The sequence below is a fragment of the Xyrauchen texanus genome, chromosome 8, assembly GCF_025860055.1.
Source record: "Xyrauchen texanus isolate HMW12.3.18 chromosome 8, RBS_HiC_50CHRs, whole genome shotgun sequence".
Lineage (NCBI taxonomy): Eukaryota > Metazoa > Chordata > Actinopteri > Cypriniformes > Catostomidae > Xyrauchen > Xyrauchen texanus.
In genome coordinates, this window is record NC_068283.1 from 19,394,588 (window position 1) to 19,466,676 (window position 72,089).

General features: G+C 39.9%; 2 protein-coding genes across 3 annotated transcripts; both read right to left on the reverse strand.

The window, feature by feature from the left end:
• Positions 1-222: 222 nt before the first annotated feature.
• Positions 223-10,270, reverse strand: LOC127647534 (fructose-bisphosphate aldolase A-like). Of its 2 annotated transcripts, none has more exons than XM_052131812.1 (7): positions 10,112-10,270; positions 5,842-5,960; positions 5,468-5,734; positions 4,811-4,971; positions 2,754-3,012; positions 2,413-2,612; positions 223-749 (listed from the first exon to the last, which is right to left on the reverse strand). In XM_052131812.1, the coding sequence occupies exons 2-7, from the start codon at positions 5,951-5,953 to the stop codon at positions 654-656; spliced, it is 1,095 nt and encodes a 364-aa protein (XP_051987772.1). In that variant the 5' UTR covers positions 5,954-5,960; positions 10,112-10,270; the 3' UTR covers positions 223-653. The 2 variants fall into 2 exon arrangements, with proteins under 2 accessions (XP_051987772.1, XP_051987773.1); XM_052131813.1 differs by lacking the exon at positions 10,112-10,270 and adding an exon at positions 8,015-8,170.
• A 19,575-nt stretch (positions 10,271-29,845) lies between these two features.
• On the reverse strand, positions 29,846-37,076 carry LOC127647319 (polyserase-2-like). The gene is made up of 10 exons (XM_052131484.1): positions 36,906-37,076; positions 36,066-36,086; positions 35,710-35,872; positions 35,346-35,617; positions 34,674-34,819; positions 33,055-33,286; positions 31,282-31,423; positions 30,936-31,192; positions 30,677-30,777; positions 29,846-30,474 (listed from the first exon to the last, which is right to left on the reverse strand). The coding sequence occupies exons 1-10, from the start codon at positions 36,952-36,954 to the stop codon at positions 30,205-30,207; spliced, it is 1,653 nt and encodes a 550-aa protein (XP_051987444.1). The 5' UTR covers positions 36,955-37,076; the 3' UTR covers positions 29,846-30,204.
• Between the last annotated feature and the right edge of the window lie 35,013 nt (positions 37,077-72,089).

Below are 72,089 nucleotides of genomic sequence, written 5' to 3' on the forward strand. Positions count from 1 at the left end.
TTGCAATTTGCATTACTTAATTATTTCTCCTTAATCAGTAAACATAAGCAAACTACTTGAAGGGGAAATTCCAGTTTTCTGTTGTTGGCTATTTAGCCAACCAAAAATAAATATGTTGACCAGAAAAATATATTCAAAAGGTAAACGTTAGCTTATGATTTCAAAGAGATGCGTTCTCACTTAGTTTGGTCTGAATAACAGCACAAAAAGAAGCAAATGAGGTTAGCCGTGAAAAATACTTTTAATGTTGTTTCCAGTGTGTATCATAATAAAAACAATATACCCATGAAAGGTGTATATATGCTTTGTGCAAGTCAAGTACAATTAATATATGTTTCTATAAGTACAAGAGCAGAGTATCTTTTTAGAGTTATACAGAAGGACACATGGGGAGTGTTATAAAGACATGGAAGGTGGAGAAGATTAATGCATAAAGCATGTGAATAAAGTTATGAAATTAACATTAATCTTTATTAACAAACATCATTTAGATTTCATCTCACCCTGGTTTCACATTTTGTCTCACAAATGACAGTAACAAAACACTAGAAAGAAAATGGGAATGGGTAAAAGAATTACAGAACAAATATACTGTTGGGTTCAAGGACTCTTCAGGAATAAGATGTGGATTGAAATAAAAGGCTTCTTGGTGATTAGTAGGCATGGTTGGCCACATAGAGAGACTCTCCAGCAGCAGCACCCTTATCTCCTGCAGACACATACTTCCCAACACAGGCCTTGCTGTTATTCTGTAAAGGAAAATAGAAAACAAGGCAATAAGAGCAAAGCTGATGTAAAATGCCAAAATAAATTACTATAAACAGTGAGGAACAGTGCTTGAGAAAAGAATAGTGCTGGTTAGAAATAAGTCCTTTTCTTTTGTATTTTTGGGGTATTTGTATAACCAGATCAGTAACAAGAAGATAATATAGTAAAATGATCTCAAGATAATGAAAGACTCCAGCATATGTGGATTCTCATGGTTTGGTTTTACAAAGGATGGATTAAGGACTGAGAGGCTCATGGGCCAGTACACTGTGGAGGCCCCCCGATGAGTCACATGACTACATTCACTTTCATGCGCTACAAGACGCTTGCCAGATTTGGTTGGATTTTTCAAATTGACGGAAGAAAAGTTTGGAGTAATGTCTTACATGGCCAGTAAATATGTACTTTTTAATTATGAACCGATCCAAAATCATGTGTTATTAATAGGGATGTGCATGCTATTCAAATACCAAAAATAACAAAATCTGTTATTCTGCACACGTTTAGTGATCTTCAACCCGATCGGAGTAAGAAGGTTCCTGACAAACCTAAAGGTTTTGGGCCAGGTAATGGTCAGTTTTCAAGTAAGCTATAGGGCGAGTTACGGGCTGTCCACACGTGCATAGAGGACATGTAAACATGCACTGGACAGATGTCTTTAAGTGTTGTGCTACAAATATTTTTAAGAGACTGTCAAGTTTAAAAGAACTTGAATATTTATTAATGCATCTCGAAACACGCGTGTTGTTTCACCATTTGTTGCGTGGCATCAAGCTTTTTCAGCACTGCTGTAACAAATCAACATTCTGATGAAGTTCAGGTTGAAAAGTAGAGCTGGGCGATAGTCGATAACATAGTCCTATGTCTTACAAAGATCCCGATGCCAAATAGCGAACAGAAAATGATCAACAATATCAGGAAATGGCAAAACCATGGATCTGGGAAGACGCCAAATATATTAAACAGTGGCCAGGGTGTGAAATAGCACCCACCACCTGCAAAATGCAACAAGGCTGAATCTAGTTCACAAGCTCCTTGTCCAAATGGATTTCATGCATGGGTAATTTTGGTCATCTACCCACAACAGGCGGGCAACCTGCAAGACGTCTCAGAGTGGCACATGAAAAGAAATGCTGTAAGTCAGACACGTGCTTGAAGAAACACATTTTATTATATTTTTAAGAACAGACAAAAGAAAAGCCATCAATATTAAGTCTGATTCGCTGTTTGTTCAGAAGCATGCAGCACGAGTCCGTCTTGTGGAACACGCGCATGTCGGCGAGCAGCACGAGCCTATCACATAGAACACACACATGTCGGTGAGCAGCACGAGCCCGTCACGTAGAACACACGCATGTCGGCGAGCAGCATGAGCCCGTCACGTAGAACACGCATGTCGGCGAGCAGCACGAGCCCGTCACGTAGAACACACGCATGTCGGCGAGCAGCACGAGCCTGTCAATTTTAACACATGCCTCATAGCTCATTTGACAACAGCCCAATCAGCCCAGTGGTTTATCCGTCCCTGCCTGTAACTGAATTGAGCAGCTATTTTAACATATGGATAACCAGATGTTCATAGACTGCAAACATTATTGTCACTGCTATTGTTGAAGCTGGCAAAGCTGGTACTTTCATACTTACGAGAGCTCTCTTTACAAACTCCTCCTGGCATGCCTTGCCATTCTCCTTCTTGCCACCCCAGGCTTTGAGTGCCGAGGCCTGCAGGGCTCGACCAAAGGAGAAGGTCAGGGCCCAGGGCCTGTGTAGAGGACACTGGTTCATGGCATTCAGGTTGAGTGTGGCCTCCTCCTCACTCTGGCCTCCAGACAGGAAGGTGATGCCTGTTTAATGATGGGATATTGAGAATGGGTTTGGAAAATGTTGGAATGTTACTGCATTGTTAAGAGATTATAATGAGAAGATAAAGAATCAAGCATACTGTGTTTCGGTGCATGTTTGAATAATTTAAGATATATACTAACCAGGCACAGCAGGAGGAACGGTACGGCGGAGAGCTGTAACAGTTGCCATGGCAATCTCCTGGGGGGTGTTCTTCTGGGAACAGGAGTGTCCGGCAGTCACCATGTTGGGTTTGAGCAGTGTGCCCTCTAGGTAGACATGATGGTCAGACAGGGCCTTGTACATGGCAGCCAGAACCTTCTCCGTCACATACTGGCACCTCTTAAGGTCATGGTCACCGTCAGGCAGAATTTCAGGCTCTACGATGGGCACAATGCCATGCTGGGGAGAAAGCCAACAGAATGTTATCATATCAGTAATAAAACAACAGGGCTTAATAAGTAGAAGGGCCCAAGGCCATTGTTGTCAGGACTCTCACTTGCACTTATGGTAATCAGACAAACACTTAACTGTAACAAAGTTTGCATTTGTTGATGTACATGATACATAGTACATGCTGTTTAAGTCTTTCAAACATTGGCTTCCTGTGATGTATTGAACAATGTTGTTGTGAATAGGGATGCCACGATAATACGGTTTCACTATTAACCGCGATTAAAAATGTCACGGTTAATTTAATCCAAGAATTTAGAACTCTACAGTTAAAAACCATTAAATGTTTTATTTACATGTGGCAAAAATATTATGTGTATAATATATATAATATGAAAGAGTTTTTTGTTTTAAACTTCTCTTTTGCTTGTGTCCTGGATGGTTAGAGCAGCTGTTACTATGGTTACGGAGAGTGGCTGAGTGGTGCTTGGCTAGTTGACGTGGACTGAACATGAATTTTCAATTCACAAGAAACTGAGGCTTACATAGGAAGTCCAAAACATGACAGAAGAATTCAATCTACCCGACTCATGTCCACCGAAAAGCGACTTAAAAATCGGCTGTTTGCGAGCATTTGAATGACTGAAGACAACGGAAGTAAATTATGCAGGCAGTCATATAAAAAGTTACACATCCTACAAATGGGACAGGATGTTCTACTTGGCCATCTGACAACAAACTAGAAAGTTTAATATTTTTAGCTGTGGTGCTTTACATGACAAATTGAAAAATGCAACTTTTTGTAATGTTTAAGAGTGCTGACAGCGCACAGTACATTTACATGTAGTTACTATTTGGTCTTAAATCATGCTCATTATTTAAAGCATTGCTTAAGTACAAATTCAACAATAAACGTCAATTTTAGTAATTATTGGATTTTAAATAGCCTACTTTAAGCAATGTTCCCGTTATTATAGTCCACACGTTTATTTGAGGTTTTGTGGGCAGATTAAACAACTGTATTTTTTTATGGAATCTGTTGCCAATTCTTTATTAGTGGGGGGGGGGGGGGGGGCTGACAGACAACAGATCGCTTTAATAAACTGTTGCAGAAGACAAAACTACTAGTATACCGTGCACTCACAATAATGCCTCAGTGCTTTTGCATAAAAATAAACTAAACCATTTTTTTCTTAGACGGTAATCTATCCATCAAAATCAACCACCGTGGCATCCCTAGTTGTGAATTTTGCAGTTTAATATAATATCATTAAAGAATAGTTATCCATCTGAATCACACAGATGTGGTTGTCGAAATTGCAAGAATGATCTCTCATAATCTTGAAAGAATCAGTTAGAATTGGTAAAAAAAAATGTAGATGTCCTAAACGACTTGCCAAAACTATAGTTTGCAAATATTAAATCTGTGGATTAGTTAAAAATTTAGTTTTAATGACTTCAACTTAAGTACATGTAAACTTCTGACTTTAACTGCATATCAGTCTACCACTAGTTGAAAATTATAATCAAATGACAGTATGCCATTGTTTTCCAGCAAAAGTCAGTTTATTAATCTGGCATGGTGATACATTTTAATTATATAAAAACCTAACAAAATTAGTTTTTGATAAAGACAAAAATGATTTATGAAAAATATAAATATATTCCTCTTTGACAGGGTCAACAGAAAAAAATCCTTACTGTTAAGTACTGAATAATCAGAATATATATATTTTTTAAAGATTGTTTTTATTTAAAACATATTTCTTATTTCTTTGATGAATAGAATAATTGTATGAGATCTCACCATCTGGCAGATGCTAGCGTAACGAGCAAGAACATTGGCATTCTCCTTGATGGCCAGGCTTGAAGGGGTTGTGGAGGTGATCTTCAGCACACACCTCCATTTAGCAAAGTCTGCTCCATCCTTCTTATACTGAGCACAACGCTCATACAGACCATCCAGACCTGTGGAAATGTTATACATTTTGAGTTTATTAGATATTGAGTAAATTATAAAAGCATATAATGCGATTGTAACTTGTCAATTCCAGTAGAAGTCTAATTCCAGTATGTCTCAATGAAAGATACACAGTTTCGAAAGGTAGTTCATCCAAAATGAAAATTCTGACATCATTTACTCACCATTATGTTGTTCCAAACCCATATTACTTCAATTTTTCTGAGAAACACAATAGAAGATGAAGACAGAATGTTAGAAATTGACAGCCTCAGTCTCCAATCGGTTTAATTGCATCTTTATTGCATAAAATGAAAGTGAATTGTGACCGAGCCTGTCAGTGCCTAACAATCTGACTTTGCATCTGCTTTTGGGTTTCACTGAAGAAAGGAAGCCCAAAAATGTGTGTTTGTAAATGATGTTGACGGAATTTTTTTATTTTAATTTGGGGGGGGGGGTTGACACCAAACATTTTAAGCATCTTTAAACACAATGCGCTTTCACCTTGTGTGGTGGTCTCTCCATTAGTGCCAGCCAGGGGAACCACACCCTTGTCCACTTTGATGCCAACTACCATGTCCCTCTCCTTGAGGAGCTGGGGGAAAGTTTTGCCATCATCAGACTTCTGGTAGAGGGTCTCATGGAAGAGTATGACTCCACCAATGCAGGGCTTGACGCGGTCGTCTGCGGTAAACAGCAGCTGGCGGTAAAGTCTCCTGTTCTCCTCAGTGTTCTCAGCATTGATGCTCTGGAAACGCTTGGCCACGCTACCTGCACAGTACAAAAAATAAGATAGAAGAGTAAGTATAAGATGGAGGACCAACTTGGAGACTAGTGACTAGTCTAAAGCAGGACAAACCAAAGGCCCAAAGTTGTACCTGTCGACTCATCAGCAGCAAGAATGCCTTTGCCGGGGGCAACAATCCTCTGAGCGATATCGCTCAACTCTTTCTTCTGCTCTGTAGTGAGGAATGGGTATGCGTGAGGCATGTTGACTCTAGGGAGAATGGTGTAGGAATAAAAACAATCATTACATAATTATAATAATTTTTAAGATGGGGTAGCTCAAATTTCAGTTGTTTGATGAACCATGAATCAAAGTTATTTAAGTAATTTGAAATATTAGAGAAAACACAAAAGCCACAGTATTGTGTGGAGATTAGGTGCACTAAGTAACTTTTTTTGTTTTTGTCATCTTGGGCTTACAGTGACCAAAAAGACAAAAGGTTACAAGACTGTCTACTTACCATCTTTCATGTGGGCACGGACTACAATCCCATGAATTATTGCGAATGATGTACTTGATAAAAAAAACAAATGGGAATATATAAAACTACTGTTTTATGTTGTTGATTAGAAGTATAAAAATAATATATTTACGTTTATGACAAAACTTTAAGATATATACAAAAAATATGAGTAATTTGAGGATAAAAGGAGATGGACTTGTTTGTCTTTCACAGTATATCATGGGAGTGTGCGGTCGCTTAGGAGCTTGTTTGGTGGACTTTCTTGGCAGCAATTCTCTAATTGGTTGATCTTTGTCTACTGGGCCACAGGTAACATAGCGGTTACTCTGCTATTAAACATGATTTTTAAACTAAGTTAAAATAACGCTGACAGATGGCTTTAATGGAAGCATATACCATCGATGAACCACCTCTGAACTCATGGTAGGTCTGTCTTTAAAGGTTTGCAAGTAAAAAACACAGTAGTTCAGTGGTTAGCACTGTCGCCTCGCAGCAAGTAGGTTTTGGGATCGAGTCCCGGCTCAACTAGGGCCTTTCTGTGTGGAGTTTGCATGTTCTCCCTGTGTTTGTGTGGGTTTCTTCCGTGTGCTCCGGTTTCCCCCAAAATTCCAAAAAACATGCAGGTTAAGTGAATTGGAGACTCTAAATTGCCTCTGTGACAGTGAGAGTCCCCTAGCCACTGGGGGTTGCGTCAGGAAGGGCATCTGATGTAAAACTTGTGCCAAATAAAATATATATATGCGGAGATTGAGGACTATCACAAAGCAGATCCTGCACCTATGCGGGACAAATGCTAGGAAAGAGAGAGAGTAAGCAGTATTCGACAGGCCATGTGATCCTTTCATGGCAGCCCCCATGAGGGGACCCTTTGTACAACCAAATGGAGCATGTTTACACTACACGATTTTATCCCAGTAGTGGCACTTTCTCTCGAGGAAGAAAAAGGGCAAGTGCTCAAGCCCTCATTGATGTCTATGTGTTGGAGAAAGAGAAGAGCTGAAGAGAAATTGACAATCTTGGACAGTCAGGTAAGCAAATGGGTAGATTTTTCAGTAGGAGGTACTTTTTCATATTGTAACCAATAAAATATACAATAAAAAAAATGCATAACATATGATCATACATTTGTTTTTGTATCTCGCATCACTTCTCGTGTGTACTCTGTTGTGAAATGTAATTTGGAGTCCAGGCAGAGTCATCTGGGATTAGTCAACAGTTAAATATTTTGTAATGTGTTCACCCCGTCGCCGATTCGTCGTGTAATTTAAAACGATACGACTTCCAGACAAGACAGACAGTGTAATATGACACCACGATCCGACGTCTTTGAAAGTCGTGTAGTATGTAGGAGGCGGAGTACTCTCCCAGGAACAAACTGAGGCACTTTTCTCGAATCCTTCATCTCATGCGAGTGCTCATAATTTTACACATAAGTTTTACATTTATAATTAATTTATTTGAGAGTACAACTTTTTTAAAGGAGGAAATAATTACTTAGTACACCTTTAAGTTATGACTCAGCTATCGGGATAATTCAACACTAAGGCGCCCAAGCAAAGGCAATGTGTTCAGATGGGTGTGTACTTGACCACGTATCTTCTAGAAAGCACAGATGTTTCTTATTCTACTATACCTACTATATCTCGTTAGCTCTGATGCAACCTGCCCTTGAGATGCAAGCGTGAATGACCTTATACGACACATACCGAATATCAGTCAACGGAAAACGTCAAAACGCCTTTCTTCCCGATTCAGTCCAACATAAATTGAATCTCGGCACTATATAATAAGGAAAACTCACCAATTTAACGCTGTTGACGATACAATGGTTTCCAAGTCGGTGTCTCAACGCAACCAAGTTATGTTCCTGTTGCAATAAAGGAAATAATGTGATGAAGGCAAGTAATATTTCGCGACGGTATTTTATCCAATCAGGACGCGCCCTATGCTTTGATTGACGGAGCATGGAGTGATACTGATGCTGACGAGAGAGTGATTGGCTGCTGCTCGTTAAGAGGCGTGTTTAAATCTGACGTCATAAAAGGGAGTGTCGTTTACAACAATCAGAATGCGGATACGAGTTTTGTGATACTTTTTTTTTTTATTGAACAATACCAACTTACAAAAACAAATAGGGAACAATCAAATGCCAAATACAAATATACACTTTTTTTTTCTTTTTTAAATCTCCATCCTAAATGTCCATATGTGTAAATATTACATACAATAACAACAAACAAAACAACATTTATTAACTATTATCTAGGGGGTGCAAGGAAACATAAAAAAAAAAAAAAAACATATTTAAATCTTACCAAACTTAAAAGGAAAGAGACTCATACATGGATTTATACAAATCTTCAAGGGTTTGATTCTCTTTGGATAAATGTTTTAAAGATTCTAAATAATTTTTGCATTCATTGAGTTTTGTGATACGTGACGGGCATCACATGCTGGAGGAGACAGCATTAATGGTAGTGAAGTTTCTCCTGTCGTTACAATAATTATAACAGATCGATAAGAGGCCTTTTCCAGCAAGATGTTGTTTCGAAACCAAATGTAATTGCATATTGGAGTCAGTTTGTGAGTGATGTTGACTGGAAAAAAAAAAGTCTGGCTTCTGCCCAATCGCTATTTGTTAACAAACAAGGTTAAAGATGTGTCTTTTAAACTCCTTCACAGAATATACTTTGTTAAACATTATTTAACAAAGTTTAAAAAAAGATATAGATGAAATTGTAGCTTTTGCCAGCAGAAGCCAGAGACAGCTGTTCATTTATTTTGGCAATGCCCTTATGAGTCATTTTTTTTGGCAAAATGTACTTGATTTTATTGCTGGAAATGTTGATGCAAATTTTACATTACAGTGGAAAGATGTTCTTTTAGGTATTATTGTAAACTCCAAAGATAAACAAGCCCACACTTATTTTATATATTTTTTTTAATTTAATGGCAAAATTTTCAGGATTTTTATTTAATTTTTTATAGTATTTAAAAATGAAGTGAAGCATTATAGTGAGTCAATATTGCCCTCGAGAAACAAAAAGCTATTCGAGTTTTACAAGCATGTACACTTTTTAAAATATTCTTATAATATTATTTATACCTCCCCCTAACATTTGAAATGTTGTATTGTATTTGTATTGTTTGTTTTGATATTATCTTAAAACAAAAAAAAAAAAAAAACGAATGGTAGTGAAGTCATGTGGGGTTCTGTTACTAAATATGTCAGCGAGTACATATGACCTTGGCATGCTTGTCTATTTTAAGAGCTGATTTAACAGGTCATAAAATAACACTCAACACTAAGGCTTTTCTTATGGAACGAACCCAGATATCGCATTGTATAGTGATTCTCTGCGCTCAGTGCATTGAAGAGCTCGAGTTCCACCAGAGGCTCTTAAAATTCCAGTAACACTTCAAACACTCTCCACTCAAGTTGCATTCAGTCAAAGGCCACATTAAATATAGACACTGATTTAATGGCTGAAAGCCAACGGTCCAGCTGTACCCCACAGAGCAGATTTTAAATAGGGAAGGTGGTCTAAGAATGGGTCTTTGAGATGTAAAATAACCAACACAGTCAACAATAGCTTCAAATGCATTCATTAATTATTGAGGAGTAGTAATGGGTTCTTAATCGACTGATATCGGATGGTAAATCTGTACCACAAAAATAAGCACTGACATAAAAAAATAAAGCCTGCTTGTAAAGCCATGCTTATCCATGTGTGATTAAAACAAAAAATATTTGTTTGCAACAGCAGCAAATTATTTGACAACTTTTACAAATACTCCGTATGTTAGTATAGTCTGATATTGCAGATACAAGTGGAAATCAATAACTTTGCGCTTTGCATTTCAAAATGAAAGAGGCAGAAGAAAGCATGCATTTTACCATTAACTGGATGAAGGAAGATGAGCAAGAGCAATCAGAGGAGATGTAGGAGGTCTAGATAGTCTCTGATGCTTGTCTGGAGCTGGGTGACCTGTATTTATTCAGAAGGCATGACCTTTGACATTCCGTGGGGTTTGGCTAATCTTAGCTGCGGTCAACCCCACGATGCAACTGGAGAAGGGCGATGTGACATTCAAGTATGCCAGCATGCAGAAAAGAAAGGTTAAAGAGAAAGACAGCGAGAGGCATGGACATTATTGCTACAAACAAATATTAATTATATGTGCATGAATACACTGCAAATTAAATGATGAGGAAAGATCAGAAAAAGGTTTTGGAAACAACAAATGATAAAAGGGTCTACAGATAATATGAAGTAACCTTTGGGGCGATGGTTTCTAATATTAATTTATGCACTCCTTTTGAACCATCAGTATGGTACTTGGCTCACGAGATTCCTGCCACCAGGAAAGGGATCTGCTGTCATGTTTGATGCTATCATGGCCCTTCCTCTCTCAATTCTTACATAACCACTTCAATAAGCAAGAAAAACTTATAGATAAGATGCAGTAAGACAGTAAGTAGGAAAATCTGTAGTAAAAATAGGAGCTCCCTGTAGATACATAAACAAAATAATCATTTGTAGTTGTAGTATGTTTCATAAGGTAAAATATTTGAATAAGATAAAAATAAATCTCAGATAATCAGAGAAATATGAGCGTAAAAGTGAGTGCTATATCTTGCCAGCTTTATGACCAAAATACTGGAAGCAAAGCAGTTTTGCATGGGAATTCTTTACTTCTTCCTAAATGTATGATTACAAATAATAATAATAATACATATTAATAATTAATATAAAACCATCAGTTAGAAGTGAAAGCCATAGTATGCTGATTAATTTGTCAAGTTTTTTTTTAATCTTGTTTTAAAAAATTGTTTTTATGGCCACATACAAAATCATATTTGTTATTTCACAAACAAGATGATACCTTGTAAACAAATAAAATAGTAAACCTCCTGAAATGGCTTTCCTGGTGCAGAGTTTACACTTGTAGATACACTTGTAAACTCTTAGGCATCATGAATACAAAATCACTATTTTCATTGTAAATACCAATAATTTAAATGAACCTATATCAGTTAAGCCAGCACTGTATGATGAAAGCTTATTTGTTTTACAATTGCATATACAATAAAATAAGCATACAGTTCTTGTTGACATTTTAAGTGTGATGGAATATCTACCAGTCTGGTAATGTGCTCCATCAGAAAGCCGTCTTATAAATCGAAGAACCAATATCCATCATACCAAGTACAAGGATGACACGCAAAAAAAAAAAACTTTAACTTAATTATAAAATCAGAAATAAGTATTACTGCTGAAACCATTTTATGTTATGAGGCCATAACATAAATACATTTAAATGTGTAAATATGACCTTAACTACTTAATGTGAAATATATAAACAATTCTTTCAGCCATACTCTGTAATCTTGGTTAAATCAAATTATCTAAGATACAAACTAAGCTTGAACTTGCAGGCATCTTTTAATGGTTCTATAATGCTTGTGTACCTCAGGAGTTGTTCCAGCTGATGATGTATTATTTAGCAAGAGCTATATAACTTTAAAAGCTGTATTGCTGCTGAGGGGTAGCTGTAACTGTTGACTTCCTGTTGGACTTGATGTCCATACCTTTAACTTCTCCATAAATGTACATTTTAACTCTTCTAGAAGTATTCTTTTAAATGTAAATTTTTGGTCAAATCAATTACATTAAATAAGAATAATTCAATAATATCACATTATGTATGCAAAGTGTACAAAACAAAGATTGAGCCAGAGTTTAGCTTGTGTCTATCTTACATTTATCTTAAAACAGACCCAAGTAAGTGTCACTTGAATTTGAGCAGTTTAAGTTTATAAGGCATCTTTTTGAGTGTGGAGGGCATTCCTCCCTCCATCTTTCTACTTAAACTTGATCTCAAAACAGAAGCAGTTGATGGAGTCACATTCTGGAGGTTGACAGGTACAGGCACAATCCCACATTGCACACTGAAATAAAACAAATGACAATGTCTACAATGTTTTTTAATGTCTTATAACAATCTCCTTTGTTTTCATTTATATTATAAAACAGCTTGCTATGCAGATGTTTGAATGATGTTGTTCACTTATTAAGCAGTAAGAAATAGACAATGAGAGACTTACATTAGGGGAAGGACAGGAGTAGTCAAGACAGGAGTTCAGAGAGGGTGGACGACAGTCACAAGACTGGGCACACACTAGACAATACTCACAGGGAGAGAAACTTGCACAGCAATCTGAACACTGGGGATCACACTTGGCCTGCAAAGGGAGAGAACTGTTACAGACTGCCAGAATTACTGGAAAGTGAGTGACTTACATAGAATATATTCACAAAAACATTTATCTTAAGTTGGTTATTTTATATCTTATGTGTAAAACTCTCTCTCTGCAAGGACAACAGGAAACAGGTCTCCAGGATACGGTAAACTTTTAATTACTTTCTTTTCACACTACTTTACAGACACTACGTATAAATGGCAAAACACTGGGTCTGCTTGTCGGTCACTCTCCCCTCCTCTGTGGCTGCTGGCATTTTAACCGCTCTCCTCACTCTACTGCAATTAGAGACAGGTGTTAGACATAATTTGGCCCAGGTGTGAGCGCCCTTACCGCTTCTCTCTCCCGGACGGGCGCTTGACCACGCCCCCGCTGCCACATACCCCCACCGCCCGACTCAGGCCGGGGCGTCATCCGGCCTGCCTACCACTCCCCCCCCATTTCTGGAGAGGAAGTCGGCGGCAGCCATCTGCACCCCCGGTCTGTGGACCACCTTGAACTTAAAAGGCTGGAGAGCCAGATACCAACGGGTGATCCGGGCGTTAGTATCCTTCATGCGGTGGAGCCACTGGAGTGGGGCATGATCCGAACAGAGGGTGAAGGCCCGCCCCAGCAGGTAGTATCGGAGGGTGAGGACCGCCCACTTGATGGCCAGACACTCCTTTTCCACGGTGCTGTACTTAGTCTCCCTTAAGGAGAGCTTCCGACTAATGTACAGCACCGGGCGCTCCTCCCCCTCCACCACCTGCGAGAGTACGGCCCCCAGCCCTCTGTCTGAAGCGTCCGTCTGCAATAGAAAAGGGAGAGAAAAGTCAGGTGCATGCAAAAGCGGCCCCCACAAAGTGCAGCTTTAATCTGCGTAAACGCCTGTTGGCACTGCTCCGACCATTGGACCGGATCTGGAGCCCCCTTTTAGTGAGGTCAGTCAGCGGGCTGGTGACGTCCGAATAATTAGGCACAAATCTTCTGTAATAGCCAGCCAGCCCCAGGAACTGCCTCACCCCCTTTTTGGTCTTAGGTCTAGGGCAAGTCGCAATCGCCGCGGTCTTATCAATTTGGGGACGCACCTGGCCATGACCCAAGTGGAACCCCAGATACCGTACCTCCACACGCCCAACCGCGCACTTCTTAGGGTTTGCTGTGAGCCCCGCCCGCCGCAGCGATCTCAGGACGGCCCTCAGATGTTGCATGTGCCGCTGCCAATCATTGCTATAGATGATAATGTCATCTAAATAGGCAGCGGCGTACGCGGTATGCGGTCTGAGGATCCGATCCATGAGTCGCTGGAACGTGGCTGGTGCCCCAAACAAACCGAAAGGAAGCGTCACAAATTGGTGTAATCCAAACGGCGTGGTGAAGGCTGTTTTCTCGCGGGACATTGGTGTCAAGGGGATCTGCCAATAACCCTTTGTTAAATCCAGGGTCGAGTAAAATCGAGCAGTACCTAACCGATCGAGCAGTTCATCAACACGGGGCATTGGGTACGCGTCAAATTTAGACACCGCGTTGACTTTTCTGTAATCCACACAGAACCGAACCGACCCATCACTCTTGGGAACAAGAACAACCGGGCTGGACCAATCACTGTGGGATTCCTCTATTACGCCCATATCAAGCATTGCATCTAATTCTTCCCGAACGATTTTCTTTCTATGTTCGGGTAAGCGATAGGGGCGGCAACGCACCACCGCGCCCGGCTCGGTCTCGATGTGGTGCTGTATGAGGTTTGTACGGCCCGGGAGAGGGGAAAACACGTCCGCAAACTCTTTTTGTAACTCAGAAACCTCTGTGAGCTGCCGCGGTGAGAGTTGGTCTCCACAAGTGACCGGAGTGTTGAGATTGTAGTCTTTGTTTATCTCCGGTCCGAGCTCCGCCCTCTCCGGAACTACCGTGGCCAACGTCACAGAGGCCGCCTCCTCCCTCCATAATTTCAGGAGGTTGAGGTGATAAATTTGACGCGCGCCCCCTCTATCGGTACGTACAACCTCATAATCGAGATCCCCCACTCGTCGTGTGACCTCAAAGGGTCCTTGCCACTTAGCGAGTAATTTAGAGCTCGATGTTGGGAGTAATACGAGTACCTTGTCTCCCGGTGCAAATTCCCGTAGCCTAGCACCCCTGTCATACAGCCGGCGCTGGCGTTCTTGAGCTTGGAGCAAATTCTCCTGTGTTAGTCGCCCCAGTGTGTGGAGTTTTGCTCTAAGATCAAGAACGAATTGAATTTCATTTTTACTGTTAGAAGGTCCCTCCTCCCATGCTTCGCGGATGACGTCAAGGACACCGCGGGGGCGTCGCCCGTACAGCAGCTCAAACGGGGAGAACCCGGTGGAGGCTTGCGGGACCTCTCGTACCGCAAACAACAGGGGGTCTAGCCACTTATCCCAATTTCTAGCGTCATCGTGTACGAATTTACGAATCATGCTCTTGAGCGTTTTATTAAAGCGTTCCACTAGGCCATCTGTCTGAGGATGGTAAACGCTAGTGCGAATCGATTTGATGCCCAAGAGCTCGTAAAGTTCGCGAAGTGTTCGTGACATAAAAGTTGTGCCTTGATCGGTGAGGATTTCTTTCGGAATCCCCACCCGGGAGATTATCTTGAAGAGTGCCCCTGCAACACTGCGTGTGGAGATGTTGCTCAGAGGCACTGCTTCCGGATACCGCGTCGCGTAATCCACTAGGACTAACACGAAGCGATGTCCGCGTGCTGACCGTTCTAATGGCCCGACGAGGTCCATCCCAATTCTTTCGAAGGGGACCTCGATTAATGGTAGAGGGCGCAATGGCGCTTTCGGGGTGGCCGGTGGGTTTACCAGCTGACATTCACGGCACGCCGCACACCACCTGCGGACGTCACCGCCAATGCCCGGCCAATAGAAACGGGCTATTAGACGGAGAAGTGTTTTCCGTTCCCCTAGGTGACCGGCCATAGGATTATAGTGAGCCGCCTGGAAAACCATTTCCCGACGGCTCCGTGGAATCAATAATTGTGTTACTTCCTCCTTTGTTTGGGCGTCCTGCGTCACCCTGTATAAGCGATCATTGATCAGCGAAAAATACGGATATGAGACGGCGACACCCGGCCGGAGTTGTTGACCATCGATTACTCTCACTTGGTCAAAGGCGTGCTTAAGGGTATCATCCCGCGACTGCTCCAAGGGAAAGTCCCCCTCCGGGAATTCCCGGAGAGGAGGGGCGTCCACCTCGCCCCTTCCCACGTCACTCGGAGCAGCAGAGGACGGCCCCGGCTCCGCCTCCCCCCGCCAAAGCATCGCACATCACACACCCCTTCACTTTCACGCAGGACCCATCCGCACAAACTCCCAATAATTTTCTAAAATTCGGCCAATCCGTACCCAAAATTAGCGGATGGGTGAGGCGGGGACTAACCGCTGCCTCTATACTATGTTTTTCTCCCCTGAATTTGATCGCCAGAGTCACCACGGGATATTTGTGAATATCCCCGTGCACACACCTTACCCTCACCAGTTTAGCTGAGCCCAAAGCCCCGGGTTGAACCAAGCGTTGGTGGATGGTGGTCTGGTTACAGCCGGTATCCAACAAAGCTTGGTATGTACCCCCCTGGATTCTTACCGGAATCCGGTACGCTCCAGCCCGATCGGGGGCAGTCTGTGGAACATCGGAGACCCGTACCACTGCCCCTATTTCCATCAGCGGACACTGATCCCGGAAGTGGTCCGGGTCTCCGCACCTCCAGCAGACCGGCCCAGGCGCTGCGGCCGCACCCGTGCTGGCGGGTGCCCCCACCTGAGGAGGAGAGCGGCTGAAGGATGGGGAAGGGCTTGGCGGGTGTTCCCAAGGCCGGGGAGCTGGGCGCGCAAACGCTCCGCGCCTGCGGGGGGCAGGAACGGACCCTGGGGAGAGAGCAGAGTGAGAGGGAAGAGGGGAGGGAAAAAAAACAGGGGAAGACACAGGGGAAGGGGAGACAGACAGAGAGGGCTCATCCGCCCTAGGAATCGCCGCCATGTGGTCCTCCGCGAGTTGGACGGCTTCCTCCAGCGACGCCGGGCGGTGGCACTGGACCCACTCGGCCGTCTTCCGGGGCAGACGTTGAACAAACTGCTCCAGTACCACCTGGTCGATTAGTTCCTCGACGCCGCGGTCCCTCGAGAGCAGCCACCTCCGACAGGCATCACGGAGCCGCTGAGCGAACGCAAACGGGCGGTCGGACTTTTCGAGCTTCAGGGCCCGGAAGAGCTGGCGACTTTCCTCCGGGCTCCGACCAACCCGTTGCAGGATGGCTTTTCTCAGGTCGTGGTAGGCCAGGAGGCTTGTTGCCGGCAGTTGTTGTGCCGCGAGCTGTGCTTCCCCGGACAGGAGAGGGACTAAACGGGCCGCCCACTGGTCTTGGGGCCACCCCCAAATTTCCGCCGTTCTCTCGAAGAGGTCTATGAACGCCTCTGGGTCGATCCGCCGGCCCCATCTTCTGTAACGCGGGTGGGGGCAATGTGGCGCGGGTGTCCGGGGTCGCGGCTGCGGCTGGAGCGGCCTCCTGGCTGAGGAGGCTCCGGATGGCGTGCCGGTCCTCTGCTTGAGCCCGCATGATTTCAAAGAAGCGACGATCCTGGTCTTGCCGGAGCTCAAGCAGGGATTGTTGGTGGCTCTGATGGAGTGTAGCGAGGGACTGGAGGACTTCCGCCAGCTGGGAGGACTCTACGGGGCGATTCTGTTCCATCCTTGGAAGACAGGTGTTCCTAATAATCAAAGATCCTGGGTTTCGGCACCAGTGTAAAACTCTCTCTCTGCAAGGACAACAGGAAACAGGTCTCCAGGATACGGTAAACTTTTAATTACTTTCTTTTCACACTACTTTACAGACACTAAGTATAAATGGCAAAACACTGGGTCTGCTTGTCGGTCACTCTCCCCTCCTCTGTGGCTGCTGGCATTTTAACCGCTCTCCTCACTCTACTGCAATTAGAGACAGGTGTTAGACATAATTTGGCCCAGGTGTGAGCGCCCTTACCGCTTCTCTCTCCCGGACGGGCGCTTGACCACGCCCCCGCTGCCACATTATGCTTTAGTGTGTCAATTGGAAATATGTATATATATATATATATATATCTATCTCTATCTATCCATCTAGAGACCACTGCAAAATTACCAGTTCCTCTGGATTTACTATGTGTTTGAGTAAAATGAAAATTTTTGTTTTATTCTATAAACTACTGACAACATTTCTCCCAAAATTCAAATAAAAATATAGACATTTAGAGCATTTATTTTCAGAAAATGACAACTGATCAAAAAAAAACTAAAAAGATGCATTGTTTTCAACCTCGAATAATGCAAACAAAAAATGTTTAAACAACACAATACTAATGTTTTAACTTAGGAAGAGTTCAGAAATCAATATTTGGTTGAATAACCTTGGTTTTCAATCACAGCTTTCATGTGTCTTGGCATGCTCTCTACCAGTCTTTCACATTGCTGTGGGGTGACATTATGCCACTCCTGGTGCAAAAATGAAAAAAAAAAAAAAAAAAATTCCAGAGCTAATATATTGTGGCAGGGCAGAGGGTGGGGCCGGGTCGTAATCCTACACACCCGGTCCTGTATTAGGCTAATTAAGCCTCCATGAGGGATAAAGGTCGACTGCAGAGGATTGTGCGGGAGAGAGAGATTGTTTACGGACATGTCCGTCGTGTGTGTTTGTGTCTTCTTTTAAGTTTATCATTAAACTGTTATTTATATTGAAAAGCCGGTTCTCGCCTCCTCCTTTCTGGGTTTCGGCACCAGTGTAAAGTGATCAATAGAAAGGAGGAGGCGAGAACCGGCTTGACAATGTAAATAATATTTTAATAATAAACTGAAACACACACACACACACACACACACACACACACACACACACACACACACAGAGAGATATGACGGACATGTCCGTTAACGATCCCTCTCTCCCACACGATCCTCTGCAGTCGACCTTTATCCCTCACGGAGGCTTAATTAGCCTAATACGGGACCGGGTGTGTAGGATCACGATCCAGCCCCGCCCTGCCACATATATATATATAGTTTGCAAAAGCAATATACAGTGTATATACACTGTATATTGCTTTTGCAAACAGAATTGTATGAAAGTAGAATAGGAGTCCTGCAACAGGTAATATGGCCCCCCACAGAGTCCAGATCTCAACATCATTTAGTCTGGGATTACATTAAGAGACAGAAGCAATTAAGATATCCTAAATAGATAGAACTGTAGCAAAAAAAGCTATCCAAAATGATTGGAACAACCTTTCTGTGGGCAAGTTAACCTAAGAGAATTGGTGCTTTTTTAAAGGCATAGGGTGGTCACACTAAATATTGATTTAATTTTGTTATGTTTACTGCACTTTGTATGAAATATACTAATATATATATATATATATATATATATATATATATATATATATATATATATATACACACACACACACTACCATTCAAAGGTTGAGGGTCACTTACTCATCTTTCTTTGTTTATTTCGTTCCCCCACATTTTTGAATAATAGTAAAACCATTGCAACTATGGAATAATAGAAATGGAAATATGGGAATTATGTTGTTACTAAAAAAATATTAAATAAATCAAAACTATGTTATATTTTAGAATCTTTAAAGTGGCCAAACTTTGCCTAGATTTTGCAGACATGAAATAAGCCATATCTAGAAACCAGAATATCATCTCTTTTGATTTGGGACAGAAAGCAACCGTTTACCTAGATCAACCTTCTAGAACACTCTTGCATTGTGGCAGTAAGATTCACCCACCTTTTATCCCCACCTCCCAAAAAAATTTTGTATGTTGTTTTAAGCTGTTTTTTTAGCATTATATATTTATTTTGGTTTACTTAATTGTGAATAGTTTTTTCTAGACTGGGGGCTGGCAGGCCAGATCAGGCCCTCCACATGGTTTAATGTGGCCCGCGGCTCATTTATCGTAAAAGCGTTTTTTTTTTCATTGGATATTTCAGTTTACTTGCATTGGGACCTAACACATCTCCACAAGCGTTTAACATGCTCAGGCCCCATTTGAGGTTTATACTTGTGCAAATTGGAAATATTCCGCCAAAAGTTATACTTATTTAGTGCAATCTGGCAACCATGCACGTCTCGCTTTCCCCTTTGAACAAACTTAGCCATCTGTAGTGCAATATTCTGCTCAATGAAAAGTGTTATACGGCTACTCTGTGTCCATTCTTGAGGCTGCTTGTGATGTTTGGTGCTACTTTGCAGGTAAACCTTCTCAGTGATTAAATTAAATATAAAAGTAGATCTCGGCATCATTGACATGTGAGTAAAAGCAAGCCAGAGACGAATATGTATATGTATTTTTGATTTGTACAATTTAGAAATGTTGAAGTCAATTCGCACCTGTATGTTAATCTAACTCTTGCAGTAATTATTTATCACAGTCATGCAGCCTGTGTTATTCAGTTGTGTGCTGTAAGTCAAACCATCGAGGACACCCGCTTCATGTTTTTTATTATTATTAAAACAGACCCCGATGTAGAGAGTGTTGAATTGAATAATAAATTAACAGGGAAGTAGAGATGATAAAATAAATGTATAATCTCTGCCTTTATTCAGTTTTTTTAATGCCTGATAGAAATGTATCTATCTTTGTAGAGCAATACAATACTTTAGGTAATTGCAGAATAGTCCCATTAGTCACAGATACACTTCAGAAAATGTATTACACAACTATTTCTGAGCTTAAAAGATACAAAAACCAAATCAATGCAGAACATTGTATCTCAAAAGGAATACAATGTGGCCCCCCATGCACTACTTACTGCCCGATGTGGCCCCTTTACCAAAATAGTTGCCCACCCCTGATCTAATGGGTCTTACTGGACTTTTCTGAATCCTGGATAATCCTGAATATTTACTCAGTAACCTTATATACTGAATAATTTATTTATTTATTTGAACTACCTCGAGACAGTGATGGCACCACAGCACACCCGCCAGGACAATCATATAGAGCCCAACAGAGATCATGATGATGGCAGGGAGTGGGAGGGAGAGAGCCCACATGGGAACAGCCTGAAAGCAAGAAACAAATGTGGGATAGACCGAGTACATTTGTAGTAACATACAGTTATATGTATATTTCCCTTCTGATGCATGTTCTAACACATGCACATTCACATAAGATCTTCCTTTACGTTACTAGGAACAGAGCTGTGTTATCACCTATGTTAAAGCCCTGGCTGTAACTTTTACGTCTACATACTACTCCAAACACAGGCTATGATCTCTCCAGACACAATAATAACGCACGCTTTTTGATGTATGTCTATGAACAGAATAAAAAGTTCGCAAGCCACAAACCCGTTTTACGTACCATTATAACAGTTATGCATACCCAGTGTAATTGACCAGATTTTCCCGTTATCTCCGGAGATTTAATTAATTGAATTACATAAAATGTTTACTGTGTCTAGCATGCTGCATGTGTGAAGTTGACCATTGTTGTCCTAGCAACGAAGATACGACTTCCTATGTGTGTACGGCGACTTGGAAGGACCAAACTACACCTTTTGAACACTGGATTAGAATGGACAAGATTATGGAATATGCATTGGTCTTTTTAGTTTCTTAAGTAATTTTTATGTGTATACATTTACAATATATACATATATGGATTCAAAATAATTTAATTTCTGTGCTGATAAAGGTTTTCAAGGTTTACATATTTATTTTTAGTAATGACGCCCTCTGGTGTTAATTTTTTGAAAATGTGGGTCACTATGCCTGAGAAATGGTCACAAAAGACTGACAAAATAGCCTAAAAAATAGTAGTTTGTTTTATTTAGTATAAACACAGTGTTACTCCACATATGTTAGTCTATTTTATTGCCTTTATTTATTTTGTTCAAGTTAATCTATCAATGGCTACATTTCTATAGTAAGTATGCTCTTGAAAAGTCTGCTCTAGGTAGCCTGTGTCAGTATTGTAGTTATGTCACTGATTAAGTGACCAAGGCTTCAATAAAAAGCTTGGATGAGTGTTGGGAGAGAGTGCAGAAGAATGGGCAACAAGTGCCACATTGTTCCCTGAAACAACATTGAAACTAATATTTGCCACGTTAACAGACAATTCCAGGCTGTTGAAGCAGCCTCATAAAAACCATAGGACCAATATCCATTCACTGGGATCAATGGATCTGAAGAGTATGGTGTAAACATGTTGTATGAATGTGCACAAGTCTGTGATTGAGAGAATCATTTTATTTTAAAAGAGAAAATGATGAATTACCTGAAAAAGCAGCTAGCAGGAGTCATGACAAACTGGAATGACCAAACTTCCCATGCACACATAATAACTGTTATTCTACTCATCCATGCCCATACACCTGTATGACAGGTACTATTTCCTCAACACAATATTGCTGAGAGAGAGAGAGAGAGAATGTGTGTGAAAAAGATGCTCATCCTTTGGATTCTTCGAATTCATTGCTTTTTCACAAGCAATAACTTGCGGGTGAAATTCCACAAATCCTTCCAATTTGTCTTTGAGGAACATTGTTCTCAAAGTGCTGGATTATATTCTAAGTCTTGAAATATCCTTGCTCTTGAAGGACTAGGCTGTTTTTGGAGGTAATATATACAGTACTCTGACACGATTGCCTCACCCGTTTAACATCTCCTGTTTCACATCACCTTGTTATTTCAACTGGTAAAAGAGTTTTTGGAGCATGTTGCAATCATCTGATTTGAAATTAATGTACATTTTCAAAAAAGTATGAAATTCACAAAGTAAAATTTCATATAATGTGTAGGTGCTTTCAATATAGCAAAAGGTGAATATAATTTACAAATCACACATATTTGTTTTTATTAGCATTTTTCATACTGTCCCAACTTTTTTGGAATTGGAATATGACACATGAGTTGCATGAACTACAACCCCAAATTTTCTGAAGGCATTAAATAAGATGACATTTTTCAGTGAAATTAGTGCATGAGAATAGCTCGTTCACAGTGCACCACTTGTTCACGTGAGAACCTGTGTTGTTCTTAGCAAAGAATTTATGAGAGGATACTGTTTGTTAAGCAGGTGACTTTGTAGGACAATTTCAAAGGTCCATTTTGTTTTACTTGGTCATGGTAACTAACATACGTGTTGGAGTGGTACAGGTCACATTCTCATCCTCTTCAGGGAAGATGGAGGTTGAACGGATGAAACCAATCTGATTTGCTCCAGTGTACGAGCTGATCCACGACTGGTAGTTAGAAACTCTGGCATAAATACCAGGGTACTCAGGCAGAGCACAACCATTACCCCAACTCACAACACCAGCCTGAATCCAAACAGGGCCCTGCTTGATGACCATCGGACCTCCAGAATCACCCTGTACAGTGACAAAGAAGAAACAAAGGTCTCAGATATTTTAAGTTTCAGATATTTACTTTGTTGGAATATGTGTGTAGTAATTTTAATATTCCATATTTTCCCCTATTCCAACTTAAAGGGATAGTTCACCCAAAAAAATTAAAATTCTCTCATCATTTACACACCTTCTTCTTGAATTTTGCCAAAACACCTTGATGATCCTCAAACATTTTGGGAGAATGTTCTGTGGACTGATGAGTCAAAAGTGGAAGACGGGTCCCATTACATCTGGCGTAAATCAAACACAGAATTCCACAAAAAGAATACCTATGGTAAAGCATGGTGGTGGTATTGTGATATGTGGGGATGCTTTGCTACTTCAGGGCCAGGGCAACTTGCAGCCAGGAAATCATAAAGGGGAACATCCAGTCATCAGGCTGGGAGTTGACGCTCAAGCGCAACTGGATTATGCAGCAAGACAATGCTCCAAAGCATAGGAGTATGTCCACCTCTTAATGGCTCAAAAGAAGCTAAATAAAAAATTTGGAGTGGCCTAGTCTAAGTCCTGACTTGAACCCAATCGAGATGCTGTGACAGGACATTAAATGGGCAGTTCATGCTCAAACCCTCCAATGTGGCTGAACTAAAGCAGTTCTGCAAAGAAGAGTGGGCCAAAATCCCAGCACAGCGTTGTGAAAGACTGATCTCAAGTTATTGGAAGCATTATGTTGCAGTGTTGCTGCTAAAAGTGGCATAGCCAGCAATTAAGTTGAAGGGGGCAGTTAGTTTTTCACATGGGTTATATAGGTGTTGGATAACTTTTTTGCTTCAATGAAAAAAAAAATAGTTGAAAACCAGAGGCGGACAGAGTACACAGCTTCATTACTTGAGTAAAAGTACAGATACCCCTTGCAAAATTTTACTCAAGTACAAGTACTACAGTCAGATGTCTACTTAAGTAAAAGTACTTAAGTACTTGTTTTTAAAAGTACTTGAGTATCAAGAGTACAAGAGTAGATTTTCTAAATATTGCATTACTAGTCTACTGCCACAGTGCTTACATTTATGCACAGAAATGTCCTACATGGAGTTATGAAAAATGTTAATACCTTGGAGAATGTAAAAGGAATTGAAAGTAAAATAAAGTCATTTTCATCTTTTTACCATGTTGCTTTATTTAATATTTATCACTTGTAACGGCCGCGGAAACGGCCCACAAGGCAATAGCACAATGGCAACGCTCTGACAAACCTCTGCTAGAGTTTTAATGGATTTTTTGTACCCACATTTGAACCTGACCGTGTTATACACGCAGCATAGAGCAAAGAAGAGAAAATAATGATTAAAGAAAATCAGCTGTGTTTAGGTCAGCGTACAAAGAAGGACATTGACATACAGGCAAAGGCAGGAGAAAATACTTTCAGCTGAATAACACCATTCTCTCACACACAATCTATGTGTGACAACTGTGTGTGTGTGTGTGTGTGTGTGTGTGTGTGTGTGTGTGTACTGTACTTCAATTCAATCAAATGTCATGAAGTCCTTGTTCAACTTGAGAAGAAGTTGGTTCTCAAAATTCTGTGAATGAATTGATCCCCTTCTTGGGGTGAAAAGAAAACCTGCTATGCTAAAAAGCCTTTCACACGCTGCTGAAGCTGGCAGGGCTGTGTTGAGCTTTAGTGAGAGGTTACGCACAGCTGGATAGGGGCCAGTGTATTCACTCCTTCAGCTGTAGCGGCTAGGTATACATCAAGTTGCTTACTTATCTCATGGGAATGAGTCTGCTTGACATTGGAGAAGAAGTCATCTTCATCAGAAGAGGTTGATGTGGTATCAGGAGACCGAAGACCTTCATCGTGTTCTGGCAGATGTTCCTTGATGTAACTAAGGCCTTGATTAGAAACACAGAATCACACCAACAAACACATATTTTTGTTATTATTACTCTGTAATTGTACAACTGCATAGAATCATTGTTGGATGTAAAGGTTTTTGAAAAAATAAGAAAACAAACAAAAAACAAAAAAAATTTTCCTTACCAAGCTGTAGGACTGTGTCATTGCTGGTCCAGGAGGTTTTGAACCTTGGAACGAGAATGGCTGCTGCAATTAGCTCTGGCTCTGACATCATGCTCTCAAACCGCTTCCTCAAACCTTCAAGAAGAGCATCAACAAGTGGCTTGCAAAATCTGAGTGACGGTCTGGACTTTTCAAGTTTGGTTGTGAGGGTGGTGATTGTCGGGAGCAGCCAGCCCATCTGAATGTTGACTTCTCCTTGTAGTATGTTCAAGGACTTCGCAACTGGACTCATGGTGGTGACATATTCCCCTAAAAAGGCTATGTCAGCCGGACTGTACCTAATAGAAACAGAAGAAAATAAACAAACACATATTTCAACAAAATGTATACAGAACCACTGTGCAATGCTGGACGTTTATTTATTTGTTTATGTACCAACAGCAGATAATGTGGTAAGCATTAACAAAATAAGAACACAATTATACATTAACATAAGCTACTTACATTGGAACATTGAGTGCAGCACAGACCGTTCTCACAGACCCCTCTCCTTGGTCTCTAATGATTCTGACCACACGTTCCACGGCCATGAAAGAGGAGTTCCATCGAGTTGAATTAGGCTGTACAAAGTGAAGCTTACAGTGTTTCTCTATAAGCTCTGCATTTTGAGGAGACCTTGATGCTTTATTCCAGAGTGCCTGACACTTTGAAAAGGCTGATCTGGACAATTTCTTGTAAGCTTCTGTCTTATTAGCCCGATCAACATCGACTGTGGAAACTAAATTTAGTAAGTGGCATGCACACCGATGATGTTTCGGCAGCTGATACTGAAGCCCATCATCTTCCTCCAGAATGGCTTCCACATCCATGAATTCCACCTCCTCTTCATCATCAGATGCATCACAATCTTCTCCTACTACTTCTTCGATTGTGCCTTCTGCAACTAACTCTTCATTGTTATTTTCGTCCTGCTGACCAAAGACACGGAACGCTTTGACGAAATTCGACCCATTGTCTGTTGTAGTTCTAACAACCTTTAGACTTATTTCATACTCTGCATGAATGTCGGTCAAAACAGCTGCCAAGGCATCGAATGTGTGGGAGCCCCTTAGTTGACGGCAAGCAAGGGCAACTGAACGGCGTTCAAAACTGCAAGGATCGAGCCAGTGGGCTGTTACACCTAAAAAGCTCCTTCTCCTGGCCGTCCAACAATCAGTAGTGGTGGCAATGTATGGTACCTTTTTCATTTCGTTCTTGAGACGTTCTTTCATTTTAGATGTAGCTGAATTAATCTTGCGCCGCACAGTTGTGCGGGACATGACGGCACTACTCGGTTGTAATTCTACAATAAGGTCTTGGAAGGATGATTTCTCAACCAGGGAGAAGGGCTGGAGACCTTGAACGATGAAGCGGAGAATAGCCCGATCAACCGTCTTCTGAGACACCTGCTTGGTCTCCAGCAGCTTCAGTTGCTTCGCCTTGAAGCCTGTTCCACCTTCTGATGGCCTCTTGCAGGCTGTTGAAGTCAGTAGACAGTATTCCTCCAGATGTGTCTCATGCCTTCTCTGTAAAACACAGTATAATATTTCAGTTTACATAAACTAATAAATATTAGAAAAGATACCCATCATGTAGTGTACATAGCAGTATTATTAACCCTCTGGTCCTCTTCGTTTAGGGGTCACACTTGGCTTCTTCCCTGTCTAAAGTGACCGAAGCCTTAAAATGTAACTTTTTTTCCCCAGGAAAACCAATGTAATATATTCTTGTTCAATAATATTTTTTGATTATTATTTTGAATTGTTAAAGATTTCTATGTTACTATGCAATAATTATACAATTTTTATGAGCTATTTTTTCCATTAGAATTAATATATGTTTTAATTTTTTTTAATAAATGCAACATTTCACATAAAAAATACAGTGCAGGCCTTTAAAAAAAAATAATTTTGAAGTGAGAAAAGCACCATCCAGTGGTGTTAAAAAATATAAATGTGTGTAATGTCCTGTAACCGCCCATAGACTATACTATAGCTCCCTATATAAATACATAGAGAGGCTTTTTAATTCGCCTTGTTTTTTTTTTTTAGACATGATTTCTCAATTTTATTAGTTTTTTTTTTTTTATATATATATATTTACATTTATGCATTTGGCAGACGCTTTTATCCAAAGCGACTTACAGTGCACTTATTACAGGGACAATCCCACCAGAGCAACCTGGAGTTAAGTGCCTTGCTCAAGGGCCCAACAGTGGCATCTTGGTGGTGCTGGGGCTTGAACCCCCGACCTTCTGGTCAGTAACCCTGAGCCTCAACCACTGAGCCACCACTGCCCCCATATGTGTGTGTATGTATATATATATATATTTTTAGACATTCTAAAAGACTACTTTTTGATATTTATGTTAGATAAGTATCAGGTTTTGCATTGTGATTACAATCAAACAATAACATTTGGTTAGAAAGGGAACACAATGCAAGCATTTTTGTTACTCAGTATTTGATAATTAAAAAATCTAACAAAATAAGGGATGGATAGTGATAATTCAAAACACTTTATACAGACATTTTGCAATTAATTGGTATTTTATTCAGTTTAATTCTATAAATGGTAATACAACTTCAGAAGGGAACAGCAATTATGATCTAACAGTAAAAACATAATAAAATAACATAACAGCAAACAATCATTATCAAACTGTAGGTTAAAAAAAGTGTAATAGAAATGTAATAATAATAATAAATATTATTTTAACTATATACATACAAACTGTAATTATTTTATGTAGTGTTGCATATGCAACAGATATCAGGAACACCTATTAGGCTAAAATAAGAGCAAACACAATAATTATTTGTGTGTGTGTGTACGCGCATTTTTGACCGAAGAGGACCAGAGGGTTAATTATGAAGTGCTGGTTGTTCATAATTTTCCAATGGCTCCAGACTAACTTTTTAAATTGGTTTTACTGGTGCAACTAACTTTAATTTACGTGGACCAGCCAAGTATTTAGGTGCTTCTGACATTCTAACAAGTGCTGCAATATTAGGTCAGGCAAATACAAGACTTTGGGTAGCATATCTCTCATGTATTTAAATACAATTGTAGGCTACAGCAATTTTTTGTGGTATAACAAGACAGGTATAAGTACACTCAAGAGCGTTCCCCCACTTGAATAGGCATTTAAGCCTTACAGTTCAACAAACACTATTGTAATCCTGTCTAGGCCAGCTGAACTTATTTTTTTTTTAAAAAAACAAATAGCCCCTGTAGGGCTTGCTCTAGTTATTCGCTCTCGTGAAATAAGTGAGCTGAAATGCCCTGCTTGCAACTAGCAAAGCCTACGACTGAACTAATTAGGCTTTTACATTTTTTGTATGGTAAAAAAGACATTTCGTACTCGAGCTCAGACTAGAAAATATACATTGTATGCTCTCTCTATTTGTCAGGGGCATCAAAACATGAATCTGAAAGGACTTCAGATGATTATCTATGTTACACGATTAGCTTGCCTCAGCTTATGCTATTGTCAGGCCAAAGTTAGCCATCTGAATGTCTAGCTACAGCTGGCAAATTGGCGGGTGCATGTGGCTTCGACTAACGTTACTCGAACGTAACCGAGAATGTAAAAGCTGCATTATCGCAGCTAGCCAATCATTTAGTGCACTTTTCTGTAGCTAGTAGAATCTAGCTTAGAAATGTAAGGAAGTTTATTTTAATGTACGTACCTTGACATGCTTCCGCAAGTTGGAGGATGAATTTTTGTAGGCGGTGATGAAGTTCTGTTTTGGCAAACACAGCAAACACTTGAAGCGAAAACTATCAGACAATTGTTCAGAAAATTGAAATAGTCTGGCGAGGTGGGGCCACGGGTTGGCACATTCACGGGATGGACCTGCTGCATCTTCATCCATTGTTTCGTCCATCTCTAAATAAATCTGACCATGGAGTTGACTTTGGCGGAAAACTGAAGGTGATTGCTGATAGGCTGTCCCAATCAGTGGCGCCTGCACAATCCAATCACGTTTGAGAGGGAAACAACAAATTGAGGGTTTCCGAGATTTTTCTTTTTTCCTTTATTTTTTATTTTTATTTTTTAGAAGAAGTAACGGGTACTCACGGTTATGGCTAGAAATGTAGTGGAGTAAAGAGTACAATATTTGCCTCTCAAATGTACTTGAGTAAAGTCATGAGTACTCCCCAAAAATTATACTTGAGTAAAGTACAGATCCCTCAAAATTGTACTTAAGTACTGTACTCAAGTAAATGTACTCCGTTACTGTCCGGCTCTGTTGAAAACTGTATTTTGTGTATTCTCAGGTTGTTTTATGTTATATCTGGATTGAAGATCTTAAACAATTTAGTTTGCAAAATACATAAAAACAGTATAAATCAGGTTGGGGGCAAATAGTTTTCCACAGCACTGTATTTAATAACAGTTACTTTTGTGAACTGTTATTTACATTTTTTATTTTTATTTTACCTTCAAGTAGCTTTAGTTACAGATAAGAGGCTGATATTCAAAAAGTTCCATGTATATGGAAAATGTGGATAAACTAGAGACTGACGCCTACACAATTCTCATCATTCTTTCGTTGTAACCAAACTTGTTTTACCCATACCTGAGATGAAAACAATGTGTCATAAGGCTGATAATAACATGAAAAACATTCAAACAGAAAATAATTAATCACAAAAAATTTGGAAACTTGTAACCTTTGACAAAAGACTTTTAGACTAAAGTCTAAATGTGTATATGTTAAATTTGGTCTTGTAATGTAACATTTTATGTCACAGCAAAATAGGCCTAAATAAATATGATGAGAGTGAAACCTGTATTTGTGAAGGTATAGTTGATCTTGGTAGATCCATTTTAATTGTAATGAAAACATATTTGGTAATAAAAATGATAGAAGACAGATTGGCAGTAAGAGAGTAATTTATGTGAAAATATATAAAAATATTTAAATATATGTTTGTGCTGAAATAGATTGTCATGAACATCAATTCATTATTATTTTATTAGATTAGACCATTTTTCATACATTTGTTGTGGAATGTAGATTACACAATGTAATGACAGGAAAGCTGAGAAAAAAAGATGACAGTACAACTTAACATAGTTTGCATAATAGAATATACACCTTGTAATTACTTTTTTATTCATTTATTGTACTATTGTCTTATTTAAGATTCCCTTTTTTTTTTTTTTTTTTTTTACCTCAGTAGCTACATTTCTAATCTAAGAGTTATTTTACATTGCAAAATTCAGTAAAATTTTACAATTCTGTAATTTATTCTTTAGCTCTAGGCAGCCTGTGTCAGTAGTTTGTCAGTGATAATTTGACAGGGATCAAAGCTTCAAATAAAGGCTTGGAGGAGTGCTGGCAAAGAGAGCAGAAGGATGCAGGTGAGAGAGAGAGGTGAGAATGACTCTGCCCCATCAAAAATGGATGGCACGTTGTAGAGAGTGTTAGTCAGGAAGGAGCTGATGGGAGATGTTCTGATGAATGCTGTATGGCCATTGGATGCCGGGTTGATGTTAAATACATTACTGTGCCCCAAAGCCAAGAAACCAGTCTGAAACCACGTGTCACCCATTCGACACAGCAGAGGACTTCCTTCATCCTCCTTAGCATAAGAGAGAGGGAGAAACTTTTACAAACTTCAAAACTCAAACTTCAGTGGCATTATAATTTGGATAAATACAGAAAAAGGGGATCTGTGCACATACTCATGTTCATTTCAATATGAAAAATCTAAATGTTTTGGTTTCACTGGGGCCAAATAAAAAATACAAGCTTGAAGGTCTTCCACATTATTATGCAGATACCTGCTGTATGTCCAAAGGCTCTGTGCAGATGTGGAGGGAAGGATCAGTGAAAGGACCGCAGTCTACAATGCTGGTCTGAAATTCCTGAAGAAATTGTTTAGCTTTGGAGAAAAGAAAACAAATCAGGAAGAAAGAAAATTATTATTCTTGAAATGGAATTGAATAATAATGTCTAAGTTTCAATAAATCTGAATAATATGTGATTTTTCATGTTAAATATTCAGTAGACACACACACACACACACACACATGGACTCACATGTTTCATTACCTGTGTTCCAACCAACCACTGTACATTGAGAACCTGGGCCAAAATCTAAATTATACATGTCAACATTTACAATATTAATGTAATCTGAGAGTTCTGGTGTAATAGCCAGTTCCACAAGTGCCACATTGTTGCCTGAAGAATGGTCGTAAACGATATTTGCCACGTTAACAGACACCTCCAGGGAGCTGGAGCAGTCCCATGGGACAAAACCGAGGACCACTGTCCATTCATATGGATCCATGGATCTGAAGAGTAAGGTGTAAAGTGTTGTATGTCAGTGCACAAGTCAGAGATTAGATTTTGAAATAAAAGAAAAGAGAAAAAAAAAGATTACCTGGAAAAGCAGCTAGCAGTGGTCATGACAAAGTTTGGAGAGACCAAAGTTCCCATGCATGCATTATAACCGTAATACTTTAGACTAGCCATCCATGGCCATACACCAGACAAACTGTTACGCTTTCTTTCACACAATAGTGCTGGAGAGAAAAGAGAGAGAGGAAGAAAGAGATTGTGAATAAATGTGTGTGCTCATAGTGTAGATTACTTTAAATTCCCAAATCATTACAGCTTTTAATAATGTGGCATCTGAGGCTAACCATAGACTGAGACTAAACAAATTAAGTCAGGAATTAAAGGGTAAGTTCTTGTATCTTTCTTCTGCAGAAGGAGAAATTTTAGTGAATATCCCAGTCTATCTTTTCAATACAATGATAATGGATAATGATTCATTTTAAAGCTTCAAACTGATGCAAAAGTATCATATAAGTACAACCCCAATTTAGAAATATTTGGGACATTATGAAAAATGCTAATAAAGACGCTGGCTATCACCCCTGAAGTCCGCTAGTTGGAATCCCAGGGCGTGCTGAGTGACTCCAGCCGGGTCTTCTAAGCAACCAAATTGGCACGGGGTAACCTCGCGATCGCTATAATGTGATTCTTGCTCTCGGTGGGGCACGTGGTGAGTTGTGCGTGGATGCCGGGACATCCCTGGAAAAGATGTGCTTGATGGGAATATATGTTGCTCCAAAATTTGTACTGCACTGACACATCTGGTCCATACAGACAATGGCTTTTGGACCTGAAGCTAATAACAGCTTGGATGTTCGCAGATCACGCAGGCTGTGTTTTTCAAAAACTATTTGAAATGTGGACTTGTCACACAAAAAACATGGTTCCACTGTTCTGCTTTCCATCTAACATGAGCCCAAGCCCAGAGAAGTCAGCAGCGCTTCTGGACAGTGTTGATGTAGGGCTTCTGCTTTGCATAGTAAAGTCTAACAAAGGTTTACTAAAGTAATCCCAAGCCCATGTTCATGATATCCGTTACAGATGAATTACCTTTTTTAAGACAGTGATGTTATCAGAGATCACGTGCATTCAGAAGTGGTTTTCGTCTTGCCCTTTACGCACCGAGATTTGACCAGATTCCTTGAATCTTTTAACTATATTGCGCATTGTAGCGGGTGAAATGCCCAAAATCCTTCCAATTTGTCTTTGAGGAACATTGTTCTCAAAGTGCTGGATTATATTCTAAATCTTGAACTATCCTTGCTCTTGAAGGACTAGGCTGTTTTTGGAGGTACTGTATACAGTCCTCTGACACGATTGCCTCACCTGTTTAACATCTCCTGTTTCACATCACCTTGTTATTTCAACTGGTATGAGTTTTTGGAGCATGTTGCAATCATCTGATTTGAAATTAATGTACATTTTCAAAAAAGTATGAAATTCACAAAGTAAAATTTCATATAATGTGTAGGTGCTTTCAATATAGCAAAAGGTGAATATAATTTACAAATCACACATATTTGTTTTTGTTAGCATTTTTCATACTGTCCCAACTTTTTTGGAATTGGAATATGACACATGAGTTGCATGAACTACAACCCCAAATTTTCTGAAGGCATAAGATGAAAATTAAGTAATTTTTCAGTGAAATTAGTGCATGAGAATAGCTCATTCACAGTGCACCACTTGTTCACGTGAGAACCTGTGTTGTTCTTAGCAAAGAATTTATGAGAGAATACTGTTTGTTAAGCAGGTGACTTTGTAGGACAATTTCAAAGGTCCATTTTGTTTTACTTGGTCATGGTAACTAACATACGTGTTGGAGTGGTACAGGTCACATTCTCATCCTCTTCAGGGAAGATGGAGGTTGAACGGATGAAACCAGTCTGATTTGCTCCAGTGTACGAGCTGATCCACGACTGGTAGTTAGAAACTCTGGCATAAATACCAGGGTACTCAGGCAGAGCACAACCATTACCCCAACTCACAACACCAGCCTGAATCCAAACAGGGCCCTGCTTGATGACCATCGGACCTCCAGAATCACCCTGTACAGTGACAAAGAAGAAACAACATTTTTTATTTCTTTTTCAGATAATCACTACCTAAGAAAACATGTAGTCACTTCTTCATTCAGTGTGTTCTAGATGTTAGCTACAAATGTTAAATTGTTAATATATATATATATATATATATATATATATATATATATATTATTAGTTCAATTTTGTCAATTTATGTCAGTTTGTAGACAAACCTGGAGGGTTAATTCGCCATGGGTTCCCTCTGGATTTTCCAGTGGGGTTTTATAATGGCAGTATGGGATTTATGAGTAAAATAAGGTCTGTGGTAAACATTACTTTAAGACACACTGATGTTTTGTTCTACAGCATAAATGACACACTTGTACATTAGTGAAATTTGAAACCGTATTGGAAAAACCGTTTTTTTTTTTTTTTTTTAAATAGCAGCTTTCAGAACATTATTTTCCTCATAAATCCAAAACTTGATATTGTAAAAATAGGAAAATCCAGAGGCAACCCATTGCAAATTCTCTTCCAGGTTTCTGGACTACAACCTGAACAGCTCTATGGCAAACATAACTAAATATCATCACATTTTTCAGTCAACTTTGTAAATAATAATGCTAATGATAATGCTAATGTTACTACCTTGAGCACATTTTAAGAGCACACTGGCTCTCCCTCACCATCACTCGATCAGGCACACCTGCAGCTCATTATCGGCTAGTTTGGACCTGCACTTAAACCCCACAATCACACTCAGTCAGTACTTGGCCTTGTTGAAGGTACCTTGTACTTCCCTTTTGCTCTGCTGCAGTGGAAATCTTATTTTCTGTTTATTAGTTACCTGACTGTCAACGTAACCTGAGTTTACTGCATATCTACTCACCAGTTTGAAACTTGCCTGTTATACAATGGACCTCTTGGAATGTGCTGGAAACCTGACATGAGAACTCAGGTTTCATGAATGTGCATTTCATGAATGCACATTCAGGTTCTGACATGAATGTGCATTTATGTCTTGCTATATAAACCTGCTGCTCACTTTATGAAAGTGACTAACCTTTGACCCTGTCTAAAGTTTATAAAGTTGCCTGTTTGGGCACATTTTGGTTTAGAATTAACCATTTGTGGATCTGTGCCTTCTGCCTTCATTCAGTGTATGATCAAAGACTTTGTACCTTATGCAAATACTCTCCTCACATTGCTTACCTGCTTTTCCTGTGTTCAGTGCAATAAACTCCCACATCTGGGTTCATCTCAGCTCCTGAGTTAGTGTGTAATTACATACTTTTTTGCTTGTCATTTTATTAATGGTATCAATTTTGTGTTGACGCTTGCTTGATTATATAATTGGTATAAAAACACACTGTGTCTAAATGAACAAGTTCAATCCATGAACTAGTGATACCTGGCATGAATCTTTTCCACCACCCAACAGTCCAGCACACATCATGTTGTCTGTTATCTTTGCATTTCCATAAAGGCAGTTGCACTTCCTGTTTCCAACTATAGGCACATTCACTTCCTGCAGGTTTTGAGGTGAAGGAAGGGGTACTGGGGAAACAGTGAATGAAAAGTACCCAGTTAAAATTCCAATCTACTCTCGCAGCTGCAACACTGGTCATCTAGTAATACAAGTTACGAATATGTTGTTTTAATGTTATGAATATTATCCAGATCACATTTTTGTTTTTACAAATATTTGAATAATGCATTTGTTTCACAATAAAGTACTGTTTCAACAGTATAGCCACAAAACATAAAGGTCACAACTAGTTATATCTAGTTTTACAACTTAATTGCTACAAGTCAACAAACACAAACCCTAAGGCAGCTGTAAAAATAACAATTTAAACAACTTTCCAGCTCAAATGATGCACCAGTTTTACCAGAAGAATTAATGTGTGCTTTTATAAAATTATAAGCTTCACATTTCTGATTCCAAAAAATTGGCCCCATTCACTTCCATTGTAAGTGCCTCACTGTAACCTCAATTTTTGCTTTTTATTTAAATTTGTTTTTGTGGTAATCAGTTGCCACAAATTCTGATGATTTGAGCTAGGTTCCTCTTGGTTCTTACCACTTGAATGAATGTGTCCCCAACCAGTAACCCACATGTCAGAGCCATTGTTGAATATGCTCCCATCTGCTGCAAGACAGACCGGTTTGATGTATGCCGTGAAATTCACAGGTGAGGAGAGGTGCAGCAGAGCCATGTCATTGTTGTAAGATAGTTCGTCATATTGTGGATGTGGTATGACTTGGGAGATGTTTCTGGACACCTCGTTTGAATTGGGTTGTTCCTGACTCTGTCGGCCCAGATACACAGTGAACCTTGAAGGATCTGAGTTACTGAAAGGAGAGACAGAACAACATTTACATTGAGGAGAAAGACATATCTTATTAATGCAGTGCTTGGAATTAAAGTTAATTGTGTGGGTCACCCTGGAAAGCAGTGAGCTGCTGTCAAAATCCATTCTCTGTTGATGAGGGATCCACCACAGAAATGTCCATTGGTGTTGTGAAGACTGACCTGCCACGGCCATGCACCAGAAGGAGCATCCTGTCCCCCTACTATCCTTGTGTTGAGAGGGGCTCTGCCACACACTTACAAGAAGAAAGAAAATGACACTTTGAGTGGCACAGAAAATGTTACGGGGTTAGTTCACCCCAAAAATATACCCATTATGTTGTTCCAAAGCTATATGAATTTATTTCTTCCTCTTTAAGTTGATGTTCAAGATGATTTTATCACTTTAAATTACTCAATACTATTATTATGTGATGAGAAATAATTTACCATTCAATTGGCATTCACACCCTAGAAAGAAATGGAACAAGATGTTGAAATCAGATCATATTCAGATTCAGTTATTCACAAGGAAAGGCCATTTCCTCTGTTTTACAACGCTATGTATGGAAAATGATTTAGCCATTTGTTAACAGCTGATCTTTATCATCTAATATTTAAAATTCTGATTATAAAATAATCCCAGAGATGATTTGTAATGTCAAAATTGAAATATACTGTATGTCATAAAAATACATTGATAAACTAATAGATTTAAATTGTGCGCATGATTCAATGAAAGTATCATACACCTTTAACATTTAAAGCAGCACTGAAAATAAAGCATCTAAAATGCTTAGAAAATAATTGCATTTTTCAAAATTTGCAAACCAGACTTGATCATTGCTAAAATAAATTGTAATAAATAAAAATAAAAATAAATCAGATTTATGTCATATTTTAAAGGATTTGTTTCTTAATTATTTTTACTTAAAAAAAATTATTGTTTAAATGTTAAATCACGGTATATTTTGCAACAGATATCGTAAGCATTTTCGAACATGACGTATCAAAGGTTTTTTACCATCTCAATCAATTTAACATTTAATATTAATATTTATACTGCATAATAATGTATGTGACAGAAAATAATATCAAATAAACTGATAAGAGAACTGTTAAACACAACTATGAAGCCAGCACTAAATCGATCTCATTATCGTATTATATACTAATCATTGTTGAATTATTTAGCAGTTAGCCACAGAAACTGTATTTATTTATTTACAGTGATAAGTAAATGAGAATACTTTAAAGCAGATAGCATTATATAAAGACAGATGCATTTACCTTTGGTAAGGAAAGCAACCACAAAGACCAAACTCAGTCTCCTGAACATCTTGATCGTTTTAACTTCAGTGCTGGCATTTGATGTTATATATCCCCTACAACCTGATGTCTACACACCTCCTCATTTTCTCATTGTTGCCTGACGCAGCACACATAAACAATGGAAAACAGTCCAGTTTTGTAACACAACTGCACATTATTAAGCATTCAACTAATATCTTAGGCATAAAAAGACAAAATTATATGAAGATGACATTTCATTGGAATTGGCTCTATACAAAGAAATCTGCATGCACACATCTTTGGTTGACTTTAAAACCGGTTTCTCAGGTTTAAAGTACTGTAGGTTGACAGTCACAACAATGCAGCAACATCATAGCTTCAGTAAAAACAAGGTGTGTTCTAAGGTATTTGAATTTCTGTGTGCATAAGTAATACATTGAAAGTGATAAGCAACAATCAATGGAATGAAATCCTTCATGCCTTTGAAAAGGTTTCTAACAGAATGGCAAGTAGAAAATGTCAGTTTTTTTCAAATTCAATAAAGCACATAATATCTTATACCTCATTCTAAAAAGCCTTCTTGATACTTTTCTAATCCTTCTTTGCTTTTACATTAATTCTACATTTTAATAATTTATTTCTTTAGTAATTTCAGTGACCGCTATATTTTAAGTGAAAATTCATTTTATTTGTATTTCATTATGTATTTAAATTTTTTTTTTTTTTTTTTTGTGCATTAAACATAAAATGGTTGCTTTTTGATACACAAACACAGGGCATATCCTTCTAATCCATACTAATATGCTAATGAAAGGTCAATAGTTCGGAATGTGGTAAAGAAAGAACATGACTTTTTGCATATATTGTGCATTGTTTTCTATGTACTCAAGTAATCAAAATGCTTGACAGCTACTGAAACATTGAAATCTAAACCCTACAAAAATACATCATTTAGCCATTCATCCACCCACACAACTTCAACAATTGCATTGATGACTGTATTATACTGACTGATTAATGACTGTTTTTCTGGGGACGTGTCGAATGTCTGTTTTAGATAATCATGTTACACCAATACACCTTTTACACTCTAACATTAAAAACATATTTTTTCTTTGTTGTTGTTGTTTTTTTTGGAGGGTAAATTTAGAAAACTACCAGTCTACAAACTTTATTTATCTAGTTTAACTTTTTTTTTTTTTTTAGATATTAGATGAAACTGCACCTGTTACTCATCATGATTTTGTTTTTAATATTTTCATGGTATAATGTGAGAGGTATTAGTGTCAAGTGTCACCTCATATAGTTTTGGTGCAAAAAAAGACTTTCAAAATAAACATCTAATTAATAAAGACATGTGGATAACTTTTCCACTGAGATACAAATTGTGAGAAGATGTGCAAGTCGTGACTGATGTCATCAAAGACGGTTTTGGTCTGATTTGAACTACACGTGTACACGTGTTGCTTGCATAAGTGAAGATGAGATTATTAATATAAAAATGTGATTTAAACCAGTTAGGTTGCAATCCTTAATGCAGGCCAACTGGTCATAACTATGTTTTATATGCTAGCCAAAGCCAAGTTTTAAAACCTAACCTAAACCTGACCTGAACACAAACACACACACACACACACACACACACACACACACACACACACACACACACACACACACACACACCTATGTGGCGATTCCCGAATTTAACCTGTGTGTTGTAAAACACAGTACATGCTTATATTTAATTAAATTAAAGGTATGGTTCACCAAAACATTTACAAGATTTTATCATATTGTTGACATATTGTATACCCCTCATATTGTTTCAAACCTGTATAAATACTTTTATATCGTGGAACACAAAAGTAGATGGTAGGAACTGCAAGCAAAAAAGCTGCAATGAAAGTTAATTGTGACCCTAAGTGAGTAAGTGAGTCCGTGCTTATATTTGGCCTTTTGAGTTCCAAGAAAGAAGAAAGTCGTACAGGTCTGGAACAACATAAGGGTGAGTAAATGATGACAGAATTCTCATTTTTGGTGAACTATCAGAACTATCCCTTCATTTTAATTTTTTTTATTTATATATTTTTTGAGTAGATGCAGATGTGAAAGGTGCTATGGCACAGTTGAAGGTACTAAATACCACAGGCTGCCTTAGTTGGCGATGCCTCATGACCATTGAAATGGATGAGGTGAAACAATAGAAAAATAGGCATGTTTGGCTGACCCACACTGCACTGGGATGTCAAATCTGGCCTGACACTGATTCAAATTTATGATAACAAGCATGGGCCACAGTAACATTTCACCCTGCACCTGCCACAGTACCTGAGCAAACTGTTATTTTAGCATTGACTTTTTTGAATAGAATAACTGAGGTAAGAGATGACATATGCAAATAATAATAATAATAAATGTTGAAACGGTACTACAGATATACAGCATTTCTCCTAATAAAGTTTAATAAGAGGTCTGAGTTTTCAATGACTTTTTTGGAGGTCTTGGCAGGCAAAGACAGATGGCTGCCATTTAAGTTACTGAAAGTTATGGAAGTCCCTGCTCGTAGATGTGGTCACTAAACCATCTGGATCTAAGCATCTTTTTCTATCGACAGCCTTTCAAATGTTGCAGTGTATTATGACAATGTATACATTTTTTGCGAGCAGCATATATTACTAACATTTAATTATATTATAACAGAGGTTTTACCGGTGTCAATGTTCATAACTGATATATATATATATATATATATATATATATATATATATATATATATATATATATATATATATATATATATTTTAAACCCTGGATATTTTATATAATTTCGGAAAGAGTGCGCGAACGCACAACCTCGTGCTCAAACGTGTCATGCGTCTAACCCACTACTGAATTGGCCCATACAAAGCTGTCGTGTGCGCTACCAGGCCACTTTGCCACCACGTCTGCAAACATCCCCCTGTGGTCCACCACCACCTGGACATTGATGGCCGCGAAGCCCTTACGACAGATGAAGGCCTGGTTGAGCGCTGATGGGTTGGCTATGGGGATAAGTGTCACGTCGACAAGCCCTATTATTTGTGGTATACCGGCAATGGCATGGAAGCTTTGATGTGCCTCCATCACTTCGTGCCTGGCGGAAGGCATGCGGATATAATCTGTGGCATGACGGAGCAGGATGTTTGTGATTGAACGAACGCACCGCCACACCGAGGTCTTAGGCTACTCAGTCCATATCCATCCCCAGCCACCTCCAGAAAACTCCCCACTGCATAAAAACGGAGAGCCGCAAGCAGCTGAATTTCGGGGCTGAGGGGGTGGTTCCGTCGAGTTTGTCTTAACACATCCGGACTAATAAGATCTAAAAGCTGCTGAATTTGCTGTCGTGGCAGGCGAAATTTCTTTTGAATTGTATCTTCTGACATGGTAGCCAGGGGACTAAAGTTTTCGCGAATATAATAGTGCACATACACTAAATGGCTTCGCGGACGGCACCGTCTTTGATTTAGCACAACTATTCGCTGTATCGCTGCAATAGTTTGACCAAATTCCCCACCACAGTCATTCTCTTTAAATAGACGAATAAGCCTTTACTTTCGAATGGTTTGCCAGCTGATGTACCTTTGGATAATATATTTAAAAAGCTAACAACAATCAGTGTGATGACAATTTTATTATTTGCATGAAAACACTTGAATTAGCCTAATTGAACACTGGGTGTATTCAATTTAAAATAATATTCGTATAGACTAAGATGTAAAGAAGCTTTTTGCAGTGGTGCTCCAGACCAAGAGTGCTCCAGACCAACCTTCCGAACGTATGACTTACAGAAGGTATACTTAACTAAGAACGTTTCGGGAAACACGTATTAACGATAAGGTACAGCTTAAAGGGGTCATGACATGGTTTTTTTATTGTATTATTATGTTCCCTTAGGTGCAATTATAGTATTAATATATTTTTTTTTAAGAAAAACTTTTAAAATCTAGTGATTTATGACCTTTTCCCACCCTGTTTCTCATCCTCTGATTCAAACAGTCTGTTTTGGGGGCGTTTTCCATTTAAGACTTCAGTGTTAACGCCCACTGTTATGATTGGCTAACGTCAGTGCCTATGTATCAATTATTGACGCCCCCAGCCAGAACAATATGCAAGTAAACTAAGTAAAAACACTGTGATTATTCATAATGAATGAAATTGCGCTTTAAAAAGTAGTTTAAAGTTTAAAATAGATTACTTACAGTTTGCGTAGTCGTTGTTCCCAGAATAGTCGGCACGGACTTATCTTTGAGCAACAGTTTTCTGGCAAAGCCAGCATCATATTGAGATTTGTTCTCAAAACAGTCATCCTTAAAATGTACAGAACAAACGCTTAAGTTAACACTGCCGTGACTGGGACGTCCTCAAAAAATAAACTGCATCCATTTTTCCCTGACGTCTGGATCTTTCGGCAGCTTATTCAGAGGTTTTGTTTGACCACAGCCAGGAACAGCACATCTGTGTGGCATCGTAATTTTCCTGTGCACAAGTAGTCTCTGTCAGAGCTCGCTGTCCATCGACTGAACACTTGTGAGGCGCACGGCGATACGAAATCAGCGTAGTTGTCTTGTGCTGGAGGCGGTCATATGCAAACGCTGTTACGTCACTTCTAACCGACATGTCACTTCTAACCATGAATCCAGAACCAGCTGTATTTTGAGCTTGATTAAATAAATGATTCGTTTAGAATGGGGAGGACGTCTTAAAATATTAAACTTGCAGGACGTTTTAATGATACAAAGACCTCTTATATACCAAAAGATCAAGGCAAATTTGGTTTCTCATGTCATGACCCCTTTAAGGTGTAACTTAAGAACGACGTAGCGTTAAGAAGGTTTCGGGAAACTCAGCCCTGTTCTCTTGTTGTATGTTATCTGTTAATGTGTCTTTGATGCCTTCTCGGCAAGGTCACTCACTCATCTAAATGAGATTTTATCCTGGCTAAATAAATGTTAATAACTATAACTAGCTAACATGTGATGGTTCACACAGGGACTTCTGGGATGTCCAACTATTGTTTTCCACTGTAATTTTATCATTTGTTTACTGTTAAAGTGCACATTTTGTTAACCATAATATATAACATTTCACCATTAAAGGAATATTCTGGGTACAAAATTAAGATCAATCGTAAAGCATTTGTGGAATCATCATCATCATTGCAATAAAGTTTGAAAATTGGAAATATCTTTACACAGAAAATATTTGTAAGTGAGTTTTATCACACTAAGCAATACTTTTGAAAAAGTGAGTATTTTAACATTAAAAAACTTTTAACTTTTGTGTAAACAATATCATGCCACAAATGCTGTCGATTGAGCTTAACTTGTATTGAACCTGAAATATTACTTTAACTATAATGTAAGCTGCCTGGCAGACATCTCGTCCTGGATGAAGGAACACCACCTGCAACTCAATCCAACCAAATCTGAACTCCTGGTCTTTCCAGCCAGACCTGTTCTTGAACACATCATCACCGTGCAGCTGGGTTCGACTACAGTGACACCTTCAAAAACAGTCAGAAATCTAGGGGTAACCATTGATAACAAACTAAATTTCACAGACCACATCTCAAAGACCGCAAGATCATGTAGATTTACACTCTACAACATCAGGAAGATAAGACACTTCCTCTCTGTACATGCCACACAACTGCTTGTTCAGTCACTTGTCATAACTAGACTGGACTACTGTAATGCTCTCATTCCAGGCCTTCCTGCATGTGCAATTAGACCTCTGCAAATGATCCAGAATGCAGCAGCACTTCTGGCCTTTGATGAACCAAAGAGAGCACATGTTACACCACTCTTTGTCTCACTCCATTGGCTATACGTTGATGCACATATTCAATTCAAGGTTCTGATGCTGGCATACAAAACAGTCTCTGGGTCTCCTAAAATATTTTCTGCAGAGCAACACACCCACCAGAAACCTGCAGTCGGCTAAGGAACGTTGCCTTGTTGTTCCAACACAAAGAGTTAGTGCTTTGATTGTACTGTGTGGGAGGAGTTTTATCATGGCTCCTTGAATGAAAAATCAACACTGCAAAAAATGTCAGTAATTTTAACAGTAAAATACTGTAAAAATGCTACAGAAATAAAATGTTAATTAATTAACAAATATTAACTGTAAAATATACAATAAAATGTTTTAATATATTTTAAAAGACCATACAGTAGATTTTACAGTAAAATTATGTAAAAATTATATTATTTAAATGTAAAAAGTAAGCGTTTCCTGTATAATTAATGGTAAAAAGAACAAGAGAGTACATGTAATTTTTTACAGTAAATTATTGCTAAAATTACAGTAAAAAAGAGTAATCAGGCATTCCCAGAATTCCCTGCATGACCCATTACATTTCATAATATTTTATGGGAATAGTTATGTTTCATCATATTTTTAATATCAGTTACGTACACTGGGGTGTTCTGTGTTATATTTGATGTCATTTAGTTCATGTTTACTGCATTATTTAAATCTCACATGTGATACCATGATGATGATTAGTGTTTGTGTGAGTGACACTGAGCACACACTGAGTCTCTACATGATTATTAGTCATTACTCGAGCCACTATGAACTTCATGTCATCATGTGCCCTTCTGTAGTTAATATGGTGATTAACAAATATCTTATAAAGTAAACAACAGATTTTTACAGTTTCAGAAGGCATGTTTATGATTTTTTTACTGTAAATTTAACAGAATTATTTTTTTTTTACAGTGCCAGCATGTAAATTACAACCATTTTAAACCGTAAAATGTACAGGTTGTTCTGTAAAGTGGTTTACATTTAACTGTATTTTCTACATAATTATTCTGGCAACCACAGCTGACAAATTTTTGGGGTTAAAAACAACAGGATTATTTTTTTACAGTAATAACAGACTACATAGGTTTTTGTGTGCAGTCAGTGTTTCCAACAAAGAAGATACAAATATATCCAAATAATAAGATGTATAACTAAAGATGTTACGCATGTGATGAACATGAGGAAAATTGCATTCCAGAATAAGAATACAAAGGAAATAAAGCATCTAGAAAAGGAGTTAAAGAAGAAAACACGAGAGGCGAAGATGTGCACAAATCAAAACTGGAATAGGCTTTTAAAAGTAATCATACAAAACCGGTATGGCATACCATGAAGGGGGTGACTGGTTTGTCAACCACACAGAAATCATTAGTAGTATATAATGAGATAGAGTTCACAAATCAACTGAATCAATTCTTCTCTAGGTTTGATAAAGGTAAAATGTTAGATCAGAGGAAGAGTATTATTAATTCAGTTATACCAGAGTGTTCAGGTGAGGAGTACTTTTAAACAATTAAATCAGAGGAAGGCTACAGGACCTGATCATCTCAGCGCATTCATTTTGAAACATTTTGCAGATGAGCTTGCGCATGTGTGGCAACCTATTTTTCAGAGTTCCTTAGATACTCATATTATACCTGAAACGAGGAAGACTTTGCATGTAATACCTCTTCCAAAGAAAGTAGGGGCGGAGGAATTAGGGGATTTTCGGCCCATAGCTTTAACTCCTATGTTACGAAAACTTTAGAGAAAATTGCTGTAAAACAGCTTCTAAAGTCAGTAGAGGGTAAGTTAGATACTTTTCAGTTTGCCTATAAACAAAATCGCAGTACTGAAGATGCAGTGGTAACATTGTTACATCTGATCCTGAAACATCTGGATAAGCCAAAAACTATAGCTCGGGACCTCATTTGCACTTCACCTCTGCATTTAATACGATACAACCAGAGCTTCTATTAACAACAATGACACACATTAAATTTAATCCTTAGCTGATTCATTGGTACTACTCATTTTTGACAGGTAGAACACAGATAATTAGAGTCAATCAGAAATATTCAACTCCCATTGTCACTTATTCAGGAGCGCCTCAGGGATGTGTGAGCATTCCTCTTTTCCCTTTATACAGACGATCGTAAAACTGTTAGTGTAAATACATATATATTAAATTCATTGTGCTGTTATCTTTATTGGGTACTGAAGATGATTCTAGGCTGCATCAATGTTGTACGGATAGATTAGTGGAGTGGTGCGAGGGGAATTTGCTTATTATAAACGAGAAGAAGACAAAGGAAGTTATTTAGGGTCTTCCAGAGAATATGTATCGAACACAGGCGACTAAACATAACATAAAAATGGAAGTGTCATCTTATAAATACTTGGGTGTTTATGTGGACGCTGCTTTAGTATAAGAGTATGTTTGTTGTAAGGTACTACAACGTATTTATTTTCTAAAAAAACTAAAGTCCTTTGGAGTAAACAAACAGATCTTGTTATTGTTCTTTCAATCTGTAATACAGAGTGTTGTACAATATGGAATATGTGCGTGGTGTCTAAGGGGTCTGAGTAGGCCTCAGGGTTCTGAATAATAGAAAGGACTAAATTAATGCAGCTGGTTATGCATTTACATTCTTATGGTTTTGTATCAAGTGGTGTGTATTGTATAGTGTTTATAATTTGATGTGGATGTGTAATGATGTGAATTAATGTGGGACAGTAAACGCTGTGGGATGCGAGACAATTTTTGGAAGAGATTCCAACAATAAAGTGGAAATTGAATTGAAATATAATTATTTATCATCCTTTTTTTAAACATTTTCTTACATTTACAAAGTGAACTACACATTTTGAATTAATCATAACAATTATTCCATAGGTTTACCCCTTTCACATACATCTATTTGTTATATTCGTTCTTATTTGCCCTTATTTTTTTAAACATGTACATTCCCCTTTCTCTTATTTCGAACAGCCTCTGAATACAATTTGAAATAAATTATTATATACTTTATACATTATCTGCGCTGTGTAAAAATCAACCAAATCAACACATTTTAAAACATGTAATTCAATACATAATATGTTTGTTGATTTGTAATAGTCTCCTTTTTACAGTTCTTATTGCTCTCTTCTGTAACATATATGTTGGATTTATGCTGGATTTACCCCCTGCCTCCACACAGTAAGTAATGTATGGAACTATGAGTGAACAATACAGTATATATAATGAGTTTTCATTCAAAATATGTTTTGTTCTATTTAATATTGCAATGGATTTAGACAATTTTGTTTTTACATTATTTAAATGTGGTTTCCAACTTAATTTATGATATAGTATAACACCCAGAAATGTATTTTCATACACTCTTTCTATTTCCTCATTATTAATTCTAATTTTAGTTTTTGTAATACATTGCCGATTACTAAATATTATTAAGTTTGTTTTACTTAAATTCAATGAAAGTCTATTATCATCAAACCATTTTTTTATCAAATCAATTTCCACTGTATTCAGAAGCTTTTTTTTTTTTTTACCCGAACAACATAAATTTGTGTCATCTGCAAACAGGACCATTTGTAATACATTAGACACTTTACAAATATCATTTATAATGTACAAACAATTTTGGGCCTAGCACCTATATAACCTATATAAGATTGTTGGTCCTCCTAAATTGCTAATATTACAGTAAATCATTTTATCTTAGAACAAATTAAACCATCGCTATAGGTTAATTAATATTACCTAGTTAATATGCACATACAGTTGTTTTGCAGACCAACAGTTTTACCTAACTACAAGTTTGCTCTCTATTGAAAGGTAAGGTGGAATGTCGACATTCTGGAAGCACAGCTCCTGAGAAAACAAAGAGCTGAGGACTACCAAAAATAATCTCTGAGAAAATCATCAGCATATAAACTTTCAGTTTGGTTGATATTGGGGATTATGATTTATTTTAATGCATGCACATGTAACATATATTACATTCCAAATTAGGTTTCGATAAATAACAATTCATATGTTTTCACGCATCAGTTCATCTTGGTTAATGTTAATTTATACATAGTTTTTTGTTCATTGTTAGTTCATGTTAGTACTTAATGATGCTACTTTACACATTTTTTTTTTTATATTAATCTGTTTTAATATATGTAGAAATGGACATAAAGCATGATTAAATATTGTGCACAAATATTGTAAATTTGTCATGTTAATTAATCGTGTGATGTTAATGTATTCACAAAATCTTGTTGCAACAAGTTACCAATACATATAATATTCATTAATCAAACAATGCTTCCTTCCATGGATAGACCTAAATGTAAATATTATTGTGTACTTTCTCAACTACTCCTAAACTAATTTATCTGAATAGTAAAAAACTGTCCTCTTTCTCTGACTCATGTTGTCTGGTGATTGAAATCACAGTACTAAAGGAAGGATTTATTTATTTGGTACAAATATCACTCCATGTTGCTATAATTCACTTTCATTATAGGCAGGAGGATCATGCACCTATTTTTTTAAGGGGGCACCAAGGTCAGCAACCGCAACCGCAACCCTCACCCACCCCCTTCCTGTAAATCATGGGAAACACTATCACTTTTTAAATAACTATTACATTTGCAGCTGTTTGTCAAAAAATCTGTAATGGATACATTTGGCTACATTTGATGAGTTAGTGTGCATGTCTGACACCTTTAGGCTGTTTTACGTCACTATTTTGCTATCTTTTTGCAAGCACTTTCCATACAGGAAAGGTGGTGAAAAAGGCGCCTGCACAAACGCAAAAATGCCCACTGCTTCAGCTCAGTAGAGAGTGAAAACATGTAGCCTATCTCTAAATGAGGCAATCCGTAAATATTGTATTCCATGTTCAATGCAAATGATAACCAATAAAATAAGAAAATTAACTAAATCAAATGGTTTGCATTTCTCCAAGAGTATTATGTTATTTCCCCATAACACGTTTTAACCACAAATTTGGTCTTAAGTGTCTTAAATATGAACACAAAATGCATATAGGGATTTTTTTATTATTGCTTCTGTTATTGCAAACATTAATGACAAACAGGTCAGCTAAGCTGAGCAGACTACAACATAATGGAAAAGAAGGAAAAAAGAAGAATAAGAGATAAGGCGCTTTATTTTCGTAAGGTTAATGAAGTGGCGCAAAGCACAACTGTATATTTCAATGAGAAAGGTCATTGCGCTAATACTTTGAAAAGAGTTTAAACTTCAGTGCAAAGTTTAAACTCTGTTCCTGCATTTGTAGTTTGGATATTCCACCAGCAGGTGATGATAAAGTTAATGTTCAATCTCTGAAAATATAGTGGAACGTGAAATTATGTCCCTGAACATCAGAGTTGTAGCCATCTTAAATTAAACAAAAATGTATGAGATTTGTGTTAAATTTAACAATAGGTCATGGTTTATATTTCAGTTAGGGCTATTATTAGGTTTACATTTATAATTGTATTTATGATCTTTCATGTAGTGTTATTTTTTCCACCTGTTGTCCTAGAGTGATTTTGAAGTCACTTCAAATGATGGAAGATCAAAATTGGTATGTTTTAATTGTTTATGTCATAAGTGGTTTTTACCACTTTATTATTTTGATCATCATTTTTTGTTTTGTTTGAAGTGTAATTTCAATTTAGAAATATTTTTGGTTTCACAAAATTAATTTTATATTTAAAATATCAAAATCGACTGTTAGAAGTGAAGTGTGTGCCATTACAATACATTTTAATAGGCTACTAGCCATGATCTGTATGTCAGTAAATTAAAAGTATTAATAATACTCACATTCATTTAACAGAGCATACATCCAAATTCCGAGAATCACATTTTCTATGCATATAAATGTAGCGTTACACTGACAGTCATCATGCAATTAATGATATACTCAGTGTCTGTGTTTCCCATGATAGTCCTAAACAGTATGTGCTATAGGCCTGTATAGGGAATAGGGAGCAATTGATCAGACTGTTTGCAAACTAACTAATAGCTAAATGCCAGATGATTAAAGTCATGTGTGTCAATGATACACAGCAGCCAAGAAAAGATAACATATTTTTATCCTGTGCAGTGTCATGAAACAATGTGTCTCTACTGACAACATCATGTCACCCGTCAAGCATTTTCCGTCCTGGGCCCCACGTAATTGCATGGTGGTGTAAAGGGTTTGGAAGGAGGACACGAAAGGCGAGTAGCTCCTCTCAGGTAAGGACTTTTAATCGACCCAATGCAGTGCTCACAGCTTCACAACAGTGACTCTTCAGCTTCACAATAATCGTTTACAGTCTCACAATAACACTCTTATATATACATATACAGCTACAGCTTCGCAATCGGTCAGGCCCCAGACTCTCTCTCTCGACTGCTGGTGGCGTGGGTCGTTTTATCCTCTCTCCCCGTGCTCACTGGAATTAGAGACAGGTGTTAGACATAATTTAGTTCAGGTGTAAGTGCTCTTACTGGTTCTCTCTCTCCGGACGGGCACTTGACCACGCCCCGCTGCCACATACCCCCACCGCCCGACTCAGGCCGGGGTGCCATTTCTGGAGAGGAAGTCAGCGGCAGCCATCTGCGCCCCCGGTCTGTGAAACTTAAAGCTAGAGAGCCAGATACCACCTGGTGATCCGGGCGTTAGAATCCTTCATGCGGTGGAGCCATTGGAGTGGGGCGTGATCCGAGCAGAGGGTGAAGGCCCGCCCCAGCAGGTAGTATCAGAGTATGAGGACCGCCCACTTGATGGCCAGACACTCCGTTTAAACAGTGCTGTACTTGGTCTCCCTCAAGGAGAGCTTACGGCTGATGTACAGCACCGGGCGCTCCTCCCCCTCCATCACCTGTGAGAGTACAGCCCCCAGCCCTCTGTCTGAAGCGTCCGTCTGTAAAAGGAAAGGAAGAGAGAAATTAGGTGCATGTAAAACGGCCCCCCACAAAGTGCGGCTTTAACTTCCGTGAATGCCTTCTGGCACTGCTTCGACCACTGGACCAGGTCTGGAGCTCCCTCATTAGTGAGGTCAGTCAGCGGGCTGGTGATGTTTGAATAATTAGGCACAAACCTCCTGTAATAGCCAGCCATCCCCAGGAACTGCCTCACCACCTTTTTGGTCTTGGGTCTCGGGCAGGTCGCAACCACGTCCGCTGCAGTCTTGTCAATTTGGGGACGCACCTGGCCGTGGCCCAAGTAGAACCCCAGATACCGTACCTCCACACGCCCAATCGCGCAATTCTTGGGGTTTGCTGTGAGCCCCGCCCGCCGCAGAGATCTCAGGACTGCCCTCAGATGTTGCATGTGCCACTGCCAATCATTGCTATAAATGATTATATCATCTAAATACGCAGCGGCATAAGCTGTATGCGGTCTGAGGATTCGGTCCATGAGATGCTGAAACGTAGCCGGGGCCCCAAACTAACAGAATGGAAGTGTCACAAATTGGTGCAATCCGAACGCCGTGGAGAAGGCTTTTTTCTCGCGGGAATTTGGTGTCAAGGGGATCTGCCAATAACCCTTTGTCAAATCCAATGTCGAATAAAATCGAGCAGTACCTAACCGATCGAGCAACTCATCAACGCGGTGCATCGGGCACACATCAATTTTAGACACCGCGTTTACTTTTCTGTAATCCACACAGAACCGCACCGACCCGTCGCTCTTAGGCACTAGAACAACCGGGCTGAACCAATCGCTGTGGGATTCCTCTATTACCCCCATATCGAGCATCGCATCTAATTCCTCCCGAACTATTTTCTTTTTGTGTTCGGGCAAGTGATAGTGACGGCTACGTACCACCACTCCCAGATCGGTCTCAATGGGGTGCTGGATGAGGTTCGTAAGACCCGGTAGAGGGGAGAACACGTCCGCAAATTCTAGTTGCCACTTGGCAACCCCTGCGAACTGATATGGTGAGAGGTTTTGTGTTTACCTCCGGCCCGAGCTCCGCCCTCTCCGGAACTACCATAGCCAACGTCACAGGGACCACCTCCCTCCATAATTTCAGGAGGTTGAGGTGATACAGTATATTTGACGTGTGCCCCCTCTATCGGTTCGCTTTACCTCATAATCGAGTTCCCCGACTTGTCGTGTGACCTCAGAGGGCCCTTGCCACTTGGTGAGTAATTTGGAGCTCAATGTTGGGAGTGATACGAGTACTTTATCTCCCGATGCAAATTCCCTTAGCTGAGTACTCCTGTCATACAGTCGGCGCTGTCGTTCTTGAGCCTGGAGCAAATTCTCCTGTGTTAGTTGCCTCAGTGTGTTGAGTTTTGCTCTGACATTTCACTGAATTTCATTTTTGCTATATGAAGGTCCCTCCTCCCAAGCTTCGCGGATGACATTAAGTACCCCGCGTGGGTGCCGCCCATACAGCATTTCGAACGGAGAGAATCCGGTAGAGGCTTGCGGGACCTCTCGCACTGCAAATAACAGGGGGTTCAGCCATTTATCCCAATTTCTAGCATCATCGTGCACAAACATACGAATCATGATCTTAAGGGTTTTATTAAATCACTCCACCAGGCCATCTGTCTGTGGATGGTAAACGCTGGTGTGAATCAATTTAATACCCAATAATTCATAGAGCTCGCGTAGTGTACGTGACATAAAGGTTGTGCCCTGGTCGATGAGAATTTCCTTCGGAATCCCCACCCGGGAGATTATTTTGAAGAGTGCCTCCGCAACACTACATGCTGAGATGTTGCTCAGAGGCATGTCTTCCGGGTATCGCGTTGCATAATCCACTAGGACTAATACAAAGCGATGTCCGCGTGCTGACCGCTCTAATGGCACGACAAGGTCCATGCCAATTCTCTCAAAGGGGACCTCGATCAGTGGGAGGGGACTCAGTGGTGCTTTTGGGGTGGCCGGTGGATTTACCAGCTGACATTCGCGGCATGCCGCACACCACCTGCGGACATCCCCGCCATTGCCCGGCCAATAAAAACAGGCTATTAAGTGGTTCAGTGTCTTTCTTTCCCCTAGGTGACCTGCCATTGGATTATAGTGAGCCGCCTGGAAAACCATTTACCAGCGGCTCCATGGTATTAAGAGCTGGGTTGTATCTTCCTTTGTTTGGGTGTCCTGCGTCACTCTATACAACCGCTCATTTATGATTGTAAAATAGGGATATGAAAGTGTGACATTCGGGCAGAGTTGTTGACAATCAATCACTCTCACTTGGTCAAAGGCGTGCTTGAGGGTTTCGTCTCGCGACTGCTCCAAAGGGAAATCCCCTTTGACCAAGTGACCCCCATGATGTGGAGCCGACGAAGACAGCCCCAGCTCTGCCTCCCCCGCCAGTGCATAGCACGTATCACCCCTCATTGCTTTTGGGTGAGGCGGGAACTAACCGCGGCCTCCACTCTATGCTTTGTTCCCCAAAATGTAATCACCAGGGTCAACACAGGGTATTTGTAAAAATGCCTCGGGTTGAACCAAGTGTTGGTGGATCGTGGTTTGATTGCAACCCGTATCCACCAATGCATGGTGAGTACACCACTTGGCCCTTACCGGTATCCGGTATGCTCCGGCTCGTTCTAGGGCAGTCTGCGGGGTGTCGGGGACCTGGACCACAGTCCAAGCTCCATCACGAGGCATTGATCCCCGAGGTGCCCCGGCTCCCCACAACCCAAGCAGGCCTGCCCAGATACTACGCCCACACCTGTGTCGGCGGACACTTCCACCTGAGGGGGAGGGGGCGGAGGGGCACTGTAGAGGAGGGGGGGGGTGTGTCCACCACCTTGCGTGGGGAACTGGTCACATGGGCGTAGCTCCTCGCCTCCACGGGTCACGATCCCCCACCAGCAGCCATTTCCAGCACGCTGGGAGAAAGCAATCGGGGGGACATTTTTCCCCAGCTTCAAGGACCAGAACAGCTGGCGATACTGTTCCGCACTCCGACCCACCTGCTGCAGGATAGCCTTCTTCAGGTCCGCGTAGGCCAGGAGAATAGCCGCCGGCAACTGTTGGGCAGCAAGCTGGGATTACCCGGAGAGTAATGTAAGGAGCCTAGCCCCAGATCTCCGCTGTTTTCTCAAACAGGTTGACGAAGGCCTCAGCATGATTATATTAGATATATAATCTAATTAATTACATGGTGTCCCTATTAATTAATCGCGATTAATCGCATATACAAATATTTACTGAGAAAGCCCCTCATATAAAAATAATTTGATATTTTTGATGATAATAATCACTGAAATATAAATCATGGTTCGAGGTGAACGTGTTTTTGTATATTTTATATATTTTGTATTATTTTACAGGCTGCAGAGTTGCGTACACAGTGAATCTCCTGAGATGAGATACCTGAGGTTATTTGCAGCACTCATAAACAATACTGTTCTTGCAAAATAATAAAAAATCGGAAGACAGAAAGGAAGAGCGAGAACCTCACATGCGCATGCTCAAACAGCAGGGGGACGGGAGATGGGTGTGAAATACAGGAGACCCATGGGAAAAACGTGAGTGTTGACAGGTATGTCCAGAATTGATTTTTGGTTACTCTCTAAAGAATTAGGATAGGTCAAATGAATTGATTTAATACCTTCCATACTTTCTGACCATAGAAAGATCAATGTAATGAATAATTTGGTTGAGGAAAGGGTTCAATTTAATTATTGGAAGCTAAATAATTAACTTCTTGTGAATGTACAATTCCAAAAAGCAATTTAAGATATCATAAAAGGATGTAATAATAAAATGAATGCTTCAAAAATGTATGGGTTACAGTGGGGAAATATGTAGTATGATGTTGGGCCTCATGTATTCAGATATAAGACAAAGGCAGGCCTACATACAGGCATAAAGCCTGACTGAAGCATACATACAGTCATAAAGCCTGACTACAATAAACCGGGCCAAAAACAAACAAAGGGAGTCCAAAAAGACTACAAATCCCATGAAGCCTTGCTCACTTTGCGCCTATGTGTGAAATTCTGAAGGATTGAACCCTCAACTCCTATTGGATGAGGCTCACGACAGAACGCGCCCTCAACCATGACATCATCGGGAGTAGAAAAACTTCTGAGATCTTTCTAGGCGTTTCTTCCAGCAACAGTATATGCCGTGTCTAGTTGCAGCTCTGTTGCTTTCAGGCCAGTACAGGCACAAAATTGAAGGACAGTTTAACACCACCGACTCTAGAAGTATGTGGCAGGGAATTAATATCATCACGGACTACAAATGGAATAAAAACTCCGCCGCGAACACTGCTGCCTCTCTCCTGGATGAGCTAAATACATTTTATGCTCACTTCGAGGAAAATAACACCGCCCTCGCGGAGAAAGCACTTGTGGCCGACGCTACAGAGGTTGGTTCACTCTCCGTCTCTGTTGCGGATGTAACCTGATCCTTCCGACGGGTGAACATCCGTAAAGCCGCGGGTCCAGACGGCATTCCGGGCCGTGTCATCAGAGCGTGCGCGAAACAAATGGCTGGTGTTTTTACAGACATTTTCAACCTGTCCCTCTCCTTGTCTGTAGTCCCCACATGCTTCAAAATGTCCACCATTGTGCCTGTACAAAAGCAATAAAAAATCACTTGTTTAAATGACTGGCATCCTGTTGCTCTGACCCCCATCATCAGCAAATGCTTTGAGAGGTTAATCAGAGATCACATCTGCTCTGTACTGCCCACCTCTTGGACCCATTGCAGTTTGCCTACCGCAATAACTGCTCCACTGATGATTGCATCTACAATACACACTGCTCTCTCCCACCTGGAAAAAAGGAACACATATGTGAGAAGGCTGTTTGTTGACTACAGCTCAGCATTCAACACAGCAGTGCCTTCCAAGCTTGATGTGAGAACACAGGGCTGTGTTCTCAGCCCACTGCTGTATTCCCTATACACACATGACTGTGTGGCAACACATAGCTCCAATGCCAGTATTAAGTTTGCTGACAATATGACGGTGGTAGGTCTGATCACTGACAATGATGAAACAGCTTACAGAGAGGAGGTGCACACTCTGGTGTCAGGAGCACAACCTCTCCCTCAACGTCAGTAAGACCAAGGAGCTTGTAGTGGACTTCAGGAGGAAAGACAGAGGACACAGCCCCATCACACACATTCCCTCCCTCCAGGACATATATAACAGGCGGTGTGTGAAAAAAGCTCGGAGGATCATCAGAGACTCCAGCCACCCATGCCATGAGCTGTTCTCACTGCTACCTTCAGGCAGGCGGTATCGCAGCATCAGGACCCGCACCAGTCGACTACATGACAGCTTCTTCCCCCAAGCAATCAGACTTTTGAACACTTGATCTCTCACGATCAATATATCAGCACTGCACTTTATTAATCTTATTATCTCACACTGGACTGTCAAAATTATATTCTCTTCACAATACAACTACTGTATATATATATATATATATATATATATATATATATATATATATATATATATATATATTATTGATATACTTTTTATTTCTATTGTATTTGTAGTCTATATTGTGTGTATTGTTTACTGTACATTGCATATTATTATTGTGTTGTGTAATTATGTGTACATTTGATATGTAAATTGTGTTGTGTAAATATGTTGTTTATTGTAAATTGGTAAATGTCACTGTCATGACTGCTATGTTGCTCGGAACTGCACATAGGACTTTCACCCACTGTTGTACTTGTGTATATGGTCGTGTGACAATAAAGTGATCGCAGAACCCAACTGCAAAGCACAGAGCACCAGGCCCAGCTCACCCAGCTGCAGAACAACTACCAAGTGGTGCAGAGGGAAAATCCCAGCCTGTGCCAAAAAGTTAGGTGCACCCAAGCTTAGAGAGTCTAGACACAGGAAGATAATGCCCGGATGCTGGAAGTAAATGAAACCCTGCGCAGGCACCTCAAAGCTGCCCAGCTAAGAGCAGAGTCAGATCATGCAAGTGCAGTTGCTGTTCTGGCCACCCAGGGAAAACACAGCACAACATCTGACATCGAAGAGGGCCCCTAGGAAATCCAGGGACACATGCTAGGAGCCAAGCTGCCCCTAGTGGTACAGTCTCTGACTTCATCCACCTATACACCTTTCAAGCTCCTCCAGTGGCCCGCTGGTTGAATGCAGGTGCCCCTCCTTATGGTCGTCTTCCTTAGTCAGTTTTCAGTCACGCCACTATGCGTTTCAACCCGACTGATTCCACAACACGAAGGGGGAAATTACTTTCAAGCCAGACAGAGTGGTGTAAGTGGCTCGAGGGCCAATTAGCCAGGAAGATGTACGCAACACGGGGCCCATCCCCATGCATCGACTGGACTCTATCCCCACTAAGAAGGGGAGGAAGTCGTCCTCATCGCTATAGCGATCTGACTATGGTGTTTCGGATGACTTGGACAACATGTGGTCATACCGACACCAAGACTTGCGCATTCGATGCAAGAGACATAGAGCACTTTGACTTGAGTAATAGAGATTCAAACATTGATATAATTAACTTCGAAAAATTGAGCGCTGCCTTGTTGATCTTCCTCATGCTTCATCACGTGAAAAACTGAAGCTCATATGGAAGACAACAGTGAAGAGTGTCCACGTTTTCATGGAAACGTTGCCGACTGGTACCCGAGACCGCTACTCAGCTCTGTCTAAAGCCCTACGCGAGGAGTATTCTCCATACACCAACAAAGTCTCTGCCACTCCGCTACACTTTTGCCATCGCGCACGTGAGTATTTCAGATGCCTGAGAACCAGGTACTTCCAAGGACATAACACATCAGGTCTGGAGGAGGAACGGACTTTCAAGTCTCCTTCACAACCTCCATGAGAGCATGCAATATGACATCATGATGCACTGCAAAATGGGCAACCTCACCATGCAGGAAATTAGAAGTTATGCACAACTGGCATGGGAGACGAGCGAGTGCCCTGCTTAAGGACACGAAGGTGATGCCAGAGTCATGGGGATCCAAGCCTCAGAATAAGTAGACCTAGCGCTTGAAGACAACGAAATGCCTCGCATGAAGGCAACGTTAGAACAGGACCTCAGGTGCGCAGACCACTTCGCCAGCAGGGTGGGCAACATGACAAGGGGGTGGTGAAAAGACACACTCACAGGGTCACGCCGGGCCAAAACGGCAAAACTCTTGCCGGCCGAGAGGAAAGGTACGGTTTGAACGAAAACCCAAACAAGAAGGTGAGTGGGAAGACAAGGTTTTAACCCCCCAGAGAACAAGGTTTAACCCTCTGGGTACTGAGGGTGTTTTATTTGATCCAAAATACAGCAAAAACAGTGATATTGTGAAATATTTGTAAAAATCATTCTAATATGTTGGTCTAATACAAGGTCACACAAGGTCTAATATGGGCATATTTACAGCACATTTGACACATTTACATCCGAACAGATATTTGCAAGCACAAGGTTTGTTGATGATAATGAGGCAGCATAAACACTAGTTAAATATATATTCTAAACATTTATATTATTTTTATATCATATTAAATATCATATTTATATCATACAGCATACAATTTAAATAACTGCTTTAGCCGAAACAACATTTAAACGTACCTAAAACTTGCCTATAAGGACATATTTCAAATTTCAATACTCTGAATACTGCCTGGCAAGTCGGGAAATAGTCCAGCAAGTAAAATATGTACATGTTTATATAAAATAGCATGTCAACTAATGTAAGTAAAGACTTACTCATCCGAAATTATATCCTCGGCTGGATCAAGTCGCTCTTCAAATTGCAAATGTTCAACGGAGTCCCGCTCTTCTTCTGAGGAAAATGTGAACTCTTCGTCACTATCCAGGAGCTTCCTCACCTGTGTAGCGTGCCATCTTCTGTGCAGAAAAGTGAGTGAATTTGATGCTTTTTAAGCACCGTCAGGGCGTTTACCATTTTTATTGATCGTCTCAGCACATTACTGTATGAATAGCGCCCTCTGCACGTGGGTGTGATCACATTAGGGATAATTAGCTGAGCCAGGAGAAACTTTACATCGCTTTGTTTCATACAGATTACATTGCAGAATAATTTTTATTTTATTTTAATTGTTTTATTTAAAAGTAGACATTTTAAGATTTCTTTAGACATATGTTTCATGTTTGAGTATTCGCTGAGTTTCAGTTCATTTTTGTGACGTGTTTCAGAAATATGCTGACAGAGACGGCTGAAAGCGCACCCTTTTTATTTTCTTTATTTTACAAAAGCACAAGGTTTTGTTGTTATTGTGAGTGTACACAAATAAAAGTAGACCCTTTATAGTTTATGATCACTAATGATGTCTTACACTCATCTGTATGATTATTTTAAGTTGTTTCCGCTGTTATGAGGAAAAAATCCAGCTGGACGTTCTGGTGCGTCCTTCGACCCCTGAGGGTTGGCAGGAAATGGAGGGTATAATCAGGAGATGCTTGACAGATGATATACTCATCAGTAGTGGTAGGGGTGCATCAGCTCCCACAAACTACTCGACACTGGTTCTGAAATAAGTCTGATCAGCAACGCTCTCCCTCTGCAAACCGTTACAGATCGAGACCTGCAATGTAAGCATCACAAGTTACACTCATGATCACAAAATGGCCATGGATCGACATTACCTTTCAAGGGATGATGCTAGTACTGAAAAATATTGTGAGTCTTCACTTTAATTGCTAGTCCGGGTTTGGCTGAAGGCTACAGTTTGTCCAGTCAGAGCAATGATGTCTTACTCAGGTTATAATCCAAAACGTATTCTTTATTAAATGTGCATAGATGTGTGGTTCTGTGAATACAAAATACAAATACAAATACAAATATGGATATAAAAACATGTATAAAACACAACACAATATTTAGAAAGCTTATTTGGTAAACACTTATCAATAAAGGTAAAATATAACACAATATTACGATCTCTATAATGAAATACTTGAATAAATGGGAATGGGTGTTCAATACAATTTATACAAACTATGTGTGCGCTAACGCTGTACAGGAGCTGTGCACGAGCATGGCTGCTGCTACACTGGTGATCAAACTAAGATGTAAACAACTTTGAGCGCATGCACGCTACCTGAAATGCAATCGTGCATTGGTGCTTATAAGGAATAAATATACCTAATACTAACAGCGATGACAAATAAATATGGAATGGCAGTAATGTCATAACAGAGGAATATAATCTTATAAAAAACATTAAATGTAAACACGGATACAGGCGGAATAGTGTTTGTCTTTACATTTGCTGAGAATATTCAATAATTATGTTGTCACTTACAGTGTAATGCCTACACTCGCACAATCGGTAAAAACTCTTCGATTTGGAATAATACAGACTTTACTCTACAAACTATCTACAGTATTCAGCCGATCTCCTTTCACCATTATCATTTGACTGCTCTCCTCTCCATCACTTTGCGAACTCCGGTGGAAAGTTTGGGAATAGTCCATTTCGTGCTGAATGACAAGGGTGACAGGGAGAGTCCATCTATCAAAGGGGGACACATTCTACAAGTACACTCCATTTACAAATGTCCCATTAATACGGAACCACTGTTAATTGGCCAGGACCTACTGGACCGACTGGCTCTGCTTATTGACTGCCGTCGTGGATACATGTGGGCTCAGGTTGACACACGGAGGCAACTTGGTCTAGAAAACAGTTCGCCAGCTTCAAATGGACAAGTCGTCATCCTCCAGGAGTCCAGAGGACCCCAAACAATGATCAAACAATGCCTCCTCCAGAGCCTGACCTTGTTCTGATCCTTCTATGCCATCTGCGAGACCACAGTCGCCGCAGGTTGATAGTCCAAACTCATTTCATGACCATGTGTCTTTCATTTGTTCAGTGGGAGGCATGCACATCAACGGTACAGTGACACCAGAAGTGCTTGTTGCGCTCTGGTCAGAAAAGACCGCTATGAGCCAGGACCTATATGACGACTTATGTCGACACAGTCCTCCTCCGTTCTTCACACTGCAAATTCACCGTATCCTTTCAGCAGTGTCACTACAAAGTCTCCTCAAAGCGACTGGGGTATGCGCCCTCTCCATACAGATTGGTAAAAGACAGGCCATGCATTTCATGTGTATTCCCTCAACTCCAATCTCGTTCTTCATGGGGGCTTACCTTCTGGTCAAACTAGGTGCTCAGTTGGACACAGTCAACCAAGTTCTGTGGTCTCAAGCCACAGAGGAAAGACATTCTCTGACCATTGAGGTGGAACACATGAGATCCGGCCAAACCATTCCCTAGGCATGCCATGTTGCTAGAGAGGCATTAGCCTATGCTCACAGGCGTTGTTCCAACATTTCCCCCGCTTCTGGAAATTCTATCTGACCATCTGCGGCATGCCCCTGCTCGAGTTGAGCCACCGCTCAACCTACTTGTTGGTTCTGAACCTGACACACATCCCGATTCAGGTGACTGCACAGCAACTGCTAGGGAGGTTGGTCGATGGACGGTGTCCTGTACACTTTCCCGACCAAAATGATCATGGTGGCATGTCACAAAGCGCTACAAGGCAAGCCAATCTACTGTGCTACGCTGAGCACCAGAGGTGACATGGTCATATACTCTCTTGTGACTCAACCTGGAGATACAACCCCTGGTGATGACAGAAACTGTTCCTCACTAGAGGAACCCTATGTTGGCTTTGAGGCCGAGGTCAATGAATAACTTGCCAAAGCAGAAGCTTTGACGGCAGAGGATCAGAGAAACGCGCTTCAGAAACCTTTTCATGATTTCCAGCCAATATTCTTGAGAGATTTCCATGATTGTGGGGTCACCAACCTCCACACCTTCCCACTGATCCAAATGCCCCACCCATATTTGTACGCCAGTACAAAATCCCCCTGGCCTCATATGAGTCGATCCAAGGGATCCAAAGCCTACTATGACAGGAAAGCGTCTCGCTGCGTGTACCAAGTATGTGACAAGGTACTCTATTTTAGGTTCACCATACCGGCAGGAATCTCTAAAAATTTCCTACCAAGTTGGTCAGGCCCCTTAGAGATATTGGGAAAGCTCTCACCAGTAGCCTACCAAATCAGGTTCTCAAAACCAAGACAAACATAAACTCAACTTTGCATAAACTCAGATCAGATTAAGTTCTTCAAGACGTTTTCACTCCAAAGGGGAGAATACGCACCACAGTAGCGCCATAAGGATAGCTGCATGCCTCAACCCATCCTGTCAGCATGCACTCCTAGCTGCACTCCACTTTCATACAGTAAACAACTCTGGTTTGTTTCAGGATGAAAGTCTCATCAGGGGAGAAAAGCATTCTCCTCAGCTTATGAGTCACCCTATCCAGTGAAATGGTCAAGCCCGGGGCACCAAATGGCATCATCCTACAAGGGACACCTGGCCTCTTGATCACCCGTTGCAAACTGTACATCCAGAGAATCTACGTACATTAAGATCCCTGGGATGTACACCACAAACACATCTGCCTACCCCCACGATTGACTGAAAGAAGGCTAAGCAGGACCCAAATGCACGACACAGTTGAACATGCCAAGTAGACAACTATTCACACCCTTGAATAACTGCAGAAATTTCTAGTGACCAAGGAAGACCTCAGTGGCCAGACACGTCCAAACCGATTTCTCGGTGGGCTGCTTGCTGTGGCATCAGCAATCGGGTCACTGTTCTTCATTTGCCTCTCAGCTGTCAGCATCAGTGCTCTTCAAAGACACATGGATGAACTCAATGAGGAAATGCCAGAAATCCAACAGAGACTCCTCCTCCAACAAGAACAATTACAGGGCCTGGGTAAAACCCTTCAGGGTACTATAGTACACACTGTAAATTTGCATTCTAGTCTTGTCAATAACACTTTGCATGCTTTAGGGACTTTGTCAGAGGTTGTCAGGGAAGACATAACTTATGTGCATATTGTGAGAGATCTAATGCAGGACCTCATCAGGGAAATTAGCTCCTCAGCCAACAGTGTGAGTGGTGGAAGGATTCCAGCTTACCTGGTCTCCCTAGACCTTGTCGAACAAATCCTTAGATCTGTTACTATCTCCATTGTGCCACATTCACAGATACACCTGGCATAGCCTTGGCAGTGAAATTCCAATCCATGTAAATCCTCAATCTACCCATCGTTAGCCTAGTTTCCATCCACTTTTCATGCTATTTTGTTATCGACAAAGTGAAAATGCATAAAACTAATTTAGCAAAATTTGCCATCTCCTGTCTGTTTCCATTCAAATGGCCTTTTATCGATAAAAATGGTGTGCGTGCCTAAAAAAACCCATACGTTTTGATTTATCGCAAAAGAAATTTGCCCTTAAGCCATTTCCATACAGATATGTGTTTATCGCTAATTCGCCTCCCAGATGTCCCTAATTGTTATCCCTAATTCATCAAAGCAATCAGAAGAAGAGGAATTGCAATCAAAAGGGAGCAGTTGTCCTTCTGATAGGACTGTAAGATTGGTCCTGATGTTTCGCCCATCATGGGTTCCTCCCCGAAAGCGAATCGTCCTGTTCAAGCTGGCAACCTGCACCAAGTAGCGGGGGAAAATTTCAGTCTAAGTATAAGGACCATCCATCGATGTGTATATGCTGTGTGAACAGCTATTTAAGAAAGAATTATGTAATATCAGGGTTCTAAATCATATTCTATTGAATATGTAAAATTTGTATTTAATTCTGCTCAAATTAATGAAATTACTTGAATAAAGATTCATTAATTTTGCTGAACGAGACTCAAAGATTCAAGTCAGTAAAATGATCCGATCTTCCCATCACTAGAACGTAGCACCCAACAATGAAGTAAGAAAATTTAGGTCAAAGTGCCATTGTTGAATGTGCTGCCTGCTGCTGCCAGGCAGACCGGTTCGATGTATTTACTGAAAGCCACTGGTGAGGAGAGCCACAGCAGTGTGATATCATTGTCATTTGAAGCCAATTTGTACAAGGGATTATGATTTGAGAGATGGATCTGGACACCTCGTTTGGATTCAGTTTGTCTTGACTCTTTTGGCCCAGATAAACAGTCAAGGATAAATGATCAGGGTTTTTAAAACGAAAGACAAACCAAGTGTTTACCATCAATGAGAAATAAATATTTTATTAGTGCAGTGCTTTGAATTAAAGATGATTTTGTTGGTTTCCCTGGAAAGCATTTAGCTCCTGTCAGAATCCATTCTCTGTTGATGAGGGATCCACCACAGAAATGACTGCTTTCCGAGTTAAGACTGACCTGCCATGGCCATGCACCAGGAGCATCCTTTCACCTTACTATCCTTGAGTTGACAGGGGTTCTACCACACACATGCAAGAAAAAAATCGGGCAGGAATGTAATAGAAAAAAAAAAAAATTAACTACCAAGCAGATAAAATTATTTGGAGACTAGAAGGAGTGAAAGCTTTTACCTTTTGTTAGGAGAGTGACCACAAACACCACATTCATTTCCGTGAACATCTTCTTCTGTCTCACATAAATGCAACAATTTTGGAACTTATATACACTTACATATCCGTCTCTGGCACTCCTTGACAAAGTCGGACACTCCGAATAAACATTTACTGCTGGATACTATATGGTGTACTCCCAAGATTATGGAAGAAATTTCACAGCAAGTATTCTTTTATGTTAAAAGAATAAATATGAACTTGTAGCTTATGACACAGAACTATTGTTTATGCCACTGATGCTAAGTGTTATAATGACTGAGTGTGAATCTGTGCATTTTCAATCCCTATACAGTAGATGACCGTAGAAACAGCCTGACTTTGACATCTGTGAACAATGATAGTTGATTGACTATTGTATTTATTGAATGGATTGAGAAAAGAGAGCAAGAGGATGAGGACAGAGAGATAATCCTTGCATTTACTCTGTCGTTTCATACCAACCCTAAATTTAGACCAGTGTTTAAACTGTCTGTTCATATGTAAAAATGAATATGTCATCCAACAAAAAGTGTTACATAACTGACTATTTATGCACCATATATGATTAACATAAGTGACCTTCAGCAAAGCACATTTGACCTACACTTTAGATGAAAGCATCTTTTAAATAACAAATAAATCAAATATATATTTCTTTATTATTTTAAGTATAATGTATTTATTTTGAATTATATTTTTAAAGAGATTTGGTAATCTTTGAAAAGAAAATACAGGCATACTGTACAAACAAAATTAAAAGAAAACATATTCTGAGAAAAAACTGACTCTACTCTATGGAGTCTGGCTGGTTGCATGAGGTGACGTCACAGTTTAAAATCACTAAAGAGTTTGACGTATACATTATACATCCATCAGGAACCTATTATCTGCAATACAAATTGAGGAGAATGCCATAGGTCATAAATTACCTAATTCTGATTACCTAATCTTTCGTAATAAATACATGTATCTTCAGAAAGGCCATGCCTTACCATCTAAAAAAATCATCCACAACTGAGCCATGACAAGTTCCATTCTTGCTCAACAAACTATTTATAAGGTGTCATCTCCAAATATAAGAATGCAACTATTTAGGTGATTACTGGCATAGTCATTAGTATACAGAATGTAAAGCAAGGGTGAAAGTTCCAGAAATTAAGATAAATGTTGGTACAGCTTAATCTCAGCTAAGTAACACTTTGAAATGTTCTTTCTTTTAAGCTATATGTGAAGTGGTTTGGTATCAGTCATAGTCAAAAGAATCTTTAAAAGCCATAGATTATCACATCTTGACACTTATATTGATACATACAGTAATGACATTCATAATTATATGTATATTTCGATAGAAGTAAATAAAGCCTACTCTTTCTTACAATAGTTGTGTAACCTTAGAAATTCTAATTATAGCAAGCTATTAGACTAGTGTTTGCATTTCATATTGAAAAGTGCAATAGATTTTTAATGATAAATCAAACTAATCTTAGATCACTTACACATAAGAAAAGAAGGATGTTTTACCAGCTGAAAAACTGATAGTCATCATGAATTTGAACAGTTTACTCATTGTACTTTACTAATTGTCATTTACTCATTTTTGTATGTTATAAAAAACTGACAAAAAAAGTTATCTTGTTTCATGATTTACATCATATGTAAATGCTTTCTTTGATCCATGGAGAACATTGCAAAAAAAAAAAAAAAAAAATATCAGATGATACTGTAGTTGTCCCTTAAGTTTATCTTTTCCTTCTTTTCCTTTCTCCTTACCTATAACAATGGGTTCTTACAGAGAATTGTAAAGGATAGGCATTATACTAATCTAATGAACCTTAAATTAAATAATAAAAAAGAAATGCTACTGAGATAATACATGGAACACACCACTTATTGTAATTGGCCACCCTAAAAGTTAAAAAATAGTCTCAGTAGTTATGTTGAAGTAAAGTTTAAAATTCCATAGGATTTCAAAGATGGTGTAAAAACAGGTTTTGTGATTAGCCTGATAAGGGTTCGGGATCGGGTTCGGTGTATAGAATCACGAACCCAATCCCTCCTCCACCCTCTCAGGCGGACGACAGCCACTCCTCCCCGGGCGGACCGGAGTCAGACCCACGACCCCCGGCGGACAGAACGCCCCTCTGCAGCCCTACCGCTCCAGGCGGTCGGGGAGTCACTTCCTTTCTCCCCTCGCGGACGGCGGTATTCTTTCGACCCCTCCGCATTTCTGGGGGATGGCAGGGCTCTCCTCTGCCCCTAGCAGCGGCTCCATCGCTCCAGGCTCTCGGGGAGTCCAGTCCCCACTCGCCTCACGGACGGCGGCCGTTCACCGCGTCCAGGTGGTTGGTCTACTCCATCCCACAGCAGATGGCAGCGGCGCTCCCCTGGGTGGACGGAAGTGTCGAGGACTCCACGACGGGCATCCCTCCTCCTTCCCGGGTTTCGGCACCAGTGTAACGCAGTTTAATGGAAAGGAGGAGGCGAGAACCGGCTTGGCAATATAAATAATATTTTAATGATAAACTGAAACAAAAGACACAAACACACACATGATTGGCATGTCCGTAAACGATCTATCTCTCCCACGCCATCTTCCACAGTCGGCCTTTATCCCTCTCGGAGGCTTGATTAGCATGATAAGGGATCGGTGTGTAGAATCATGATGCGGCCCCGCCTCCGCCCTGCCACATACATATATCCTTAATACATGTGACATGAAATTAATGAATGTAGCTATGCAGTTAGTATGCCAACCACATCCTCAATGTGAATACTGCTGAGTCTATTGTCTGATGTATTACATTCAATTAAGACACATATGAAATTCACTCAGCCAAAATGTAATACATAACTCACAGCTAACAGAGATCACAGGGGGGTTAAATGACCAAATATGTAAGTTGACAATACTTCATAACTCTGAAACAACATTATCAACTTAAATTAAATCACTATATTTTGACCATTTACTGCATATTGCAGGCTGTCATGCTAATCACGGAGCACCCATGCTAACCATGTGCTCGGCCGCACTGAACACATGACAAACAATTAATAAAGTGAAAAGAACTGCTTTCCACTCGTACAACTCATTAGTATTCCATTTAACAGTGTTTATACTCAAACAGAAGTGTGTTTTGTGCATTTTGTTGCCTAGTTACCTGAAAAGAAGTATGATATGATTAAACGAAGAATGCTGATGTGATGGCATCTCATCGCTGCATTTACTATGAATGAAGCACATCACAGGCGCACACCCAACTGAAGCGTGCGATGACGTCATAACGCTGGTTATTTTCAAATGAAAATAATGAATTCACTAAATGCACATAACACTCTTTTTTTTTAACATAAAGCACAAATAGGAAATCTAACAATATTTAGCAGTATTAGAAAAATAACATTTAGCAAATTTATATAGAAAATAGAAATATACATAAACATAACTTGTATTCACTATATTACAACTACGCTACCATGAGTGCATTAGGAATTGGGCATTCCAAATTGGAAAAAAAAAAAAAAAGAAGCAGTGACCCTTTACAAGTCACATTCATAAAACATGCTGACGTGTTGTTTCCAGAACACTTAAAGGGATAATTTACTCCAAAATGAAAATTCTCTCATCATTTACTCTCATGCCATCCCAGAGGTGTATGACTTTTATTCTGCTGCAGAACACGAAAAGTTTTAGAAGAATATCTCAGCTCTGTTGGTCCACACAATGCTATTGAATGGTGGGCAGAACTCCGAAGGTCTAAATATCAAATAAAAGGCATTATTAAAGTAATCCATATGACTCCATTTGTTTAATTAATGTCTTCTGAAGTGATCCAATCTGTTTTGGGTGAGAATGGACAATATTTTTTTTCACTGTACATTTTGATATCGCAGTCTCTTGGCACGATCATGATTTCAAGCTCAATTACACTTACTAGTGCTTGACGCATACGCAGAACATTGGATGGCACTACAGGAAGTGTAATCGAGATTGAAATCACAATCAATTGCCAAGGAGTATGGGTATGCCAAGAGCCGAATTCCTTATTCAGAAAGGCATGAATAATGACTTCAAATTGAATAACAAATTCATCTGAATAACAGAAAAAACATTTGGAAGACTGATCATCCAACGAGCACAGGTATTAAGTGATATTTTAAATAAACATATACAAAATTACAAAACAATGATGAGTCTGTGAAGCCAATATTACTACTGTGTAAACCTTATGATTGAAAATACGCTCGGTGATTTCAAGTTCATCGAATGGCTGTGGTTAGTCTACGTTAATTATGCACAGTTGTTATAACCTGTGCACAATTAACAACTGTTTGTAACTATGCACAGTAAAATGTTCCTGTTCCATGAGATCTTTGCATGTGGTGGCTAAAGTTTGATTTTGAAGCAATTTATCAAATATTTCATCATTTTTTAAATATTGCAAATTTACGTAGCTAATGAATATCCTGGAAATTATCACATTTATTTTGAGACAAAATATTTATTTGTCATTTAAAATTTTGCTTAAGGTGATCAAAAACATTTTAATAACTGTCCAAATAGTGAAAGGATAGAATTTAGGGTAAAAAGACCCACCTGTTGCAAGTGGGGTGAATGGATTAGTTGTGAAGAACATTCAAAGTGCGCTCACATTTACTGATCCAATCACAATGGACATTGATTTGTTTATAGAATACTTGATGTAATAAAATCTCAAATATGATTGAAATGAACAAGAATTTTGCAAACTTTTCTGGTGGTTATTTTGAATAAGCATTATCTTAATTTGTTACTAAAAAAGCATTTTGCTGGCTTAGAAGGATTTGCATAAGTTGAGAAATTGTGCCCTATAACTAGTGCAACCGGTATCTAAACTATTTCAGTATAACACCCCTGGGGGCCTTTTACCCCTGGTGTGAAAAGGTGTACCTTTGGCCCCATTGTACACTATATTTGTAAACTCTATATGTTAACATTCTTATTTGCAAATGTATTATGTCAATAACTTTGATTGGCTCACAACGGGCATGGAACCTTTATGAATAATATGAACATAATTCATGGAAGATAAGAAAAAACATATTTTTTGCACATTAGATTAAACAAAACAGATGGACTGACAGACTGATCATATTGTGAATACGATGACAGGAGGTTCTACTGTTCAACTGTTGAAATCGGTTTGTGCTTACCAAAATTCAAATCACTGCCCCCAGTGGCCAAAGCCGGAAATGTTAATGTGTCCACAGATTGGCACCATAAGCAATATTTAAATGGTGTGTTGCCCTTAAGGCAGTTAATAATTTAATAAATAAGTTGAATGTTTAAAAAAGCATTTCTAAGAGTTTCTTATAAGTATTTCATGTTTATTTGTAAGTTTTATTTAGAAAATATTAGCGGACAATTTTATTTCCTGTCAGCGGCCGCTAACTTCGGTTTCGGTTTCATGGTAAACATAGCAGGCAAATCCAGCATGGTATGGTCAGCGATCTGTTGCCATTCGCATTAAAAGCACTGTCAAGGCAAAGCCGTAAGTTTATATATGTGTTTATAAGGATCTTAAGTAATGTATTTTTGTATTGTCTAGTTGAGAAATGCATTTTAAAGCGCCGATGAATTACTTTTATTTTCGTCTGTCTAGAGCTCAGTTTTTCTAAGAGCATGTTGTGTATGCTTTCAGTTTTCACCATCTGGAGAAGAAATTAAAATGCAAAAACGTCCCTTGTGGTCCTGGTCTTCTTCAGTGGTTTATCTACGTGTTCATTTGGCAACATAACAGTGAAAAGGCTCCATTCAGAGCTTCATCGTGGTCAAAATGGCAGCTAGCAACAGATCTGCTACAAACGCTTCAAGTCTTTCATCCTCATCTGCAAGCAGTGCCGCTCGTGCTCGAGCCAAAGCAGAAGCGGCTAGGGTAAGAGCCTCATATGCAAGCAAGGAAGCACAGTTAAAAGTGGAAAAAGTGAAAATCGACACAGAGCTACAGGTGCTAGAATTACAAAGAGAAGCAGATGCCGCAGTAGCTGAGGCAGAGGTGCTAGAAGAAGCAGAGGCAATACGAGATGGGCATGAGAGCCGAAGATCAGAATCAGATAGAGTTAAAAGAGAAAGAACATGTGAATATGTGAAATCTCAAATGGATGTGAATAAACATAATGGCCCCGCTCCAGCCACCTGCAACCAAAGTGTTGAAATAGAGGGCACATTCATCACATGGAATCCTACTGAAAATGACGTTTCAGAAGCAGAATCTTCACCTGTTAACACTAGGCCCAAACGCCACAACCAACACACATCCGTGGCTTTCCAAACCACATCTTCCTCTCCTAAAGGTGAGACTAAACCAAAAAGTAAACAAACAAAGACCGCGCTCAACCCATACTCTAGCCCTTTCGTGCCTCCCTACAACTCACCTGCAAGCACGTCACACCAAGCAGAGCCACTTGCACAATATATGGCACGTCGTGACCTCATCACTTCAGGTCTATACCAATATGATGACAAACCAGAGAATTTTAGAGCGTGGCTCTCCTCATTTACCGGGGCTACAGCAGACGTTCACCTCACGCCAACACAAGAGCTCGACTTGATGACAAAATGGTTAGGAAAGGAGTCAAGTAATCAAATTAAACGCATTCGCTCTGTGTATGCCAATAACCCTGCAGTAGCTTTACAGAAAGCATGGGACAGACTCCATGAGTGTTATGCGGCTCCTGAAATCATCGAAAAATCGCTCTTCCAGAGATTGGACAGTTTTCCTAAAATGACTGCAAAGGATAACGTGAAACTGAGGGAACTTGGGGATCTGTTACAGGAGATTCAAGGAGCAAAAGAGGATGGGTATCTGCCCGGTCTTCTCTATCTTGACACGTCACACGGAATCAGGCCAATTGTGGACAAACTTCCATATGGAATCCAGGAGAAGTGGATGTCACTAGGTTCACAATATAAAGAGGATCATCACTTTTGCAAGTTCATATGCAAAGAAGCTAAGAGATGTAACGATCCAAGCTTTAACCAACAGTACAGCCAAACCCAATTACATTTAGAAAGACCCAATCTGAGAAACTTTAGCTCCGCCAAACCCATCTCTGTAAATAAAACTAATATTACACATCCCAACAAGAACTTTAAAAGCAACTGCCCGCTGCACAATAAGCCCCACCCACTCAATAAATGCAGGACATTCAGGAACAAACTGCTCGATGAAAGAAAGGCCTTCCTCAAAGAGAAAGGAATTTGTTTTAAGTGCTGTGCCTCGGACACTCATCTCGCTAAGGACTGCAAATCCACAGTAAAGTGCTCTGACTGTGAAAGTACAAGCCACGAAACAGTAATGCATCCTGGCCCTCCACCTCAAACCTTCAAGGCTCCTGCTCCCGCTAAAGAGGATGGCAGGGAGGGAAAAGACATCTCAGACAGCATCGCAGTAACCACAACATGACAGACACATTCACATTTTCAGTGGCCACAACAAACAAGCCATTTACTCGCCGAGGTGTCTTGTCATCTGTTAATAGCATCTTCGATCCACTAGGCTTATTAGCACCAGTCACCATTCAAGGAAGAGCTCTACTCAGAGAACTCACCTCAGAAAACTCTGGTTGGGACACACCATTTCCAAAAGATAAGCAGAGCAAATGGGAAGCTTGGAGGGATTCGCTGCAGGATTTAAGGGAACTCCATGTCCCAAGAACGTACACATCTACCTCTCTCAGTCAGGCAAAGTGCAAATAACTCTATGTCTTTTCAGACGCATCGACCAAAGCAATAGGTGCAGTAGCCTACTTGAGAGCTCTGTATCCAAATGACAAAGTTGAGGTAGGGTTTGTCATGGGTAAAGCAAAACTAATTCCTCAGTCAGAGCCCACAATACCAAGATTGGAACTGTGCGCCGCTGTCTTGGCTGTAGAGATAGCTGATCTTGTCAGGAATGAGCTGGACATAGAGTTTGACGCTGTTCACTTTCACACAGACAGCAAGGTGGTCTTGGGCTACATCTGCAACGAATCAAAAAGATTCTACACATATGTTCACAACAGAGTGCAGTGTATTCGCCAGTCTTCAAAGCCGGGGCAGTGGCACTATGTGCGCACCGAGGAAAACCCAGTGGATCACGCATCACGCTCGCTCACAGCATCTCAACTAACAAAAACCACTTGGCTCACCGGACCCTCCTTCATCCGTCGCTCACCCCCAAAGGCAAAAAATGAAAACGACAATTTTGAGTTAGTTGAGCCTGACAAAGACTGTGAAATCAGGCCACAAGTGAGAACTTGTGCCACTCACCTTCAAGTAGTCTCCTGTAAGTGCTTTGAGCGCTTCTCCACCTTCAAGTCATTGGTCCGTGCAGTCGCCTTCCTCATTCACATGGCAAAATCTTTCAACGGCTCCAATTCAAACCATGGATGCAAAGGGTGGCACATATGTCAGTTTCCTCGTACACAGATGAAATGGATCAAGCAAAACTTGTCATCCTCCAACAAGTGCAACAGGCCACCTTCGCAAAGGAGCTGTCTGCCCTCAACGTTGGCAAATCCATCGCCAAACAAAGCCATTTGCAAAAGCTCAGCCCAGTCCTGGACAACGGCATCATTTCAGTTGGAGGTCGACTCAAACACTCAGAGCTCGAGAACTCTGAAAAAAACCCGATAATTCTCTCAAAAGACAGTCATGTCTCTATCCTGCTTACTCGCCACTACCATGAACAGGTCAAGCACCAGGGTCGTCACCTAACAGAAGGTGCAATAAGGGCTGGAGGTCTGTGGATAGTCGGTGGAAAGAGACTAGTTAATTCAGTTATCCACAAGTGTGTTATCTGTCGCAAACTGCGGGGAAAGCAGGAAGAGCAACTCATGGCAGATCTTCCCCCGGAACGTTTGAAAACATGTCCTTCCTTTAGCTACATCGGCCTTGATGTTTTCTGGCCTTGGACAGTAACCACCAGACGTACCAGAGGTGGTCATGCACAAA

Coding starts and splice junctions, on each gene's coding strand:
- LOC127647534 (XM_052131812.1), bottom strand. CDS start 5,953: ATGCCTCACGCATACCCATTCCTCACTACAGAGCAGAAGAAAGAGTTG. Junction 5,735..5,841: donor TGCTGCTGATGAGTCGACAG/GTACAACTTTGG, acceptor TGTACTGTGCAG/GTAGCGTGGCCAAGCGTTTC. Junction 4,972..5,467: donor TGGAGAGACCACCACACAAG/GTGAAAGCGCAT, acceptor ACATTTCCACAG/GTCTGGATGGTCTGTATGAG.
- LOC127647319 (XM_052131484.1), bottom strand. CDS start 36,954: ATGTTCAGGAGACTGAGTTTGGTCTTTGTGGTTGCTTTCCTTACCAAA. Junction 34,820..35,345: donor GGGACACATTCATTCAAGTG/GTAAGAACCAAG, acceptor CTGTTTCCCCAG/TACCCCTTCCTTCACCTCAA. Junction 30,475..30,676: donor AGCCTTTGGACATACAGCAG/GTATCTGCATAA, acceptor TCTTATGCTAAG/GAGGATGAAGGAAGTCCTCT.